This window comes from Budorcas taxicolor, chromosome 5 (assembly GCF_023091745.1).
Source record: "Budorcas taxicolor isolate Tak-1 chromosome 5, Takin1.1, whole genome shotgun sequence".
Taxonomy (NCBI): Eukaryota; Metazoa; Chordata; class Mammalia; order Artiodactyla; family Bovidae; genus Budorcas; species Budorcas taxicolor.
The window spans coordinates 18,970,501-19,040,372 of record NC_068914.1 but is presented as its reverse complement, the minus strand read 5'-3'; the positions used below and the strand labels follow the sequence as shown (position 1 = coordinate 19,040,372).

Here is a 69,872-nt window from a genome sequence, read left to right as displayed (position 1 = left end):
GGCTTCTGAGGCTGGACATTTGAGCCACAACCAGGGGAAGGGGCAGCCGCGTGAACAAGCTCGAGGGTGTTCCAGGCAGAGGAGTGGTGGGTGCTCATGAGGAGGAGAGGGCCTGTGGTGTTGGAAGGAGGAGGTGGACATGACCTGTGGCTGGAGCATCAGAGCGAGGGGAGGGGGCGGGGGCCTGTCTGCCAGGGTGAGGGCTTTGCATGTCACAGCATGATGGACGGAAATGACATGACCTCCACCTGAGTGCCCTCTGCCTGTGGTCGTCCGTGTTCCCATGGTAATCATTCCTTTCCTGCAGCCTACTGGGGCCTTTCTGTGTCTCTGTGGCTTTTCTATCTGTGCTACTGATAACAGCCCTTAAGGGAGGCGAGACAGGGTTTATGACTCCCACTCTACAGAAGAGGAAGCAGCTAAATAGGGCGGACGACGTGATTTAGGGCTTTAAAGATCCTTTTGGCTGCTTTTTGGAGGATGGGTGGCGGGGGGACAGAGAGAAGGAGGAAGCCTTCTTTCCTGGAGGCTGCTATTGGTGTACTAGTCAGGGGCCAGTGACCAGCGGTGGCAGAGCAGTTGGACTGACTAAGGATGTGGCTGGGTTTTCAGAGCAAAGAGAGGACTTGCCCAAGGCTCCAGAGAAGAGCTAGACTCTCTTGGTTCTTTTCTCTCTCTTTTTTTTAAATAATTTTTTTATTTAAAAAATTTAAAAAAATTTATTGGTTGTGCTGGGTCTAGCTCGCTGCACGTGGGCTTTCTCTAGTGGCACCGAGTGAGGGCTGCTCTGTAGCTGTGGTGTGCAGGCTGCTCATTGCAGAGGCTTCCCTTATTGCGGAGCACAGGCTCTAGGTGTGTGGGCTTCAGAAGTTGCAGCTCCCGGGCTCGAGAATAATGGCTTAGTGATTGTGGTGCACAGGCTTAGCTGCCCACAGCTTGTGGACTATTCCTGGACCAGGGATCAAACCCATGTCTTCTGTGTTGGCAGGCAGATTCTTTACCGCTAAGCCACCAGGGAATCCCCTCTCTTGGTTTTTGACTAAGACCAGAAGCAGATTGAAACTTTCCTAGGTGGCTTACCAAAACAGAGTGAAATGGGGAGACTTACAGTTGTGTGTTTCTACAGCAGGGCAGCTGCTGTGGCCCAGCCCTGCTCGGCCCTCTTGTTTGCCCAGCATGAGAGCCAGGGGATTATCGAGCCCACTTATTCCTCCAGACTTTCCTTTGATAGGCAGTGTCTAGATGTGGCCCTGGTCCTGGCTGGGGAGGATTAGATCTGGTACCAGTCTGTGGTTACAGGGAGGGGATATGGAGAAGGTGGGGAGAGAGTACAGGAAGCCTGGGATCTGGGGTGATGTGAAGGGCAGCTAGTGAGCTGTGCCCCTGCTGTGTGTTGAGCTGGGTAGGTATCACCTTAAACACATTCACTTACTTCATCCCCAGATGATCCAGTTAGGGAGCTGAGTTATAGTTGGGGTTATAGAGTTTATAGTTGGGGAAACTGAGTCCCAGAGAAGTTAAGCCACGTGCCACGTGACTAGCACGCAGTAGGGATGGGAATTTCGGCCCCAGAGTCCGCCTTTCACATTAAGTTTTCTGTCTGTGTCTGTGCTTAGTCGCTCAGTTGTGTCTGACTCTTTGCGACCCCAAGGACCGTAGCCCGCCAGGCTCCTCTGTCCATGGGATTCTCCAGGCAAGAATACTGGACTGGGGTGCCATGCCCTCCTCCAGGGGATCTTCCTAACCCAGGGATCAAACCCAGGTCTCCCACCTTGCAAGCAGATTCTTTACCATCTGAGCCATCACACTGAGTTGAAATCACTGTTTCTCCAACTAGGCGTGAGGATATTGGGGAGTTCTCACTTTTCTGTTGAAGGGATTTGCTAGCACTGCCTTCCTGGGGTTTTCTCATGCCCCACACAGAAGGTTATAAGTTCATACCTGCCACAGTCACTGGGCTCAACTCTGAGGAATCTGAGCTGACCGAGGGGGACCTTCAGGGACCATGGAGGACTTGAGACTCAGCAGCACCGTCCAACAGGAATATGGGTTTCCCCGCTATCCGAAAGTAGAGTGTTCTATGGAAGTTTTGTTAGCTGAAATGGCGTTAAGCGGAGACAGAACTACCTTAGGACACCTCTTGCTGATGGACGCACAAAATGAATGGATGTAAAGCACAGATGCTCGCCCTGTGGTTCGGAGCTCCGGGGCTTGATGCTGAGATGCAGAGAGTGGCTCTGGGAAGGATTTTGGCGGGGCCACTCTTCCCACATAGGGTGCACGGCCTCGGTTGTGTCTCCTGCAAGACAAATGCTCAATGCTATTTTATCTTCCACTTTTTTCTTTTTTTGTAAAAGCAAAATCCTCTTTGGATTTCTTTTGGTTAGTGAAAACAGTTGTTAATGTAGGTCTTTTGGAAGAGCAAAGTGGCATAAAGCGAACTTTCAAAAAGATGGGGGATACCTGTAGAAAGTGAGCCACATGTTTTTTCAATTAATGGTTTATAATGTTGTGATAGTTTCATCATATTTGTCATTTTTTAAAAATTGATTAAGTTTTTGACTGTGCTATGCAGCATATGGGGTTCTTAGTTCCCTGACCAGGGATCAAACCCATGCCCCGTTCAGTGAAAGCACGGAGTTATAACCATTGGACTACCAGGGAAATCCCACATGTCATTTTAAATAGCCACATAAAAAAGTAAAACTGAATAGATGAACTTAATTTTAGTAACATATGTTCAGTTCAGTCGCTCAGTCGTGTCCGACTCTCTGCGACCCCATGGACTGCAGCACACCAGGCTTCCCTGTCCTTTACCTTCTCCTGGAGCTTGCTCAAACTCACGTCCATTGAATTGGTTATACCATCCAACCATCTCATCCTCTGTCGTCCCCTTCTCCTCCTGCCCCCAATCCCTCCCAGCATCAGGGTCTTTTCCAATGAGTCAACTCTTTGCATGACGTGGCCGAGTATTGGAGTTTCAGCTTCAGTATCAGTCCTTCCAATGAACACCCAGAACTGATCTCCTTTAGAGTGGACTGGTTGGATCTCCTTGCAGTCCAAGGGACTCTCAAGAGTCTTCTCCAACACCACACTTCAAAAGCATCAATTCTTCAGCGCTCAGCTTTCTTCACAGTCCAACTCTCACATCCATACATGACCACTGGAAAAACCATAGCCTTGACTAGATGGACCTTTGTTGGCAAAGTAATGTCTGTGCTTTTGAATATGCTGTCTAGGTTGGTCATAACTTTCCTTCCAAGGAGTAAGCGTCTTTTAATTTCATGGCTGCAGTCACCATCTGCAGTGATTTTGGAGGCCAAAAAAATAAAGTCTGACACTGTTTCCACTGTTTCCTCATCTATTTCCCATGAAGTGATGGGACCGGATGCCATGATCTTCGTTTTCTGAATGTTGAGCTTGAAGCCAACTTTTTCACTCTCTTCTTTCACTTTCATCAAGAGGCTGTTTAGTTCCTCTTCACTTTCTGCCATAAGGGTGGTGTCATCTGCATATCTGAGGTTATTGATATTTCTCCCGGCAATCTTGATTCCAGCTTGTGCTCCTTCCAGCCCAGAGTTTCTCATGATGTACTCTGCATAGAAGTTAAAGAAGCAGGGTGACAATATACAGCCTTGACGTACTCTTTTTCCTATTTGGAACCAGTCTGTTGTTCCATGTCCAGTTCTAACTGTTGCTTCCTGACCTGGATACAGATTTCTCAAGAGGCGGGTCAGGTTGTCTGGTATTCCCATCTCTTTCAGAATTTTCCACAGTTTATTGTGATACACACAGTCAAAGGCTTTGACACAGTCAATAAAGTAGAAATAGATGTTTTTCTGGAATTCTCTTGCTTTTTCGATGATCCAGCGGATGTTGGCAATTTGATCTCTGGTTCCTCTGCCTTTTCTAAAACCAGCTTGAACATCTGGAAGTTCTTGGTTCACGTATTGCTGAAGCCTGGCTTGGAGAATTTTGAGCATTACTTTACTAGTGTGTGAGATGAGTGTAATTGTGTGGTAGTTTGAGCATTCTTTGGCATTGCCTTTCTTTGGAATTGGAATGAAAACTGACCTTTTCCAGTCCTGTGGCCACTGCTGAGTTTTCCAAATTTGCTGGCATATTGAGTGCAGCACTTTCACAGCATCATCTTTCAGTAACATATGTTATTTAACCCCAATAATATCAAAAGACTGTAATTTTGACATATAATTAACTGAACTAAACATATAATCAACAATACTAAATTGTTAATGAGATGCTTCACTTTTTTGGTTCTAAGTCTTTGAACCCAGTGTTTATTTTACACTTGCCGTGCATCCCAGTTGGCAGTTACTGTATTGCACAGTGCAGCTCCAGAGTCTGATTGATGGGTGTTAGTCTGACATGCATGCTAGCAGCTGATTTTTATGGAGTACTCACTGACCAGGCCCTGTTCTGCAGGCTTGTCTAATTACACGGTGGACCCTTGAACCCCACAGGTTTGAACTGCGTGGGTTCACTTATGTGTGAGTTTTTTTCATAGATACCTGCTGTGCAGTCTGTGGTTGGTTGGATCCATATACTTGGTACATACCTTAGATTGCACGGAGGGTCAACGTCTCTAACCTTCGTGTTGTTCAGGGATCAACTCTATTGTTTACCCTTCATGGCAACCCCGCAGTGGAGGTACTACCACTGTCCCCATTTCACAGACATGGCAACTAAGGTCCAGAGAGGTAGCTTTGAGGTTTCACAGTGGGTGAGTTCTGGAGTTAAGGAGGAAGAGGTGATGGGAAGGAGCAAGCTCCTCTTGTTTTTAACAGATTTATTTAGGTAAACTTCATACAACAGAATTCACCCATGTTAAGTGTACAGTTCAGCATTGCCTAATGTGTGTAGTTATGTAACCAGCCCATTCAATATATGGAGCAATTCCATCTCCCAAAGGTGCCCTCAAACCCCTGTGTATTGGACTCCCCTGTCCCTGACAACCATCCATCAGCTTTCTGCCCATAGGGTTTTACCTTTGCTTGATGTCATACAAATGGGACTATATAGTTTGAAGTCTCTGAGGCTTGGTGTTTCTCTTAGTATGATGTTTTCAAGGTTCATCCCATGTCATGTGTATCAGTTACTTTTTCCTTTTTTAAAATTGCTGCATAGTATTCCGTTGTGGGCTTCCCTGGTGGCTCAGGGGTAAAGAATCTGCCTTCCAATGCAGGAGACGTGGGTTCAGCCCATGGGTTGAGAAGATCCCCTGGAGAAGGAAATGGTACCCCACTCCAGTATTCTTGACTGGGAAATCCTGTGGACAGAGGAGCCCGGTGGGCTACAGTCTATGGGGTTGCAAGAGTGTCACACACAACTTAGCGACTAAACAGCAATTTCATTCTATAAAAGTGCACGTTTTTTTCATCTGTTCACCGGTTGATGGACTTGTGGGTTGATTTCTGTTGGGGCTATGATGAATAATGCTGACGTGGTTTCATTTCTCTTGGATAGTTAGCTACCTGAGAGTGGAAGTGCTGAGTTACGTGTGTGTTTCAATTTGTAAGAAACTACAACGCTGTCTTCCAAAGTGGCTATGCGACGTCACACGTAAGCACCGTGTCTCCAGCTCTTCCCCAGCTTTACTAACACTCGATATTGTTGGTCTTTTCAAGTTTGTCATTCTAGTGCATTTTGCTAATGATGTAAGATGCTGAACAACTTATATATGCTCACTTGGCATCCGTATGTGCCTTCAAATCGTTTGCCATTTTAAATTGGATATTCTGTTAACTTAATACTGAGTTGTAAGAGTTGGCACCTCTTTTGTGTTGCTGCTGTTGTTCATTCGCTGAGTCATGTCTGACTCTTTGCGACTCCATGGACTGCAGCCTGTCAGGCTTCCCTGTCCTTCACTGTCCCCTGGACTTTGCTCAAACATCCAGTCATCTCATTCTCTGTCATCCCCTTCTTCTCCGGCTTTTAATCTTTCCCAGCATCGGGGTCTTTTCCAATGAGTTGGCTCTTCCTATTGGGTTGGGAATAAATGAGATATGTTAGGTGCTTTGCTGTCAGAGGTCCACCCATTGGTCCTCCTGGCATGCCCCTGGGTCAGTACTCAAGATCTCTGGCTATCTCAGGTACCTGTTAAGCCCCTCCCCTTTCTGTTCACCCCAGGTAGGCATGGGAATCACATACTCACCAACAGCCCCTGACTTGGCCAGCGGTATAGTGTCCGCCCAGCACAATCTCCCTGCGCTCACAACACAGGCTCCCCTTTGCCTCAGGCTGGAGTCAGCACGCCCAGCCAGGGGACTTGGGATGGGGGCTAGGGTCCTTGGGTCCCCCTTCTTTCCTTGTGACCTCTTCCCGTGTGACTTGCAGCTCACCACCCTTCCTCTCTGGACCTCAGTTACCTCATCTGTAGAAAGGGAAGGTTGGACTAGCCGACTCCAGGGATACAGCTACTCTGAATCTGCTCTTGTGCTTTGGTGATGGCCATTTGTGGAGGTTCCTGTGGTCACAGCATTCCTTAAGGCAGGACTTGGGATTTTGCAAGAGAGTCTGGTGGGCAGGAAAGGCAAAGAAAGGAATGGGGCAGGGTGATGGCTGGCTCAGGAGCAGATGTCCAGCTTCCTGCTTCAGTTGCAAGAGCCAGACCCTGATTTGGAATAGCCACCATTCATCTTTTCCAAGCTCACAGGGTTTGACAAGCTGGAGATCATGGTTTCTGTGTCATGTCCAGGACAAAGGATAGAGGGGAGGTGGTGGTTTGAAATAGAGATGGAGAACCTGAGACCAGAGTGGTCCTGGGTCTGATCATTATGTGATGGTATGAAGGGAGGGATGAGAGCAAGCCACGTTTCCAGATGCCTGCAGAGCCACTGTGTGATGCGAAAATGTCTCTGAGCTCAATGGTGACTGTGTCCTGGGCTCCGACAGGGGCAGCCTTCACTCCTGATTGAAGGAAATGCTTGCTTTTAGTCAGAAGTTAGGAAAATTAGGCATAAATGTTTGCAAACCATCCGGGCTTATAGGTCCTCCTAATCATACTGTCTAGTCTCATCCTAGTCTACCCCTGATTCTCCGTCTAGCAGAGGATTGAGCAGTAGGGACCTCCCCCACATCTGCCCTTGCTGGCCCCTGGCCCTGACTGTGGATAGCAGTGGTATCACCACTAGGACTGCCAATCTTAGGAGCCAGACCCATGTGGAAGTGGCCTTTAGACTATCTCATCCTTCACTGTCACTTTGTGATGGGGACACTGAGGCCCAGAGGGGAAATGTAAGTTGCTGAAGGCCCCAGAGCATGGGGCCTGCAGGATGAAGGGCCCTGGACTGGTGAGGCTCACTCTAGACCGAGTTGAAAGAGATTTTGGGGGGGAGTTGCAGAGTGAGAAACCTGGGAAGCTTGGGGTTTCCCCCTCCTGTAGATATTTCGGAGACAGGTCAGCTTTCAGAGGCTGCGGTCCTTCCCCGACTTCTGCAGCCTACAGCTGTGCACATCTGTGCTGTCTCTGGGCTGTCCTTTCAGGGACCGGCTGGGGCCTGTCATCGCCTCTGAAGCCTGTGAGAGACTAGAGCTGGAGCTGTGGGGGCGGCGAGGTAGAGGTGTCAGGCCCAGCCGCACCCCGTGGGAGCAGGGCTCAGCTTTGGCCTGGCAGCTGAAGCCAGCTGTTGCCTCCTGCAGGTCTTTCCCATGGCCCGTCCGTCACTCCCTCCTTTGGGACAGCCACCAAGCCCATTCTTAGAGGTGGCTGTTCCTGCCCTCACCCCCACCCACCTTGCCCGATGCCTTCTTGGCCCAGGCTGCTGAGGGGGGTCTGGGGAACGTTGAGGAGCCATGGAGAGAAGGTTCTGGCTCTGCTGACAGTCAGCAGGAGATCCACTGTGGAGCCCTTCACCTTCTCTGAGAGCCTGAGTTTCTGTTTGGAAATAAAGGCTTTGTCCTTGCACCTTCTACCAAGAAAAAGAAGAAAAGAGAGAAAAATGAGAGAGAGAGATTGGCCCGGGTGTGGAGAGCTGTGACAAGGCTCTTATAAACACAAGGTGTGCGTGTTAGCAAACCTGTCACACGCCTGCTGGGAGTTGTCAAGGATGACAAGGCTGGACTGGAGAGAGAGGGGACCCCTTCCAGACTGGGGAAGGAGAGGCAGTGGTTGGGGTGCTGAGGGGGGACAGAATGAACAGTTATTCTGTCTGGGTGACTCTGGGAAGGGGGAGCCTGAGGGCACCGCCCTGGAAGGCTTGGGGAGCACTGCCTTGGGACCAGGAACTCTGACCCCTGGGGAAATGAGGGTATGGTGAGCTCAGCCTTCAGAGTGACCTGCTTCCCGGGCTCTGTGCTGACTCCTGACCCACCATCCACTTCCTGAAGTGCTGCTGCTGCTTATGAGAGGGCAGGGCTGGGAGTGTGTGGATGGTGGGGAGCAGCTCATGCCCAGATTAGGGCAGCTTAGGGAGGGGAGCAGAGGGGAGTCATCAGGTTCTAAAGACTGTTGTCCCTGTGCTTTCAGAATGGAGGGCTTCCCTAGTGGCTCAGATGGTAAAGAATTTGCCTGTCAATGCGGAAGACCCAGGCTCAATCTCTAGGTCGAGAAGATCCCCTAGAGAAGGGAATGGCTACCCACTCCAGTATTCTTGCCTGGAGAATCCCATGGACAGAGGAGCCTGGCAGGCTACAGTCCATGGGGTTGCAAAGAGTTGGACTCAACTGAGCGACTAACGCTCTCAGGGTGCAGGTGGGAGTGGGAACCAGCAGGCAGAGAACTCCCTCCCCTTCCTGATCCTGGGCCATCAGTGCCGTGGGGACCAGCTGCCACTGGGGTCTGAGAAAGTTCTGTGAGCCTGTCTCCCATGTCTGTCGCCCTCTTCTCGAGTCTGTGTGGAATTCCCAGCCCCTTCCCTTCCCAGCAGCCCTGGTTCTCAGACCCCTGAGCCAGTCTTCCCCACACCCTCTGCCAGCTGTTAGTGGCTCTCCTGGCCTGCTTCTGCAGCCATTCTTATGTTTTAAGTAGGTTTTACTACCCAGTGTTCAGAAAATGCAGATAAGGAAAAAGGAGAAAGTAAAAACTGTCTGTAATCTCATCACCAGGTGATGACTTAGGTTACCGTCTTGGTATGCGCCCTCCCAGACTTTTCTCCTGATTTGTGCTCACGTATCAAAATGGATTATATCCTGGGCTTGCTTTGCAGCCTGTTCCTCTTCCCTTCTGGTTGCCTAGCTTTCTTTCCACATCAGTCAATATATTTTTAAGGCTGTTTAACATTCCACCTTAGAGATGCCCCATAATTTATTCAACAAATCCCGTTGCAGGCCGTTTCCAGTGTTTTGTTACTATAAATAACATTGTGATCAGCAGAACACCCTTGTAGCCCACTCTTTGCACACATCCTTCACTGCTTCTCTAGGAGAGAGCCCTGCGGTCGGAATTGTGAGACCACAAGGATGCCCGGCATGCCGGATGTCGGGCAAAAGCTTTGGCTGTTGAGATGTTGTTGGTGATGTAGACGTTGTTGATGTTGAGGTTGTTGATGTAGAGTTCAGGGGCCTTGATCTACTGAGAACTCACCCCGTCTGGACTTCCCTGGCCTCTTTTGTGACATTCACAGCTATGTTCTGTTCCCATCCAAACCCTTCAAAGCCATCTCCAGACTTCCCTCTGCCTCTGGTTCTTCCTCTGGTGACAGCCTTCCCTTTCTCCCGATCTGGAAGGCCTGGTCTCCATGTGGCCTGACCCAGGTACTTGGAGCCTTGGGTCCTGACCTGGTGGGGATGGTTAGCTCTTTTCTGTCTTATGTTCACTAGGGAGGGGTAAACTGTAAGGGGTCAGGGCTGTATCTGTTATCTGTCCATAACTCTCCCCAAAGCAGTAACAGAGGGCCAGGCACAGGGTAGGCCTCACCCAACACGTGCTTTGCTGAGTGACAGCTGCAGGGTGAGTAGGCCCTCTCTGGGCCTCAGACTTTGTTCACAGGCAGAGGTGAGGGGTGGGCTGGGTCCCTTCCTGCTGTGGCTTTTCCCATCCCCTCCTTGATCGCACCTCCTCTTACCCCACAGGTCTTGGGTCCTGAGGCTGCCAGCAGACTATGGGTACAACAGCCAGCACAGCCCAGCAGACGGTCTCGGCAAGCGCCCCCTTTGAGGGCCTCCAGGACGGTGGCTCGATGGATGGTCGGCACTCACTCAGCGTCCACTCCTTCCAGACCACGGGCTTGCACAACAGTAAGGCGAAGTCCATCATACCCAACAAGGTGGCCCCCGTCGTGATCACGTGAGTGGCAGGACAAGTATGACCCTGTCCCCAGAAGGCATGGCTGGGGGGAGCTGCCTGGAGGGGTGGTAGCATACAGCACTTAACGTCTCCAACCTGCTTCCATTGAGGAAGACACTGAGGCCCAGAGAGGTTAAGCAGTGTGTCTGGAGTCACACAGCAAGTGGGTCGCAGAGCTGCTGTCTTTTGGGGTTCTCTTAGCAAACACCCTCTTCCAACAACACAAGAGAAGACTCCACACATGGACATCACCAGATGGTCGACACCAAAATCAGATTGATTATATTCTTTGCAGCCAAAGATGGAGAAGCTCTATACAGTCAGCAAAAACAAGACCGGGAGCTGACTGTGGCTCAGATCATGAGCTCCTTATTACCAAATTCAGACTTAAATTGAGGAAAGTAGGGAAAACCACTAGACCATTCAGATATGACCTAAATCAAATCCCTTATGATTATACAGTGGAAGTGAGAAATAGATTTAAGGGACTAGATCTGATAGATAGAGTGCCTGATGAACTATGGAATGAGGTTTGTGACATGGTACAGGAGACAGGGATCAAGACCATCCCCATGGAAAAGAAATGCAAAAAAGCAAAATGGCTGTCTGGGGAGTCCTTACAAATAGCTGTAAAAAGAAGAGAAGTGAAAAGCAAAGGAGAAACAGAAAGATATAAGCATCTGAATGCAGAGTTCCAAAGAATAGCAAGGAGAGATAAGAAAGCCTTCCTCAGTGATCAATGCAAAGAAAAAGAGGAAAACAACAGAATGGGAAAGACTAGAGATCTCTTCAAGAAAATTAGAGATACCCAGGGAACATTTCATGCAAAGATGGGCTCGATAAAGGACAGAAATGGTATAGACCTAACAGAAGCAGAAGATATTAAGAAGAGGTGGCAAGAATACACAGAAGAACTGTACAAAAAAGATCTTCACGACCAAGATAATCATGATGGTGTGATCACTCATCTAGAGCCAGACATCCTGGAATGTGAAGCCAAGTGGGCCTTAGAAAGCATCATTACGAACAAAGCTAGTGGAGGTGATGGAATTCCAGCAGAACTATTTCAAATCCTGAAGGATGATGCTGTGAAAGTGCTGTACTCAATATGCCAGCAAATTTGGAAAACTCAGCAGTGGCCAAGACTGGAAAAGGTCAGTTTTCATTCCAATCCCAAAGAAAGGCAATGCCAAAGAATGCTCAAACTACCGCACAATCACACTCATCTCACACGCTAGTAAAGTAATGCTCAAAATTCTCCAAGCCAGGCTTCAGCAATACGTGAACCAAGAACTTGCAGATGTTCAAGCTGGTTTTAGAAAAGGCAGAGGAACCAGAGATCAAATTGCCAACATCCGCTGGATCATCGAAAAAGCGAGAGAATTCCAGGAAACATGTATTTCTGCTTTATTGACTATACCAAAGCCTTTGACTGTGTGTATCACAATAAACTGTGGAAAATTCTTCAAGAGATGGGAATACCAGACGACCTGACCCGCCTCTTGAAAAACCTATATGCAGGTCAGGAAGCAACAGTTAGAACTGGACATGGAACAACAGACTGGTTCCAAATAGGAAAAAGAGTACGTCAAGGCTGTATATTGTCCCCCTGCTTATTTACCTTATATACAGAGTACATCATGAGAAACGCTGGGCTGGAAGAAGCACAAGCTGGAATCAAGATTGCCGGGAGAAATATCAATAACCTCAGATATGCAGATGATACCACCTTTATGTAGAAAGTGAAGAGGAACTAAAAAGCCTCTTGAAAGTGAAAGTTGAGAGTGAAAAAGTTGGCTTCAAGCTCAACATTCAGAAAACGAAGATCATGGCATCCGGTCCCATCACTTAATGGGAAATAGATGGGGAAACAGTGGAAACAGTGTCAGACTTTATTTTTTTGGCCTCCAAAATCACTGCAGATGGTGACTGCAGCCATGAAATTAAAAGACCCTTACTCCTTGGAAGGAAAGTTATGACCAACCTAGATAGCATATTGAAAAGTAGAGACATTACTTTGCCAACAAAGGTCCAACTAGTCAAGGCTATGGTTTTTCCAGTGGTCATGTATGGGTGTGAGAGTTGGACTGTGAAGAAAGCTGAGCGCTGAAGAATTGATGCTTTTGAAGTGTGGTGTTGGAGAAGACTCTTGAGAGTCCCTTGGACTGCAAGGAGATCCAACCAGTCCATTCTAAAGGAGATCAGCCTTGGGTGTTCTTTGGAAGGACTGATGCTAAAGCTGAAACTCCAGTACTTTGGCCATCTCATGTGAAGAGTTGACTCATTGGAAAAGACTCTGATGCTAGGAGGGATTGGGGGCAGGAGGAGAAGGGGATGACAGAGGATGAGATGGCTAGATGGCATCACCAACTCGATGGACATGAGTTTGAGTGAACTCCGGGAGTTGGTGATGGACAGGGAGGTCTGGCGTGCTGCGATTCATGGGGTCGCAGAGTCGGACACGACTGAGCGACTGGACTGAACTGACTAGGTCGTATTACTGATTATGTCGTGGTTGCCAAGGAGTGTAGGAAAGGGAGGAGTGGCTGGCCGGGGGGAGGTTGGGATACTCTTTTGAAAGTAATTTTTTGCCGAACTTTTTAAAAGGAAGTTTATGTACTTCAGTTCAGTTCGGTTGCTTTACTTAGATACATAAAATTTAGAGTTTTTCTCCCCACAATCTGTAATTATGGTTCAAAACTGAGGTTGACACCAGGCTGTTATAGGGCCTTGGGCTGAAAAAGCTGGAAGCTGTTGGTCAGCTTTCCTGGAGGGCCTTCAGGGACTTTCCTGGAGACTGCTGCGGGTTTGTTCTGGCCCTGTCCTTTGAGAGACCTGGATACCCTGCATGTGTCCCGTGGGCCAGGGGAAAGAGCGGGTGCCGAGAGCCTGAGGCCAGGGAGCCGGGGGACACTGGCTCTGTTTCCTGGTGACTTGGGAAGCCTTTTTTTTTCCCGCATCCACCCACTGGGCTCCCTGCCTTTGGACCCCTCCAGGATGGAGGAAGGTAGACAGGATTAGCTAAGAACTGGATGTGTTCCATGGAGTGACGTTTGGTGGAGGCCTGGCAGATGGGGCTTTCTGTGTAAGGAAAACTGAAGGAGTGATAAATCCGGCCTGCTGGCCTTGGGGCCTGACAGGAAAGCTGTAATCAGAATACATTACTTTGCTCATGATAAGGGGAGGAAGGAGATGTTAAGTAAAAGGGACCTGATATGTAGTCTTTTGACTAGCACACGACAGAACTTGGTTTGGGTCTTGAGCACAGTGTTGGAAATCCTGGGCCCAGCTCTGCCTCTCCCCTGCTCTGTGACCTTGGGCAAATCCTTTTCCCCTCTCATAAAGGCTTAGTTTCCTTATCAGGATATGTGGGGATGACATTCAAAAAATTTAAGCATGGCGTGGCTCAGAACATTCTCTGGCCTGCTGTAAAAACCCACGTCAGTGGTATTGTGCGTGCCTCCTAGAGCCAACTGTGACCTAGTGATCCTTGCGTTGTGGCTTGTTTGTGGTAGAAGGGACCTTAGAAAATCATCCAAAACCGGGGCTTGCAAACTGTATCCTTCAGGCCAAATGAGGTCACTGCTTGTTCTGGTAAATAAGTCTTTGTTGGGACACAGCCACGCCCACTCATTTGCATATCGTCAAAGGGTGGTTAAGGCTGCAGTGGTAGAGGTGAGTAGTTGTAGCAGACTGTGGGGCCCACAAAGCCTAAGTGAGTTAAGTGAAGTCGCTCAGTCGTGTCTGACTCTCTGCGACCCCATGGACTGTAGCCCACCAGGCTCCTCCATCCATGGGATTCTCCAGGCCAGAATACTGGAGTGGTTGCCATTTCCTTCTCCAGGGGATCTTCTCGACCCAGGGATTGAACCCAGGTCTCCTGCATTGGAGGCAGACACTTTAACCTCTGAGCTACCAGGGAAGCCTTTAAAGTGTTTACTCTCTGGTCCTTAATAGAAAAGGTTTTCTGACTCCTGATCTAATCAATAGGTTTTTAAGATCAGATATGAAAACTGACCTAGATATAGAAACTGAGAGTTTTGGGAAGGCAGGATTTGCCCGCCATGGGTCATGCGTGAAAGGGAGACAGAGCTGGCTGAGGGACCCCAGGTCTCACGACTCCTGTCTAGTGCGCCCCACCCTACTCATTCCATCACCTTGCCTATCCTTTTCTAAAGAGATGTCAGACCCCAGATCATGAGCCCTGGGAGGCTGTGTCTGATTCATTGTTATAATCAGCACAGAAGCATTTGGGGTCTGTAATGCACAGCCCTCCCTCAGGTTTAGCATCTTCAGAAATCTGTGTTTTGTTTGAAACGGCCCTGGGTGGAGGTAGAACTCTTGCTTGTAATAGTAATTAGATTACTAGATGATGAGAGTCCCTGAGGCACTGTGCTAAATAAGCACTTACTTCATTGATGCTTGGTCTTCTCGCGGCAGCCCTTAGGAGGTGGGAATTACTGGAGACTACAGACCAAGTAACTTCAAAGCGGTGGAGTCGAAGTCATACCCAGGCCCCATGGCCTGTGTCCTGAAGCACTGCACTGTGCTGTGGGATTGTCAGTGTGGGGGCTCTTCTCAGAGACAATCTGATGGAGGGACCATCTGGGGCCAAAGTAAGCTTTGTTTAAGGAGGCTTTAAACAAGACGGCAGCTTCTCTCTACACAAAAGTCCAGGAGGCATTCCAGGCTGGAATGACTGCTCCATAATCGGCCAGGCTCCTCCTTTTGTTGCCCTGCCATCACCAGCATCCACCTCCTGCCTTCACTTTTGGGTGCTTGCCAGAGGGAAGGAAGGGAGAGTAGAAGGAATACGTCTTCTTTCCTTTAAGGGAATGGCCCAGAAGTTGCATACTTCTCCCATCCCACTGGGCAGAACTGAATCACATGATCATACTAGGTGCAGGGGAGGCTGGGACTTATAGTCTCCAGCTGGATGGCCCAGTCACAAATTCAGGGAACTATTGCTGAGGAAGAAGGGGAGAGTGGATACTGGGGGACAGTAGGCAGCGTCTGTCATAAATGCATGTGTGGGATGGGGTGGCCCTGCTGTGGGCCTGGTGAGGGTGGAGTGTGTCCTGGCCACTGTGCTTGCCTGACGCCGTCTGCATCCTGCCTCTGGCAGGTACAACTGCAAGGAGGAGTTCCAGATCCACGATGAGCTGCTCAAAGCCCATTACACCCTGGGCCGGCTCTCAGATGCCACCCCCGAGCACTACCTGGTGCAGGTGAGGCCAGGCCTGCCCCTCTCTCCGTTCCTGCCTCCCACCCCTCCAGCCCTCTTTCCTCGCAGGCTCCCTCCCTAATCTCCCCCTGCTTTCCCCATGGCCTCCTTCTCTGCCTCACCCCATCCTCTGGGACCCTGATCACACTTGCTCTCACTCTCTGATACCCTAGGGCCTGTTCTTGCTGCCCTGTGGGGACCCTGCTCTTCTGTCTCCATGTGGCCCCTGCCTGGCCCCAGCCTGGCCACACCCCCCTCTCTGAGCACCAAAGAAGACGCACGTGGGAACCTGAAGGGCTTGGGGCCCCAGACTGCTCTTCTCAGGCTAGGAATTGTCATCGCATGGTCTTTTGAAGTTTTAGGACTTCTTTGGTGCACAGACAGAGATGTAGGCATAGATGTACATCTATCTAGATCTGTCCTTTTTTTTTATCCTTATAATATCCCCTGGAAAGTAAAGTCTCCAAGGGCAGATGAGTTTTCATGTGTCTTGTTGACTGCTATAGTCCCAGGTCCTAGAACAGTGCTTGGGTAGTCATGTAGGTGTTCAAAAACAGTCAGTGAATGAACTAATGATTGTCATGATGATTGACTGTATTTGTTGAAAGAGGGTCTGGGTGGGAGGTCGTGGTGGATGGGGAGGTGGGTGAACAGGTGGATGAGATGACTTCATGGTTTCTTTTTGCCTGGGAATCTCCTGGTTCCTCCTGCTCCCACCTGACCCCTCTTTTCTCTGTGGTCTGTGTCCCCAGCTGGGGAAGGGAGAGACTTGCCCCTATGCATAACTGCAGGCCCCTGGGAAGTGGCTCACACTTTTCTCCTAGTTGGTTGCTGGTGCCCCAGCTGTGATTCCCTGCTTGAACCCCTTCTCCATGAGCTTCACCTCTGGGTGAGAGATGCTTGTCTTCTGCCCTGGGGGCTGTAGGCAGCCCTGCAGGCAGCTTTGGTCTCAGTTCCCTGTCCCTGTAGTGCTTCTGCCTGCTCTGCTTCCTCAAGTCCTGGCTCAGATGCCGCCTCCGGCCTGAAGCCCTCTTTGGTTCTCCTTCAGGAAGAGTTGTCTTCCCTCTTCCCACGCTATATGACACCCCTCCTGGCATCACAAGTATTCTCTCTACTTTGCCCACGAGTCTGTAGACAACCTGAGGACCGTGTTCCCCACCCCATCTCCCTGCTCCCCATCCTCTGGGGCCTGGGGTAGAGCCTTGTCTGTAGAAGACGTCCCTGCGTCATCTGAGTGACCCCTGTGGCTCTCCCCTGCCAGGGCCGCTACTTCCTGGTGCGGGATGTTACTGAGAAGATGGACATGCTGGGCACCCTGCAGAGCCGTGGGGCCCCCAACTTCCGGCAGGTGCGGGGCGGGCTCGCTGTGTTCGGCATGGGACAGCCCAGCCTCTTGGGGTTCAGGCAAGTCCTCCAGAAACTCCAGAAGGATGGACACCGGGTAAGCATGGCTGTTTCCCAGGCAGGGGCCAGTCCCCAAATCTGGGGAAATGGGTTTCCTGGAGGGGCAACTGCAGAGGCTCTGGAGGGGCCTGGGCATATTATGGGGGAGGTGGTGACTGGTGACCAGGGCCAGGTGCTGCCAGGCCTTGAAAGTCAATGGTCGTTGTGCTCAGCATGATGGGGAAATTCTGGGCAAGTGTTTATTGCATTGTCCTGTATGGACATGGGAGCCCCGAGGTCAGAAGCCCCTCTATACACCCATAGGATGATGATTACAGCTAAGACTTATATCCTCATGTTGACCCTACATGGGTGGGACAGCTATTGTCCCATTTTACAGAGGAGAAAACTGAGGCCCAGAGAGGATAAGAAACACAGCCCGCGAGTGGTGTCCCAAGACCCAAACCCAGACCTCTGGACTCCATGTGTCTGCTTTGCATGACTCCTCTCTCCGCCTGCTGTGGCGTCTCCAGGACAGAGGTGGAGGGTCCACTGTCATTGCGGGCTCGTAGTGGGCAGTCTGATTTAACCTGGGTGAAGATGGAGCGGCTTTAGTGAACCAGAGTGACGAGGGGGTGTTAGCTGAGCCTGGATCCCACGCCATCGTCCCAGCAGGTTCTCGAGGGTAGAGCCTGCCCACCAGCTCCCTCTGTCTGTGTGGTGCTCAGTGAGTGAGTGATTCCATGGTGGTGGTGGGCATTCATGTCTTCAGCTGATGTTTATCAGCACTTGATTTACTCAGGGCTCTATGTTAGGCTTTGTGGGGACATGAAAATGACCAGGACATGATTCTACCTGCAAAGACCCTGTAGTCCATAAAGGGAGAAAGCTGTAAAGAGGAGGGAGGGTCAGGAGCTGGTGGCATTTGGCCTGAGCTTTGTTTCTGGGGTAAGATTCAGGTTGCAGGGGCAGAGTGGGGTGATGGGCTTTCGAGGGGGTCCGGGGAAGGGGCGGTGGAGTGGGTGTCCATGCCGGATAGTGGTGATGGCTCCTTCCTCCTTGGATGCCCGGCAGGAATGTGTCATCTTCTGTGTGCGGGAGGAACCCGTGCTGTTTCTGCGAGCTGCTGAGGACTTTGTACCTTACACGCCTCGAGACAAGCAGAATCTTCATGAGAACCTCCAGGGCCTTGGACCTGGGGTCCCTGCGGAGCGCTTGGAGCTGGCCATCCGGAAGGAGGTGAGGGCCACCTGTGTGGGTGGGAGGCCGCCCTTCTGGTAGCCTCGGGCACCTGAGCTGAGCCCCAGCCCGCTCTGCTCTCACCCGCTCATGCTTGCCCACTTAGCTGTCCCACTTGGGCCAGTGGCTGCTGCAAGGCCAGCTCAGGGGCACCAGGGTAAAGACTTCTCTTCTCAGCTCTGTTTGCCTCTGCTCTTTCCCCACCCTGCTTTTCTCCTCCAAACTCAGCATTCTTATTTAGAAAAGGGTCTGGTGGAGGGCAGAGAGTACTTGACTGAAAGTCCCAAGACCAGATTCAGCCTTCCGTGAGCCGTGAGGCCTGGGCTGGGCCGCTTCTCTCCCTGGGCCTCTGTTTCTGAGGTTCCTCTGGCCTCCTCCTTCACAGCATGGGGACTTGTCCAGGACTCTGGGGCTGTTCACACACCACAGAGCTGTGTTAATAGTGTATAGGGGTCATGGTGTCCCCCCTCCTCTGAGACATCCCCAGGCAGGAGCAGAGGTCGCGCTGGCTGTGGTCGTTTCCCCGTCTCCTCCTCAGGCCTCGCCCCCTCCAGCTCCCAGCTGACCAGCTGCCTCCTGTCCTTCAGTCTGGCGGTTTGGCCAATTCCTGCTGCCCCCCGGGCAGAGCCCTCCGAGCCTGACCGCGGGGTGGGACGCAGCAGCTGAGGCATAGCTGGCTGCCCTCGGGCCAGCGGTCCCTCCGGTCCCTCCAGCACTGCCAGGGCGCAGAAAGCGCCTCCGGCTGTAGTTCTCCCTGGAGGGCAGGCAGCCTGTCCACGGCCTCCGTGTGGCTTAGGTGCCTCCAGAGCTCAGCCGGCAAGGTCCTTCATGGCCCTCTGGCCCCTGGCCTCCGTCTAGGTCCACGACTTTGCCCAGCTGAGCGAGAACAAGTACTGTGTGTACCATAACACCGAGGACCTGCGGGGGGAGCCTCACGCCGTGGCCATCCGGGGCGAGGACGACGTGCACGTGACCGAGGAGGTGTTTAAGAGGCCCCTCTTCCTGCAGCCCTCCTACAGGTACTGGGGGCCAGGCCTGTGTGGAGGCCCCAGTGTGCTGGGCATGGGTGCTCGCTGGGCCTGCTCTCCTGGTGTGGCCTCAGTCTCACCGTCTGCATGTTGGGCTGAGTCCCCCATGCCTCTGTCTCCCCTGGGAATGGTGGATGTCCGGGGTATGGGGTGTGTGGCTTACCTGATGGGCTGTTCCCTGTTACCCGGCAGGTACCACCGTCTGCCCCTGCCAGAGCAAGGGGCCCCCCTGGAAGCCCAGTTCGATGCCTTTGTCAGTGTCCTCCGGGTGAGTGGGGACTGGAGGAGTGGTGGGGTGCACAGGTGCTTGGAGAGTGAGTCTATGTCAGGGCCCTGTCTCCTTGGAGGTGCTTGGGTGGTGTGTCTCCTGGAGGAAGGCCGAGGGGGTTGTGTGTGTCTGTGTGGGTGTGTACTTGTATACTGTCTAAGGACAGAGCCCAGCACGGAGCGTCTGCAGGACTGGGCTCTCTGGCTGTGGCTCGGCTCCTCACTTTGTTGTGTGATCCTGGGTGAATCTCCTAACTTTTCTAGGTCTCAGGTTCCTCATTTCTTTATTAGAACTACAATTTCTTACCTGCGGGTCTGCAGCTGGTATTTCCTGAGGACCCGTGTTGCAGTCTATGCGCCCCTGGGAGGTTGCTGTACTGAATCTGCAGTGTAAACTGCATAGCAGTGTAGCTGCGGCCCTGAGTCCCCTCTGAGTAGTTCTCACCTCCCGGGCCTCGCTGAGCCCCCTGGAGTGTGTGAAAGGGGCGGGGCCTGTGCTCCTGGGGCTGGTGGAGCAGGCTGAGCTGTGGCATTGCTCCAGAGGCTGCTGGTCTGTCCCCATCTTGCCACAGACCGGGGGAGGCATCAATGACATGATGCCCCTCCACGCGCATCCTAACTTGGTCCTCAGCTGAGGGCTTTCCGGTCACACTGTTCCCTGCTCTTCACGGTCCTTTCCCAGGAGACCCCCAGCCTGCTGCTGCTCCAAGATGCCCACGGGCCTCCCCCTGCTCTCCTCTTCAGCTGCCAGACGGGCGTGGGCAGGGCCAGCCTGGGCATGGTTCTGGGCACACTCGTCCTGTTTCACCGTGGTGGGACTGCCTTGCGGCCGGAGTGAGTGGCATGGGAACCAGTGCCCCAAAGGGCTGCGGGGATGAGGGGTGGAGGGGGTGGGCCTCCTCAGGATGCTGGGGACACATCAGAAACCCAGAGCTACAGCTGGATATCAGGCATCGGCAGCTCCTTTCCTGGTTTGCATAGACTTCCCTGGGTGACCTGGAGAAAGTCACTTGACCTTTCTGGCCTCGGTTTCCCCAGCAGGGCAAAGGCCTGTTGTTTCCCCTACCTGATTTGGAAGGGAAACTTGAGCGTGTAGTCCAGTGCAGTCCAGGTGAATGGGAGGGTGTTGTCGGCGGCCTTCGGGAGCGCTGATTATGCTGTTGTCCCTGCCTGTCAGGGCTGTCCCTGTGAAGACCAAGCCCCTGTCCATGGAGCAGCTCGAGGTGGTCCAGAGCTTTCTCCACATGGTGCCCGAGGGGAGGAGGATGGTGGAGGAGGTGAGCGTGGGGACTGGGCAAAGAGCTGGGGGTGGGAGCAGTGGGGAACACTCGCTGCCCTTGCTGAGGAGCTCTCCTCCCCAGCCCTCCCGTCCTAAACGGTCATTCTCTTTGCCCCTCTCTGCTGCCTCCTGCCATCTTTCCTTGGCCCTGCTCCCTCCCTGCCTCTGTCCTCTCTCCCCTGCCCCGGTCCCTGACTCCAGGTGGACAGAGCCATCGCCGCCTGTGCAGAGTTGCACGACCTGAAGGAAGTAGTCCTGGGAAACCAGAGGGAGCTGGAAGGCAGCCGGGCACAGGTGAGGCGCGGAGAGCTGCTGCTTCCGCTGGAGCTCGGCAGCCTCGTTGGGTGAGGCCTGTTGACTGGCCCCTTTCAGCCTGGCTTTTCTTGATTGCTGCTGCTTCCATGAGTAGAGAGCAGTTTTCAGAGGAAGGGGAGATAGGGAGCTGGGCCTGCAGGAAGAGAGGAAGTTTACTTTCCCTGATTAGGACCCCTCACTGCAGAATAAACAGGATGGAGGAAGGGGCTGCTGGCAAGGTGCTGAAGGCCTCTGACTGCAGACGCTTTCCAGGCTGCTCCGGGCCCCCTCTGCAGATGAAACGCTTGCTGTTTCGTTGGGAAGGCTGGGGTTAGGTCCAGCCCATCTTCTGGAAGAGCGATGCGCTCTGGGCTGTCTCAGCAGGCCCATGCTCGTGCTCTGGAGAGAGGAGGCTGGCTTGACAGTATTTGCACACAGCTCATGGAAAGAATCTAAAGCCCACAGAGCCTTTTTCTTCTTTAATGCTTAAAGAAATATCTTATAAAAGCAACATTATGGAAAATTGAGAAATTAGAGAAGAAGTAAAACTGCCTGTCACCCAAGCACAGCTGCTAGGAGCGTTTGGGGCTGGCTTCCTTCAGTTTCCGTGTTTCTGATGTTCTTCTGTGGCTTGCCCAGGGCATGTTCGCATCCTGTTTGTTTCATGTAACCCTGTCTTTTCCATGTCATCCCTGCTTGTCTTCGTTGAGATTTATTGCTGTGGAACCAAAGCCATTGTGAGGCTCGGCTTTCCCTGGGCTGTAGGTTAGGAGCAGGGCTCTGGCCTGATTACCGGGCTTCCGTTTCTGGCTCGGCCACCTACAGGCATGTGGGCCTTCACTGCTCTGTGCGTCAGTTTCCCCACATATAAAATGGGGCCACTAACAGTAACTACTCCGTAGGGTTGTTGTGAGTTAGGGGAGCTCAGGCCATAAAGTCTCAGAAGGGAGCCCACAGAGCACCTGTTCCCGGGCATCCCCTGCTGTGATGTACAGCCCCTTCCTGTTGCACAGTGGGGTCACCAATGTACCTACTTTGCGTTGAACTGCTTCATGCAAATGAGGCTCTTTTGTATTTAGGATTTTCTGCCTTATAAGGTCTGGATTAGGACTTGACAGACTGTGGCCTACAGGCCAAATCTAGCCCACCACCTGTTTTGATAAGTAAGTTTTGTTGACATGAGATCTCGCCCATCCATTTACGTGCAGGCTGCGGTGGTCCTGTGCTGCGTTGGCAGTGTCGAGCTGTCGCAACACGGATCTGGTAGCCCGCAAGCCTAGAATATTTACTGTCTGGACTTCTTTAGAAATAACTTTGCTGACCTCAGGCCTAGATTCCCAGAGGTGGGATTAAACTTCATCCAAGGGCATGGCCTCTCTTTCTGGGCCTATACAAATCTCACTTACCCTCCAGAAGGTGGTGCTGACCCAGCAGGAGAAGTCTGAGATCCACAGGTGAAGAGAAGGACCCTTGGAATTCTCTGTGACAGCCCCCCTGCCCAGTGGATGCTGGGGTGGGGAGGGTTACAGCTCTTAGGCGGGGTCTTTGGCTCAGGCATGGGTGTTTATACACTTTGCTGCTTCAGCATGGATTGTGTGGGTGGCACTGGGGCCATGCAGCGAGGCCCAGCCTCTCTGGTCACAGTCTCATCGAGAACTGGAATGCTTGGTCCAGCAGCAGCTCTGGTCCCTGAACACGGATAAACCACAGCAAATGGGATAGAGTTAGGTGCTTGCAGGAACTTCCAGCCTGGCAAAACAGTGTTATGAAGGGCAGGGTAGATTGCCCTCTGGGAATTTCTGAGGCTTGACTTCCAGGGATGGGGTTGGGTGGCCTGAGCTGCCCCATCTTTACCGCTGGCCCTTCTGGGTCCCTCCCTCTCAGGGAAGCAGCAGCCAGCCCGCTGTCCAGCAGAGGGCGCTTCAGAGCCTGGAGCGGTACTTCTACCTGATCCTGTTTAACTACTATCTCCATGAGCAGGTGGGGCTGGGGGATGAGCGGACACACACCCCCTTCTCCTGGGGCCCCTCAAGTCTCCCCACTCGGTGACTGGCATGGGGTCGGTGGGGACCTCTGTGGAGCTGGGGAGGGGAGTGGGGACGTTCGCTGCTTTCAGAGGAAGGTGGGAATGGAGGAAGCAAGGAGAGACCCAGATGGAGGGACAGTCCCTGAGCAGAGCAGCCAAGGAGAGGCCCCAGCTCTCTTTCCTCTGGGTCCATCTCTGTATCCTTAGCCAGGGCATTGGGGCCTGGAGGGATCTCGCTCCAAACATCCTGTTACTCTCTCCCCACCCCCTTGCCCCTGCTCTGGGCCGTGATGGGTGTCTCCTGGGTCCCCCACCACGGGGTAGGCAGGAGGAGTTTGGGCTGGCCCCGTGCCCCTGAAATCCCGTCTCTCTCTGCCTTGGGCTGCAGTACCCGCTGGCTTTTGCCCTCAGTTTCAGCCGCTGGCTGTGTGTCCATCCTGAACTGTACCGCCTGCCTGTGACACTAAGCTCAGCGGGGCCTGTGGCCCCCAGGGATCTCATCGCCCTGGGCTCCCTGGTGAGTGTGCCTGACTGACTGGGGAAGTGGGAGTGGGTGTGGGCTGGCCCTGGGATTGGTTACAGCCCTGATTCCTGTGGGGTTGGGCTAAGCATTGCCCTCAATGATGATGGGTGATGGGATCTGCCTGTGAACAAAATGGGGCCATTCTCAGGCCTGAAGAAGTGCTTGCAGCTCTGGTTATTGTTCAGTACCTGCTCTTCTTTCTCAAACCCAAGTGCTCTGGGCAGGGAGTGAGGAGAACTGCTTCTGGTAGCTTTGCCGCCAGCGTCGCATCTTTGAGTCTCAGCTTCCTTATCTGGAGAGTGGGCGCCATCGTTCTTGTCCATGCTGGGGTGGTTATAAGGCTCCATGCGTGCAAAAGTGCTTTGTAAACTGTTAAGTGCTGGTCTTATCCCCCATCCCCCAAGCCCACCTGGGGCCAGGCTCTGAACCTCAGTGGCTGCTGTGGGTCCCAGGCTTGCTGCTGTCCTGACAGGTGGCAGATGACCTCGTCTCCCCAGATGCACTCAGCACCATCAGAGAGATGGACGTGGCCAACTTCCGCCGGGTGCCCCGTTTGCCCATCTACGGCATGGCCCAGCCCAGTGCCAAGGTGACCACCCTGGGGGGCACACTTGTGGGGTGGGGGAGGGTGATTGAGCCCTTTCACTGATGGCCTTCCTGTCCCCCAGGCCCTGGGGAGTATCCTGGCCTACCTGACCGACTCCAAGAGGAAACTGCACCAAGTCGTGTGGGTCAACCTGAGGGAGGAGGCTGTGCTCGAGTGTGATGGGCGAACCCACAGTCTGCGGCGGCCTGGGCCCCCCATGGCCCCTGACCAGCTAGAGGTGGGGCTCCCCTGCCTTGTACCACCCCTCCATTGGAGGCCTTCTGGGGAGCTGGCCTGAAAGGGTCTTCAGAAGCTTGTATGCGCCTGTTGTACAGTCGGAGAAGCGGGCCCCGAGAGGAGCGTCTCAGGGAGTGACTGATTCAAGACGGTCGTGCTAGCCCCGGTCTGCTTAGAAACCTAGAGGCTCGAGAAGGTGCAGTGATAGGCCCCAAAGCCAGGACTGTCCTGGCCGCAGCCGGCTCTGGTCTTTCAGGGCTGGCCTGGGGGTTGCCTTGTGGCCTGAGCCCTCTGTCCCACCCTCCCCTAGAACCTGGAGACCCAGCTACAGGCCCACCTGACCAGGCCTCCCCCCGATGCTGAGGGCCCGCGGACCCACAGGTTCCAGACGTGCCTTACCATGCAGGAGGTCTTCAGCCAGCACCGCGGGGCCTGCCCCGGCCTTACCTACCACCGCATCCCCGTCCCGGACTTCTGCGCCCCTCGCGAGGAGGTGAGAGGGCCGAGCGGCTGAGGCCTCCGGGGAGGGGAGGACGCCCTCGCTGTCTCCCTCGGGCCTGGGTCTTGGCTGTGGGCACAGCTCCCCGGAGGGACTAAGAGCTTGTGCTGCACGCCTTCAGAGCGGCCTCCATGGCTTATTCCTGTGCCTTCCAGGCTTTGCGTTTATATGTGTGTTTTATGTGATGGAAGTGTCTGTGGGGTGGGTGAGCATGTCTGTGCTGTTGGTGGAGTCTGTGTGTGCTCAGAGTAGTTGGGAGTGTGGTTGTGGAGTGTGTGTGTGTGTGTGTATCTGGCGGCTGTGAGGTGCCGCTTGTCTTTCCTAGGGGACGTATGGAGAGCGGGTTTTGGGGAGTGCTGTGAGGTGGTGTGTGTATGGGGTTTGTGGAGGGGCTGCTGCAGAATGCTTTGCGTGACGGAGGGCATTTGTGTGTGCGTGTGTTATCTATAGGTTTGTGCGTGTGTATGTCTTGTGTAGTCTGTCTCTAAGGTTTGTGTGGAGTGTGTGGCTGGCATGTATTGTGTGGGGGTCACTGTGTGCCTGTGTGATGTGTCCATTGTTGGGGGGGCATGTCTGTCTGCACCCGGCCTGCTGTATGCCCGGTGTGATGAGTGGTGACGGCTTGTGTTTCCCCCACGCTTGGCTCTGTGGTCTGGTTGCCTGTGGTTTGTTGCCCCCTAGTGGTCATGTGCTGCAGTGCTTGGCTGAGGTCCAAACTGCCCTGAAGCTGGGACCTGGGTTGGGTCCACCTTGGGTGGGCAGTAGGGCTGGGGGTCCACATGTGGCCTGGGGGCACAGCACATGGGAATATGTATGTTCTCCCTGGCAGGTGGTAGCAGCTGGAGCCTCAGGTGTGTGCTTGTGTGCGCTCACCTGTCCAATGCCAGGTTATATGGGGGTATGGCTGTTTACACACACAAGGTCTTGTGTGCACCTCAGTGAGCTGAGTGTGTGCGCAATACCAGGTTATGAGCCTGACACGACCGGGCACTGGACAGGCACTCCCAGGGCAGCTGCCTGGGCTGCCCTGGGAATCAGTGCAGCAGGAGCACCCGCTGACTCCGACCTCGGTTTCCCTGTGCAGGACTTTGACCGGCTGCTGGGGGCCCTGCAGGCTGCCCTTGCCAAGGACCCGGGTACTGGCTTCGTGTTCAGCTGCCTCAGCGGCCAGGGCCGGACCACGACCGCCATGGTGGTGGCTGTGCTTGCCTTCTGGCACATCAGAGTATGTGAGGACAGGGGTCTGCCCAGGCAGGGGGCCAGCTGGTCCGTGGGGACCCCGCTAAGGCAGGATGGTCTGGGGGGCTGAGCTGGTGCCTGGTGTGGTCCCAGAGGCCTCTCCTATTAGCCCTGGGCAGACGGTGTGTGGGCCGGCAGACCCCCGTACGGGCTCTGGGCGCGGGCCTTGGGGACGGTGCAGCCTGGTAGCTGGGCTCCCAGTCCCAGCAGTCGTCCTCTCTCAGGGCTTCCCCGAAGTGGGCGAGGAAGAGCTCGTGAGCGTGCCTGATGCCAAGTTCACCAAGGGCGAGTTTGAGGTGAGTGTGCCCCCCTAGGGTTTCTGGGGGACACCTGGGGGAGGAGAGAGGGTGAGTCTCCCTGGCAGGTCTGGAGGGATGTTCAAAGCTCCTCCCAAGGCCATCACCTTCTTCCACCTCCTCGTATCAGCCCTTCCCTGTCTCCATTTCACAGATAAGCAAACCAGGGCACAGGGTAGCTCGGCTCTGGGCCCTGGCAGATGCCTATGAGAAGTGGGGGCCGGACCCCTCCCCATTCTTCCTGCCCCTGCTGCTGGATGGCTGTGTGCCCTCGGGAGGCCCCTGGCCACTATCTCGTCCAGGCAACATTGACGACCACCTCACAGGCACCTGGGGCCCAGCTGTGGCTGGCGGCCTTGTGCAGGGCCATATCCCACCCACCCTCATTTCAGGTCAGGGTCCTGGATGGACCGCGCTGACCGTGCACATTCAGCCACCAGGTACCCCACCCTGCCATGTGCCATCTTCCCCGACACCCTGCAGGGAGGTGGCAGTGTCCCTCCCTGTCTGACAGACCGGGCATGTGGAACTCAGGAGTTGGCACGGGGCTGCCCAGTGTCAGCGTCGTGCTCAGCTCCTGCCTACCTGGCCAGCCTCGCCAGTGCCCCTCTGCCGCCCAGCCCCTCCCTGCCGTCCTGACACCCGGGCCTCGGTGCAGCGCCTCAACCGCCGCAAGCGCTTTCGGCCTCCGGGCCTTTGCCCGGTCCCCTTGCTCTGGACCACTTCTCTCTTCTTTCTTCTGGCTGATTCACAGATTCTTTTCCTTTGATTTTTTTATTGTGGTAAAATAGGCATAACGTAGAGCCTGCCTTCTGGCATTAAGTACATCCACGCTGTTGTACGGCCTTCACCACCATCTCCAGAACGTTTTCCTCAGGCCAGATTCACCGTATCCCCTAACTCCCCATCATCCCTCCCTCCTCTAGCCTCTGGGAGCCACCATTCCACTTTCTCTCTCCATGAATCTGACTACTTTACGTGCTTTCTATGAGGAGAATCCTGCAGCCTCTGTACTTTTGTGACTGGCTTATTTCACCCGACACGATATCATCAGGGTTCACTCGTAGCAAGTGTTGCGATTTCCTTTTAAAAGGCTGCATAACGTTCCACTGTAAGTACTGCCCGTGTTTCGTTTATCCATTGTATCTGTCTCTGGAGACCTAGGTTGTCCTCTCCTTTTGGTTATTGTGAGTAACGCTGCTGTGAGCATGGGTGTACACATATCTGTCTGAGTCTCTGCTTTCAATTCCGGAAGAGGAATTGCTGAATCAATTGGCAACTCACTGCGTAAGTTTTGAGGAACTGTATTATTTTCCACAGCAACTGCACCATGTACCTTCCCACCAGCAAAGTACCAGGGTTCCGGTTCCTCCACATTCTTTCCAACACTTGTTGTTTTCTGTTTTCTGCATGGTTTTTTTTTTTTTTTAATAGCCTTCCGAGTAGGTGTGAAGTGATACTTCACTGCAGTGTTGATTTGTATTTCCCCAGTGATTAGTGATGTCGGATGTTGTTTCATTTGTTTTAAGGCCATTGGTTTATCTTCTTCAGAGAAATGTCTATTCAACTCATTTTTGATTACGTTGTGTTGTTGTTGAGTTGTGGGAACTCTTTATATATTCTGGATATCAATTCCTTCTTAGATATGTGATAGTTTGGTGGATTGCCTTTTTGCTCTGTTGATAGTGTCATTTCATGCAAAAGTTTTCAATTTTCTTTTTTTTTTCCACACCATGCAGCATGAGGGATCCTAGTTCCCCAACCAAGGGTCAAATCTGCACCCCCCCTGGCGGTGGAAGTATAGAGCCTTAACCCCTGGACTGCCAAGGAAGTCCTCCAAATTTTTAATTTTGATGAAATTAGTAGATTTTTTTTCTTATTTTCTGTCCTTTTGAGTCCAAAAAGTCATTGCTAAGTGCAGTACTATGAAGCTTTTCTTCTAAGAATTTTATGGCTTTAGCTCTTAAGTTTAGGCCTTTGATCTATTTTGAATTAATTTTTGTATATAGTATACGGTTAAGGGTCCAAGTTTATTCTTTTGCATGTGGATGTCCAGTATTCTCAGCACCATTTGTTGAATAGAATGTCCTTTCCCCATCTAATGGTTTGGCAAAAATCTTTTGACCGTATACATGACGGTTTATTTCCAAGTCTGCGAGTCCTTCAGACGTGGTAGTTAGAACTCTCTCCATTCACAGCCAGTCCTGTGCCAGGAGCTCTGTATGTGCTTCCTTCTCCACCCTTCACAGATCCCAAGGGTTAGGTGCCCTGACTACTCCCAGTTGATACAGGGAGCCAAGCTCATCACCCTAGAACCACATCAGAGATGGGATGGGACCAGAGCACAGCCAGGAAGTCAGCCTCTGAATCTGTGTTCCAAGAATACTCTGTACCCACATCCTCACCCATCTCTAGCATCCTCATGTCTAGACCAGCTTCCTCTGTGATTAATTGAGGTCTGTCAAGCCCACAGTCCAGTGGGGAGCATTTAATAAAGTATGAAGAGGGCTGAAATAGACATTGGTGCTGAGGGCTGAGGGTATAGCTTGGGGGAGTCCAGGAGGGCTTCGTGGAGAAGGTGACATTTGAGTGCATTTTTAGAAGGACGAAGGAGTCTGCCTGGGGCTGTGGGGAGGGGTAGTATGCGGAGAGGATCAAGTGTGCAGAGGAGGGAGTCTGGAAAGGGCAGGAGCTATGGGAGGCTGCGGTTGAGCAGAATGGAAGGGTTTGAGGTGGGGGACACTGATTGTGAGAACCTTGGAGGGCCACACTGTGTGTTTGATCTTAACCTTGAGGCCAGTAGGGAAGTAGGGGAGGTTGGGATCAGAGTCTTATGCTGGAGGCCAGTGTGTGGAGGAAGGCATGGAGAGGGGAAGCTGGGGCCTAAGTGAGGATGAGCCTGCCCAATGAACAGGAGCCCAGTCCCCACTGGTCGGTCTTGGGGACCATTAATGGTGGGGCAGAGAGGGAAGACAGCAGGATGACCTTGGGTTTCCGGCTGGTGCTGGTGAGCCAAGGAGAGGAAAGGGAGGAACGATTTACCAGGAGAGGCGGAGTTTGGTGCCTTGCATTTGAAAAAGCTGCAGCCCTCTGCTGGGGAGCTGCCCTGGGGTCATGCTGGGGGCCTGCCTGTGGTCTATACTCCTCTCCAGTGAGGTGTCCTACCCAGAGCTCGGAATCCAGGCGTGGATTAGCCCAGGGTCCTCCCAGGTGATGACCCATCTCCTCCCACTGGGCTGTAGCTCCACCCCCGCCCGGTGTGCCAGCTCAGGGCCAGTTCCTCTGAGAAACAGGGGGTGAGGGAGACCTACCTCCCCAGCCCAACCACCAGTGTGGCCCTGCTAGGACGCAGCTGTGGGGATGGGTAGATTGAGAGAAGACCTGAGTTAGTCGGGTTTCGGTCTTTTGTTCATTTACATCATCCCACGGAACACCTCCTAGGTGGAAAATCTCTTGCTCTTGGGGGTCTGGGGGCTCCTTGTCTGGTGGGGAGTGGATGTGAACAGGTGAGCACGTGGGTGCGTGAGATGGATGTGTAGGTGGTGGTCGACCTCGGGGCTGTGAAAGGACTATGTGGGCTTTTGCGGTGGGTAGACTGAGAGGGCTCCAGGAAGGCACTGGGCCCATAAGAGGAGTTCTGAGTGAGGCTGGGAGGCAGGCGGGGTCAGACACTGGGCGACCTTGTAGATGTGGGGAAGCTTTCAGTTTTTATGTTGAGTGTAAGGGAGCCAGGAAGAGATTGAAATTACCCAAATAGGAAGCGCTCACACTTACACTTTTGTAAGGCCTCTCTGGCTACCAGTGAGGGGGAGGAGGCAGGGCCACTGCAGTGGGTTGGGGGTGCTGGAGGCCTGGATCGCTGCTGGCGCAGGGTGTGGGGGGTGCAGGGTAGAGTGAGCCAGAGCGAGACCCACAGCAAGTGACTGGGAGGGTGGGAGGAGCCCTGCACTGCAGAGTGGCCTTAACTGGCCTCAGTCTCTCCAGGTAAAGGAACGCTGTCTACACTGGGTTTCCCAGAGCTGGGTGTCCCCGAAGTGCCTACAGGGTGGAGGGAGAGCCAGTGGGGCCCCACCTGAGGCCTATCATACACCCGCTGCTCACCCCGCCAGCTCCAGTTACACGACAACTATCCGTTTTATGGATTAGAGTCCTGGATAAGGTTCCATTTGAAGCAAGGTTCCTGCTGCTTGAAAAAATAAGCCCCTCGGGAGCCCTCGCCTCCGAGCTATCCGGGAACGCCCTTGGGTCCCGTCCCTGTCTGAGAGGTGAGGGGCCATCAGGGCCAGCGTGGCCCTTAGTGTGGGCGAGCCAGTTGCTGGCGCTGGAGGCCCCCGACTTGGTTTCTGTTTGGCTCACCCCCTGCCTCTGGCCCCAGGTGGTGATGAAGGTGGTGCAGCTGCTGCCCGATGGGCACCGGGTGAAGAGGGAGGTGGACGCGGCGCTGGACACGGTCAGCGAGACCATGACGCCCATGCACTACCACCTGCGGGAGATCATCATTTGCACCTTCCGCCAGGTGAGCCCCGGCCCGCGTGCCGTCCCCACGTGCACAGCCCAGGAGGGGCTGACCTGGGTGAGAGGTGGCTAGGGCGCCCCACAGGACCCGCAGGAGCTCTCAGGCCCTTCTCCACCTCCGGGAAGTCAGGGTGATCCCTGCCGTGCAAGCACGCCCAGCCCTGACTTTTCCCAGCTGGATACTGCGGTGTTCTGTTGGGTGTGTGCGGGGGTGAGGTTCAGAGGATTCGGCAGCTGCTGTGGCCCTGGGACCCGTCAAGGCTGTGACTGCTCAGACGGAACACCCTGTCCTCGATCCCTGTGGTGCCAGGCATTCACCCTCCAGTTTCTGGGCCACGGGAGGCCCTGGGGGTCCTGGGCAGGAGGCAGGTGGGTGGATGGGTCCTGGGGAGCGGCTGTTTAATATCCGGCAGGAAAGCTATCCAGTGTTTTCACAGCTGATGCTGCCTGAGGGACTGAGCATTCAGTTATACAAATCAGAAGTTTTCTATAAAAGTCCAGATTTCATATAAAAATTCAGAATTTCAGCTGATTAAGAAAAAACAAGCCCTTTAGTAAACCATGGTCCCAGGCACTCTTGCACGTGGCCCAGCTGGTGCAGTCACATAACCCACGGGGGCTGCTCTGGCCCTCAGACTCGGGCCTCTGGTCTCTGTGTGGAGCATACAAACCTGTCTAATTCTGTTCCTCTCTGACCCAGTGAACTTGACTGCCTGCTGGGCAGAGGAGGGTGCTGGCGTGGGAGGGGACAATTGTGAAAGGAGCGGGAGCTTTGAGAAGACTGTGCCCCAAGTGAGTGAGCACCCCCATGGGTGCTGACCTGCGGTGGGGCAGCGGTCCCCAAGAAGGGGCGGCCCTGAGCCAGCCCCACGCTCAGCCTGCCCTGGGCACGTGTTGTGAATGGCTGATCCAGGCCAACCTTTGCTTAGGGTCACAGATCAGATCGCGGTTGGGGGAAAGGGTGTTTGGCTGGAGGCAGGCCACCTGGGGTCAGGTTATGCCCAGGGTCAGCGGTCAGTTGGAAGGGATACCAAATTTGGGGTGGAGAAAGTGGTTAAGGAGTTTCAGACTTTGCTGGGCTTTGAAAGATGGGAGATAGTTTTCCCCACGGCCAGCAGCTCCCTTTGGAGTTGCCTGTGGGTCTCCCTCCTGGCGGTCTGGTATTCTGCCACCAGGTGGCAGCAGTGAACCGAGAGCCTGAGTGCCTCCTGCTCAGGAGACGTTGAGAGAGCAGAGAACCAAGCTTCCACTTCTCTCTGTAGCTAGAGGCCTGAGTAGTAGGAAAGGAATGCCTAGCTCTGCTTCAAAATACCGCCGGTCCCCTCCCGACGCTGACCACACTCAGTCAGAGTACCCCTCTTCACAGCCTCTTCCTTCTGGCCCTGCTGGCTCTTCGCTGCCTTCAGGCAATCCAGGGGTCTCCCCACCCCACCAAAGCTGATAGACCCTCCCCTCCTCTGAGCTCTGCAGCCATGGATGCTCACTGTGGGGCACACAGAGGGTGCAGCAGGGGGCATCAGGAGGGCATGAGCCTCGGGGAGAGAGAGGTCCCACAGAGCACACCTTGAACCGTCCTGGTGTAAGGAGAGCCAGGGGGTGTTGCTTCAGGTGGGAGGGACTGCGTGGGCAAAGGCCAGGGGCTGGAAAAGTGCAGAGAGTTCAGAGGTGGTGAAGGTGCTTCGGTGCCCACGAACACAGTTGTGTTGGAAATTGTCAGAGATGAGATTGGACGGGTAAGCTGGCTCTGCTCTGTTGGCAGCGGGAGGGGAGGGTGGGGTGGCTGGGACTAAGTGCAGAAGATGCTCTGGCTGCTTTTGGAGTTTGGGGTATTTTAATGGAAACAGAACCAGCAGAGGACTCTCGTTCCCTCTCCATAAGATCTGGCCACTTACCCCTATTCCCAAGGCCAGGATGGTGCCAACCTCTGCTGTGGGAAGAGGGGAACCCCTGAACCCCATCCCTGGTGTTGGTGATTGGGGGATAAGGGTCTGGGACAGAAGCAGGGTACAGAGTCATTCCCCAATGTGGCCACCAGGTGGCCCCAGTGAACTGCACTTGGGCTAAACTCTGAAACGAGCTCAAGAGCTGAGGGGCCTGAGACACCCTCCAATTCAGTTCTTCTCACCCTGGCTGTACAATAGATTCACCTGGGAGCTTTAAAATAGGCCCATGCCTGCGCTCCATCCCCAGAGAGTCTGATTCAGTTGGTCTACTAGGGATGGGGGTGGCCAGGGCATGGGTCTTTTCCTAAAGTAACTTAGGTAATTCTGAAGAGCAGTTGAGCACTGCATCCTCTAAGCCAGGGCCCTGAATTTTAGGAGGTTCCGGAGTACCTGGAGGATGTTAGATGCATGTTTCTGGGCCCAGCCTGACCTTTGCTCCTGTAGGTCTGGGTGTCTAGCAAGCTCCTAGATGCTGCTGCTACTCCTGGGCGGGGGCCACAGGGGGGTCTAACATGTCGTGTCTTGCTCTCTTGCTCTCTCCTTTGCTTTTTTTTCTTAAATATATATATTTTATTGAAGTATAGTTCACTTAAAACATTTCAGGGGCATAGCAAGGTGATTCAGTTATATATGTAATATATATATGTTTTCAGATTATTTCCCATTTCAGGTTATTATAAGATATTGGCTACAGTTTCCTTGCTCTCTCCTTTTCATAACAGTTGTTTTGAGGTGTGACTCATACACCACACAAATCACTTATTTAAAGTGTGCAAGTCAATGGTTTTTCGTGTATTCACAGGGTTTATAATCATCACCACAATCAAGTTTAGAGTATTTTCATCGCCCTAAAAAGAAGCTTCCCGTACCCATTAGTTATCATTCCCCCATTTCCTCCCTTCCTCCAGCCCTAGGCAACCACCAGTCTGCTTTCTACCTCTGGGGGTTTGCCTCTTCTGGACATTTCATATACTTGGAGTTATACAGTGTTTAGCCCTTTGTGACTGGCTTCTTTCACTGAGTGTAGTACTTTTGAGGTTTATTCAACTGTAACATGTATCAGTATTGCACTCCTTTTTGTGACTAAACCCTCTTCTTGTTGTATGGACAGATTCCATTTTGTCTCTCTCTTCATCAGTTGATGGGCATGGGCTGTTTCTGCTTTCTGGCTATCATGAATATAAAGCTGCTATGACATGCGTTTGTGCGGACGTCTTTGTAGGAGTGGAATTGCTGAGTCATAACTTTAGGTTCCATCTTTCGGGGAAACTGCCAGACTGTTTTCCAGAGTGGCTGTGCCATTTTATGCGCCCATCAGCAGTCTGTGTGAGGTTCCAGTGTACTGTATCCTCACTGTTACTGGTGATTGCCTTTTTTTTTAAATTAAAATAATTATTTATTTATTTGGCCATATGCGTGGCTTGTGGGATCTTAGGTCCCCGATCAGGGACTGAACCCACATGTTCTGCAGTAAAAACATGAAGTCCTAACCACTGGACTACCAGGAAATTCCCTGGAAATTGTCCTTTTTGGTCTGTCTAGTCAAGGCTATGGTTTTTCCAGTGGTCATATATGGATGTGAGAGCTGGACTGTGAAGAAAGCTGAGCACCGAAGAATTGATGCTTTTAACTGTGGTGTTGGAGAAGACTCTTGAGAGTCCCTTGGACTGCAAGGAGATCCAACCAGTCCATTCTGAAGGAGATCAGTCCTGGGTGTTCATTGGAAGGACTGATGTTGAAGCTGAAGCTCCAGTACTTGGGCCACCTCATGCAAAGAGTTGACTCATTGGAAAGGACCCTGATGCTGGGAGGGATTGGGGACAGGAGGAGAAGGGGATGACAGAGGATGAGATGGCTGGATGGCATCACCAACTCAATGGACATGAGTTTGAGTGAACTCCGGGAGTTGGTGATGGACAGGGAGGCCTGGTGTGCTGTGATTCAGGGGTTGCAAAGAATCGGACACTACTGAGCGACTGAACTGAACTGAACTGAACCCATGATAGCTGTGGTCCAAATGATTAAGTGGCTTCTTACCTGGTCACTGAGGACTTTTGTGGGTAAAATAGGACCTGAAGTCCTTGCCTCCTGTATGAGAGACTGTGTGTCTCTCTGCCCCTCTAGGAGGCAGTGACTGGGTGCTCTGGCAGAGTGTGGAGTGATGGGTTTCCCTAAGGTCCCTGAGTGGGGATCCAGCAGATCCAAGAGGAAGGGGAGGTGGGGTGCTCTTGCTGACAGAGTCAGTTGGGAAGAGGCAGGGAATCAGTTTGGGGAGTATTGCCATCTTAACAATAGTCACTCTTCTAACCCATGAAAATGAGGTATTTTTCCATTTACTTAGGTCTTTAATTTCTTACATGACGTAATTTCCAGAGTGTAAGCTTTGTACTTCCTTTGCTAATTTTATTCCTAAGTGTGTTGTTATTTTTATGCTATTATAAATGGAATTGATTTCTTAATTTTATTTTTTAGTTTGTTTAATGCTACTGTATAGAAATACAACTGGTATTTATATATGGATCTTCTATTTTGCAATCTTGTAGAACACATTTTTTAGTTTTAATACTTTTTATTAGTGAATTTCCTTAAATTTTATGTATACAAGATCATGTCATCAGCAAATAGATACTTTTGTCTTTCCAATCTACATGCTTTTTATTAAATTTTCCCTGGCAAGGTCTTCATGTACAGTGTTGACTAGAAGTGGCAAGAACAGGTATCTTTCTCTTGTTTCTGATCTTAAGAGGAAAGCTTTCTGTCTTTCACCATTAAGTATGATGTCAGCTGTGGGTTTTTCACAGATATCCTTTGTCAGACTGAAGAAGTTCCTCTGCATTCTTAGTTTATTGAGTGTGTTTTTTAATGAAGAGATGTTAACTTTTATCAAATGCCTTTTCTCTTTCCATTGAGATGATTCTTTGGCTTTTGCCCTTATTCTGTTGGTGGAGTGTATTACTGGAATTGATTTTCGAGTGTTAAACCGAGCTTGCATCTGTGGGATAAATCCTTCTTGGTCATCTTGCATCTGTGGGATAAATCGTTCTTGGTCATGGTGTATGATCTTCTTTATGTCTTGCTGCATTTGGTTTGTTGAGGATTTTTGCATCAAATTCATAAAAGCTACTGATCTATAGTTTTCTTTTTCTATGATGTGTTTGTGTGGTTTGGCATCAGGGTGATGCTGGCCTCATACAATGTTGTGTGTGTGTGTGTGTGTGTGTGTGTGTGTGTGTGTGTGTTAGTTGCTTAGTCATGTCCGACTGTGCGACTCTATAGACTGTAGCCTGCCAGTCTCCTCAGTCTGTGGGATTCTCCAGACAAGAATACTGGAGTGGGTTGCCATTTCCTTCTCCAGGGGATCTTCCTGACCCAGGGATCGAACCCAGGTCTCCCTCATTGCAGGCAGATTCCTTACCATCTGAGCCACCAGGAAAGCTACCCATACAGTGTTACCTTCTAACTTTTACAGACGGGGACACAGAAGCCTAGAGAGGGAGAGAGGGCATCCCAAGTGTGTTAGTCAGCTTGGGCTGGCATACCAGAATCCCACAGACGGCATGGCGTAACCGAGAGAAATTTCCTGTCTCACGGTTCTGGCGGCTGGCAAGTTCCAGACCAAGATTCTGGCTGATCGGGTTTCTGGTGAGGCTTTCATCCTGGTTTCCATACAGCTGACTTCTCACTGTGCCCTCACATGGCCTGTGTGTGCCTGTGTGTGCGTGTGTGCGTGTGTGTGCAGAGATGGGGGAAGGCAGGAGGCTCTCTGGTCTCCTTATGTGGACACTAATCTCAGAGGCCATCTAATCATAGACTCCCAGAAGCGCTGTTGTAGAACAAAGACAGGACCTGAAGACCTTATTCCGTATTTCACACACCAGAGTAAACAAAGGGAAGGACCTTTCAAGGGTTGCCAATATGTGATGTTGTTAAATGTGTTCATTTTAAAGGAAGAAAGGAGCAAAAATGAAAACACCCAACTACTATCTAACATGGTTGGTGTTTTATAAAAGAAAGGCTATTTTAATACCAGAAAAGTAGAGTGAGTGTTCTCTGAATAGAGGCCAAGCCTTGAAGAGATTTGTATGTCTGAATGCCTGTGGACTTGGGGAACTGGTCGTGAACCTAGATGTGGGACTTGCAGCTTTTGGCAATGAGGCTGCTGTTTACTTCGAAAGGCAGCATGCTTCCCCCAGGGTCACCCTGTACCTGCCCTGGCCTGACTGGACCCAGAGTCCCTGTCCTGCCTGGGAGCAGGGTGACCTGAGCTGTCCCAGCAGCTTCCAGACTTGAAGGAGCATCTGGCCTCCCGTGTGTGTGTGTGTGTGTGTGCGTGCGTGTGCGTGTGTGCGTGTGTGTGTGTGCACACACGTGTGTGTGCATGCACCCCAGAATGGACTTCCCTATGATCGTCGATCCCTGTGTGGATGGGAAGGAAGCAAGTTAGGTTGTCCTGGGAGGACTGGCGCAAGGAATGAGGATGTGGGAGCTGGAGGGAGCTGGGATCTGACAGGGCCACCTTCATCCTCTCTGGCCGCCTGTGTCCCCCACCTGCCAGACTGGACTGTGGCTGCTTCCTGGTAGGGCTGTGTGTGGGAATGGCAAGGGGACTGGAAGCACAGGGCTTGGGTGGTGCAAAGTGAATGCTCCAGAAAGGGAGCCCCAAGGATCTTTGTGGGGCAGCGTATCTTGTGATATCTTCCTAGCTTTAACCCCCTGAACAGACTCTCAGATTTTAGTGCCACAGGGACTTAGAGAGCATCTGACCACTTTGTTTACAGATGAATAGAGGAATGGGATGCCCAGGCTTCCACATGAGCTATCACAGGCAGAGCAGAGGTGAGAGGCAAAGACCCTCACTCCCAGCCCTGAGCCCCTCCCCTGATGCCTTAACCCCCAGTCTTGGTCCTTGTTGCCCTAGTGGGCTGTGGGGGGCTTGCTGAGGCTCCAGAAGGCAGCTGTTCCCTCTCCCCTTTTCCCCGATGGACTGACTCCTCTGGAATTTGGCAGCTGTGTCTCACTTCTGGTATGTGGCTGTGTATTTAGATCCCTGCCCTCTGGTTTCAAGCCGGAAGCCCTGAGGTGCTCTCCAATGGAGACTGCAGTGTCTGCTCAGAGCAGGCCAGAGCACTGTATGTATACGCTTGTTTGCCCAGTTAGAGCCCCAGAACCTCTGCCTGGCAATGGGTGTACCACCTACATCAGCTGTCCACGTGCCTGGCAACATTCCAGGTCCAGTCCACACTCTGCTCACCTCAAGGTTTCCTCCCAGGAGCCCACCACCTTGGGATTCTGAAACCCTCTGCAGCACATGGCTTCCTGCCCTGCACCCCAGAACCCTCAAACAGTGCATTTCCCTTCCCTGCCAGGTCCAACAGTCAGCTTACACCCTAATCACAAGCAAGTAAGAAAACAACTCCTGGAACTTGGCGAGTGCACTTCTGCCAGCAGTAAAACCATTTCAGGGCCCTTGGTGGAGACGAGCGGGAGGATGTGGAGGTCGCTGCTCTGTTGAGGATCAGGAGGGAGGGCTCAGAGCGTGTGTGAGTCTCCGTCTGCACGGTGAGGTCACACAACAGTGATGAGGACTGTTTGTTGCTTTTTTTTGTGGTTATGGGAACGATGTCAGACCATTACCCAGTCTCCCAGGAATGGTTTCCGTTTGCCTTCTCTTTCTAGTCTTTGTGCCTGTGCACATATCTCCTCTAACAGGAGGATCGTGATGTGTGCCCAGGCTGTCCTGTGTGTTCACCTGGATGATGTTCTTGGATCGGAACGTGTACTCATTGTTAGCACATTGCTTACTGAGTGCCTGTCCTGTGTCTGGGGATGGAATAGTGAGTGATGCTTCACTGAGATTACCTTCGAGTAGAACGAGGAGAGGCTCATTAATAAATAGTTGGGGCTCGTGGACTTTTTAGCCTGTCTGTTGAATACCCTTTATATCCCCATATGTAATGTCGGCGTGATAACGTGGTGGAGTGGGCATGTCCCAGCATCCCCTGCTCTTCCTGTGGAGGTGGCCCGTGAGGTTGCTTCCTGTTGTTCTCTGAGCAGGTGATGGTACCGTGGATCTCACAGCGTGTGCCGCTCTTTCATCCACGTGGCTTGGTTCTGTAGGCTGATTCTTAGAAGTAGGATTATTGACTGAATTGAAAAGTAGGAACTTACTTTTTGTAATTATTTTGGAAAATTTCAAAGTAGGGAGAAGAATTCCATGAACGCTTGTGTTCCCAGCTTCAGGAATCAAGACCAGTCTTATCTCATCTGAAGCCCTGCCAGTGCTGCCCACCACCCTCTCTGGATTCTTCTGAAGCAAGTCCCAGACTGAATATTACTTTCTCTGAAATATTTCAGCATATACATTAGAGAAGGGATCTTTTAAAAAAGGCCGTCATAATGCCATTATCACACCTCAAACAATAGTGATTTCTCATCCTGCAATACCTAGTTGGTGGTAGATTTTCTTACTGGTCTCCCAAGGTCTTTCTGCAGTTGTATCAGGACCCAAAAGATCCACACGTGGCCTTTATCTGATGAGACCTTAAGTCTCAGTGAACACAGAACATTTCCCCTCCTTTCCTCCCCTGAAGTGAAGGTGATGAGGTAACCGGTTATCTTCCTGGGCGGCCCATAGTCTAGATCTTGTCGATTGCACCGCAGGGTTTGGTTGAGCCTGTGTTGCAGTCCCTGTGCTTCCTGTAAACCTAGAGCTTTGGCTCGATCTGATTTGGCTTGGTGTTTGGCCGGCACAGTTGTGGGTGATGCTGGTGCTGCCGCGGGGCCCTGGAAGGTCCTGTGGTCTCTCTTGTGAGCTGGCAGCCTCTGGCGCTCATCTTCTGGATTCCTTATTTTATTCAGGGTTTATAAAGCGGTGATATCTTGGCTCTCTCATTCCCTCTGCATTAATTGATTGCAGTGCTTCCAGAAAGGGACTCCCCCCAAATGCTGTGAGGCCACGAAGGCAGGGCCAGTGCTTGCTTTCCCCTAGATTTGCCATTCCCAGAGGAGCTTTGGGAGGTGCTTCTCTGAAGCCGAAGGGAGGGACTTGGTGAGCCCTAATGTTCCTGCAGACTCGGATGGCACTGGAGTCTGTGTTGAGGGTCTGAGGCTGACTAGGTGGGGGTGGTCTGAGAGAGGGGAGGTGGATGGGAGGTTGGGAGTTGCTGGAGGTGGGAAGACCCAGGCCTCATGTGTCCTTGGCCATCTGGGAGGTATCCTTGCCAAGCTGACTGTACATTTTCACATCCATGGTCTGGCTCAATCTTCACTGTGTGGCTGTGCCTGACCAAAGCAGCCTGTAACATTACCTACATTTGAGGAGGGGAGGCACTGGGCTTGCCCAAGAACACACAGCTGGTAGATGACAGCGGGAGGAGGGCGAGACCTCAGCCCCTGACTCCCAGGTCAGGCCCTGGCCGCTGTGCTGCACTGCTGCCCAAGGAGGAGAAGGCACCATTTCCCCTCCCTTGCCCACCTCCAGCCCCACTGGGAGAATAGTACGACCTGGAAACCATGGCCCAGCCTGAGTAGGGGAAGGAGGCCAGAAGACAAGAACTCATCTCAGACTCAGGTCACGGCTACAGAAGGGCGTGGGACCAAACCTGCACACACGTTTTCCGTAGAGACAGACCTTCCCTGGTGCAGCAGCCTGGGCACCTCTCTCCACTGAGGCCTGCCGCAGGCTGCCGGGCCTCTGGGCTGCCTCCTCCATTCCAGAGTGTCAGTGAGATTGGGTCTGGGCCCGATCACCCCACTTATGTGAAGGGGCCAGAATGCTCAGGGTGTTTAAAAGAAAATGCCTCAGACGGAAAAATGAACGAGAAAATCCTTTGAACTAAAGCACTCCATGAAGTTGGGGTAGAGGTGAGAAGGCTGGGCCCCTGACTGAGGAGAATCCAAGATGGCCACCAGCCCACAGTGGTGACACCATCTGGTGAATGAGTTGTTTCCTGCTGGGTCTGGAAAGGGAAAATATTTGTGACAGAAACCAAGGTCAGGGCTCCTGCAGGAAGTCCTGTTAGAATCATCAGTGCCAGGGGTACTTTTCCTTAGCCTTGGCTAGGGATGCTAATTCTGTATTGGTTCTGTGTTTGAAGCAGTATGGTGTGTCTCTCTTTCCTTCAGAAAGAGGCTGAGGAAAATCTGAGGTGAAGGTACCCACAGAGGGAGACGTAAAACATCCCTTGGTCTCAAATTGAGGTTTGTTTTATAGACTGATGCTTTAACTTTGAGCTGTTCCTTTTGAGTTTTCGGAGAACTTCCCTCTCTTTCTTTGGGTCCACAGAACAGGTGGTGAGGAGGCACGGGTGGGTTTTATTAGACCCATTTTCCTGAGGGAGACACTGAGGCCTAATGAAGTTTTGTGACCAGCTGAAGGCAGGATCAGAACCTGTCTCCCAACTCCTTGGCCCATATTCCTTTCCCTCACTGCCACAACCCAGGGAACGGTTCTCTTGTGGCAGAATAAAAGGATTGGCAAGGAAGCCACCAGCCCTTCCTGGATGCACCACCCTGGGTTGCTAAGAGGTCAGAGAGGTCCAGCTCAGCGCCCCAAGGACTAAGATTATTTTTTAAGAAAAATGTAGCGAGACAGCTCTGGCCCTGACCCCCACATGGGGTCTCTCTCACTCTCTCCAAGACTCTGGCTTGGCCAGAGTTGTTCCTTGGAGACCTCGTTCTGGTGGGTAAAATGTCTCAGGTCGTGCAGTTAGAGCAGTCCTGGGGTGCTGTGAGCTGTCACGTAAAGCATGTCAGAAGGATCCTTCCTGAGACTCTTTAACCTCGGCCCAAAATAGAGCCAGTGGATTGGTGAGCAGCTTTCAGGTGGGGTGGGTGTTTGTAGGTCTGTGTGTTAACGTGAATGTATGAATGAGTGTGAGTAGGCTCATGTTCTCAGTCTGAGACCTCCTTAGCTTTTGCTTCTTTCCTGTCATATGGCTGAGCTGGAACTGCTTCCATCCTCTGGGCGTACTTGCCTGGTTTCTTCAACAGCGTCCATCCAGTGAGCACGGATGGTGTGCCAGGCCTGGTTTTCGAGCAGGCACCATCAGACTTGGGGTTTTCAGTGGTTTAGAAGGGGTTCACCTCTCAACCCCAGCATATTCCCCGCTCGCCTGATACCCAGCCTGTGTGCTCACAGCTGTTGTTGTCAAGTTTGTGATTGTCACTGAAGTAGACTCTTTCTGCTGATCGTCTCTGTTCCATGCACAAGGGCTCATCCTGACCCTGACTCAGACCCTGCCTGGCTCGAGCAGGACTCCATGAATGTCTGCCCGTAAGTGGATGGAAGGGGGACGAGGGAATAGTCACTGTGTGATTAAACAGGAAACTGGCCCCCACCATCTCTGTACCTTTTGGTTCTTTGTCCTCATTGTTGGTCTCCAGGAGAGGGCGCTCTTCTCCAGTGACTGACAGAGCCCTAGTGGGGGTTGGTAAGCTGGGTGTTAGCCCAGGCTCTGCTGGTAACTTCCGGTGCAACCATGAGCCCATCACTTTGACCTGCCTGGATCTGTGTTTTTCCATCTGTCACTTGGGTTCACTGCTGCCGCCCGGCCTGCTTTGAGGGGTGGTGGTGAGCACCAGCCTGGGTACGGATGATGTGGGAGTGGGCTGTAGGGTAGCTGGGACACCAGGGAGACTCCCTGGGTCGTGTGCAGGGACAGTGGGCTCTTGAGGCTGGCACCGTATCTGGTCGGCCCTGAATCCCAGAGCCTGGCCTCCGGGTGACAGCGTTTGTTGAATAAACAGCACACAGAGAAGCCCATGGTGCCAAGTTTAGCTCCTTCATGCTTTGAAAGTGCTGATCCAAATATGACATCTTCGGAAAGCCAGTTACCCACGTCTGGGCTGAGGGCCTAATCCCTCTTGGGGATTAGGTGTGGAAAGCTTCCTTGGGCTTGAGGCCCCTCTTTCCCACAGGCCTGAGGATGGAGTCTGTAGGGACTCATGTGGAGCCCCCAAGGAGAGGGTAGCATTGAACTTTGAGAAGAAGGGTGGGGTCTGAATTTGGGAACCCTGCCCCTTAGGAACTGCCATCTTTTTTTTTTTTTTAATATTTTGGCTGCGTATTTCGGCATGTGGGATCTTAGTTCCCTGACCAGGGATTGAACCCATGTCCCCTGCATTGGAAGCTTGGAGTCTTAACCACTGGCCCACCAGGGAAGTCCAGAAACTGACCATCTTTGAGTGCTGTCAGTCTCCTGACCAGTCTGAACCCTGCTTCAACTGGAGAGCAGCGGTAACCAGAGGAGGGCTTGTTCTTGGGGAGCAGGCAGGGAGAGGGCAGCAGGGGGCTCCAGTAATGGTTCCACGTTCTTGCAGGCTCTCTCTGGTGCTGTGGGGAGAAGAGACGGCAGGGACGGGGGTGAGGGCAGCGGCAGGGAGGCCAGGCAGGAGCAGTCCCTGAGATGTGATGGCTTTACTGGAGCATGAGAGGTGGGTAGCTTCTGGGGGTGTGTTGATGTAGAGTCGGTGGGATTCTCTGATTGGTTGGATGCGGGGCTGGGACCCACTGACTCATTAGAAAAGACCCTGATGCTGGGAAAGATTGAGGGCAGAAGGAGAAGAGGGTGACAGAGGATGAGGTGGTTGGATGGCATCACCAACTCAATGGACGTGAACTTGGGCAAACTCTGGGAAATGGTGAGGGACCAGGAAGCCTGGTGTGCTGCAGTCCATGGGGTCTTGAAGAGTCAGACATGACTTGGTGACTGAACTGAACGAAACTGGGGCTGAGAAAGGGAGAGGTCGAGGAGGAATGTCAAGTTCGGGCCTGAGCAGCAGGAAGGATGGAGTTTCCTCTAAGAGGGCAAGTTATGGGCGGGTCAGGTTTGGGGAGGGCTCCCAAGGTCCGTTTGGGGTGCGGGTGGAATTTGTGGAGTCTGAACTGTATCCATGTGGAGCTCATGAGCAGCGGTTGCACGTCTGAGTCCCGATGCAGGTGTGTGTGTGGGAGTCCGCAGGGTCCTGCCTGCACTCTCGGTCCTAGGTGACACTGAAAGGGTGACATGACCTGGGAAGTGAGTGTCCATTGACTAGTCAGGCACCCTCTGCACACCGGGTCCTGTTCAGACACTTGGGGCTGTGGTGGGGAGGCAGAGATGGAAGCCTGCTTATAATCTGACATCTGCCCCAGTTTATCGCTGTCTTGAGGAGACCAGTCATGCCTTGAAGAAGCAGTCAGAAACCTTCATGATGGGACTTCGCTGGTGGCCCAGTGGTTAAGTCTCTGAGCTCCCAATGAAGGGGGCATGGATTCAATCAATCCCTGGTCTGAGAACTAAGATCCCGCATGTCATATGACATGGCCTAAGGAAAAAAAAAAAGAGAAACCCTCATGATGGAATGTATTGTAGTAGTTAATGAATTGGTGCAGAGAATGGGAGCCAAGAAGGGCAGGTTGTGGGACTGGATGGTTCAGAGCCTTGGGAGAACAGGGGCTTGTCCAGGGCCTGGAGGGACAAGGTGAACATTACCTGGCCGGGTGAAGGGAGAGAGCATTCCAGACAGGAGGAAGAAAGAGGGTAAAAGTACAGCTCCAAGAGTGAGGCAGGGAGTGGTTGAACTCGAATGTGGTGAAGGGGGCTAGGGTGCTGGTAGGAAAGCTGGAGTTTTGGAATTCATGTCCCAGCTTAGAACTCTGCGACCTTGCTGAGCCCCATCTGCAACATGAGATGACCCTCCTCCCTCATGGGGTCGCTGGAGGGCATATCAGAATCTCATCATCAGATCTGCATGAACATGCTCAACCTGGTACCTGCACCCAGGGGCCCTGTAGCCTCTGTGGGGCTCTCCCACGTGGTCCAGCAAGCAGCAGAGCTTCAGGGGAGCCACTGCAGGTGCCGCTGGGCCCGTGCTGATGCCGGGTAGAATGGAGGCGGGAGAATCCTGACCTCCCCAGCGCCTGGGCCACCTTTCCCAGGCCCTGTCTATTTTAGTGTTCAGTCCCCAATGGATGAGGAAACCTCTGCTCTGCCACAGCTAATGACAGCCTGGCCTGCCAGGCCACTTAAAAACAGCCACTATTTTTATCTACTGGAGGCGGCTGGCCTGTCTTCCTCTCCAGACAGTGCTGACATGGGGTGATTTTGAGGAAACCAGGGCTTTGCTAGGAAGGTGGGTCATTGTCTCAAATCATAGACTGCGGTCTGGCAGGATGCACCTAAGGAACCTTCCGGCGGGTGTCAGGCGTCACCTTGACCCAGTGGTCTGAATTTAGAGATAATTCTACCCTACCTTGCCAGTAGGACTCGGAAGGAATCACTTGACCTCTCCACCCCAGATGGTCCTCAGAATCCTTGCTGGAGTTTCAGGGCACAGCAGGATTATGTCCCCCCCCAGCTGCAGGGGGTGCCAAGAGGATAAGGGCTGGTGTGGCTGTGCCCCTGGGCTGAGCCCGGAGCTGGGGCCTCTTCACACCCCAGGACCTTACTTCTGAGCTCTCAAAAGTAGTTTGCAGTGGCTCTCACTTGGTGGGACAGTGGGTGAACTCTTTTCCTTCTCTCTAAGAAACTGTATTGAACTAGGCTCCTGGCCTTTGGATGGAGATTGGGGAGCAGGGTAAGGGATGGGGTGGTGGATGCCCAGTGCTTCTCAGCATGACGTATTCATCCTTAGAGACAGGCAGAATTGTGCTGTGTTGGCCACAGTTGGTATTTAGGTAAAAAAAATTTTTTTTTTTAATTTTTGGTTCACTGCTTAATTTCTAAACAAAAGTTTTTTGTTTTTTGTTTTTTTTTTGAGCACTTGGTTGCCTGATTCCTAGAACAACAGGCATCCTGGCCCGACCCTGCCCAGTCATCTTCCCAGGGCAGCAGCCATGGGGCCATTCCCACCCTCACATCCGCCGGAAACCTTCACCGGCTCCTCTGTCTGTAGGTTCCGGGCCACCCCTGGCTCTAGGTCCCCTGCTGCTACAAACCCCTCCCCACTCCCTCTGTTGAACCCACCTCACTCTTTGACCCTTGTCTCTCCTCTCAGGACACCTTCCTGCCCCCTTCTTCCTAACGCACCTCAAATCCTCCTTCTCTCAGAGCCCCTTCCTCTTCCAGCCACCCGTCTTGCCCCGATCCCGCCATCCGGCTGCTCTGGGTGTTTGCCGATTGTCCTTCGCCTCCCCCAGACCACAGGCATCTCCGCGGGCAGGGCCTGTGTGTGCCCCACCTTTGTGCCGGGCCCCCACCCCCTGTTCCATGAATGGTTGGACCCGTGTGACTCCCCAGGGCTTATAGGTGTTTCCTCGTACCATGCTTTGCTGAGCTATCTGACCCTTGCGATGTGGGGCTGAGAGTTTAAATGGAAGAACTGGGACCAGAACCCAGTCCCGTCTCCCAGGGAGTCAAGGCATTGGCCGTGATCCCCTCGCCCCAGTGGGGCCCCATTCACTGTCTGCCTTCCACCCCTGCTCCGTTCGCAAGCCTTCAGAGGTGCTTCTGGAAGGTAATGGGAGGGGCCAGCTGTGCAAGTGAGCGTCCACTCCCGACCCTGGAGCAATGATGACAGAGGCCCCAAAGGCCGAATCACCCGAGGCAGAAGTGGGAGGGGCCACAGGCCCCACGAGCCTGTCTGCTGCAGCTCACTGTTCAGGGTGTTGTGGGTTGTGTCACGTCTGGGGTAAGGGCCCGCCTGGGAGCCTTCCCGAAGGAGATGCATGAGACTGACATTGTGTGCCTGCGTGGGAAGGCTTCCAGCTGTGGCCCAGCTGTTAGGAGACCACCCTTCCTCGTTCCTGGGGGCTGGGAGTCATCTATGCTCTCCCCTGGGTGCTCCTGGTGCCTGAAGGTACAGCCGCTATGCCGCACCCTCTTCCTGGAGTAGAGAGGGCTGCTGTGGGCCCTGGATGGTGGCCAGGCCTGGAATGGTGGTGCGGTGGTGAGAAGAGGGAGGGTGCGAGGTGAGGTGTGGCGTTCAGTCCTTGGGGCTCCCCCTGGGTGGCGATCCATCTGTGGTGGGCTGAAGGGGCACGCTCAGGTGTTGGGGTGGACACCCTACAGTGGGGGAGCTGGCCCTGTTTGTCCTGGGCCTGTGCCCCCGGCTGCCCGCCAACCCCCATGCTGAGGAGAACCTGGAGAGGCCCCCGAGTAAGCCTCCTTCCTCCTGCGCATCAGTCTCCTGTGAGTCCTCCATTAACAGGTCACCTCTAGTCTCAGACCTTCAGTGGCTCCCCAGTGCTGAAGCCTCAGCCCTAGCTCCGTAGATGCCCAGGGAACTTTTCACAATCCAAAGCCCAGGCCCAGCCTGTGGAGATGCTCGTCTGGTCTGGGGTGGGGCCCAGGCATCTGCAAGCAGGGCAGCTGATTAGAGGGAGGCTGTCTCAGCCCAGGGCTGCTGCCAGTGGGTGCCAACCCACCCCTTCGCACCCTCCTTCCAGCCAAGCTGGCCCCTTCCTGATGCCCACCTGCCTCGCACCACCCTCACCTCTGTCTTCCCCTTCTGCTGCTTACTGTCCATCCGAGTCCATGGAAGCCCTCACGGTCCAGCTGCACCCACGCTCTCTGGGAAGCTCTTTAATCCCTTGGCTGTCTCTTTTCCCCTTAGCAGGGACCTCGTGCTCTTCTCCTAGAATGTGCTTGGGGGTCACTCTTTGAAAGGGTCTGTGTCCCATTCCAGTCTCTTCCTTCCCTGAAGTGCTGCACCTCTTGCTAATTCTGTTTCTGTGGTCTTTCTATGATCTGTCCCCAGCTTTGGAGAGAGTGTGTGTGTGAGAGAGATTTTGTTTGTGTGTGTGTATGTGTGCAGTGTGTGTGTGACTCTAGTTGTGTGGGGTGTGTGAATGAGGGTATGTGGGTGAGGTATTTGTGAGTGTATACATATATGTGTATGAGTATGGGTGTGGTGTGTACAATTGTGAGAGTCTCTGTGTGTGGGATGTGTGTTGAGTGTGTGATTATGAGAGTCTGAGTGTGTGTGGAGTATGTGAATGGCGTGTTTGTATATCTGTAGAGTGTGTATAGTGTATATATGATTGTGAGAGTCCGTGAGTGTGTGTGGTATGTGTGACTCGGTGCATGTGGTGTGTGAGAGGGGTGTGTATGTATGAGTGTATGTGTGTTGTGTGTGATTGTGAGGATCTGTGTGTGGTGTGTATATGAGAATGTGGTGTGTGAATGGGGTGTGTGTATGAGTGTATGTGTGGTGTGTGTGATTATGAGAGTCTGTAGGTGTGGAGTATGTGAGTGGTGTGTTTGTATATGTGTAAAGTGTGTGTGGAGTGTATGGTGTATATGACTGTGAGAGTCTGTGAGTGTGTGGTGTGTGTGTATGTGTGGTGTGTGATTGTGAGGCTCTGTGAGTGTGTGGTGTGTGTATGTGAGATTAAGATGTGTGTACATGTGTAGAGTGTGTGTGGTGTGTGTGTATGAGTGTATGTGGTGTGTGTGATTGTGAGGCTCTGTGAGTGTGTGTGGGGTGTGTGACTGAGTACCTCTGCGGTATGTGTGAGTGTATGATGTATGTGATTGTGTGTGGTGTTTGTAAGGATGGGGCATGTGTACATGTGTAGAGTGTGTGGTGTGTGAGGATAGGGTGTGTGTACATGTGTATGGTGTGTGTGGTGGGGATATGTACATGTGTAGAGCATGTGTGTGAGTGTGGGATGTGTGTACATGTACATGTGGTGTGAGTAGGGGGCATGTGTACATGTGTAGAACGTGTGTGGTGTGTGTATGAAGATGGGGCATGTGTACACGTGTAGAGTGTGTGTGGTGTGTTTATGAGTGTGGGGTGTGTGTACATGTGTAGAGCATGTGGTGTGTGTGTGTGAGGATGGGATGTGTGTACATGTGTAGAGTATGTGTGGTGTGTGTGTGTGTGGTGTGTGTGCCTGTGTAGAGCATGTATGGTCTGAGGATGGGGTGTGTGTACATGTGTAGAATGTGTGGTGTGTGTGTGGGGGGGTGTGTGTGGTGTGTGTGTGTGGCATGTGTGCCTGTGTAGAGCGTGTGTGGTGTGTGTGTGAGTGTGGGGTGTGTGTGCCTGTGTGGAGCGTGTGTGGTGTGTGTGTGAGTGGAGGGAGTGTGTGCCTGTGTGGCATGTGTGGTGTGTGTGTGTGAGTGGAGGGCGTGTGTGCCTGTGTGGAGCGTGTGTGATGTGTGTGTAAGTGGGGGGCGTGTGTGCCTGTGTGGAGCGTGTGTGGTGTGTGAGTGGGGGGCGTGTGTGCCTGTGTGGAGCGTGTGTGGTGTGTGTGTGTGGGTGTGCAGTGTGCTGGGGTGGGGATGAGAGGTCCATTCTGACCCCCGTCCCGTGCCGTCCGTCCTGCAGGCGAAAGCGGCCAAGTCGGAGCAGGAGGCCCGGAGGCTGCGGCTGCGGAGCCTGCAGTACCTGGAGCGCTACGTCTGCCTGGTGCTCTTCAGCGCCTACCTGCACCTGGAGAAGGCCGGCTCCTGGCAGAGGCCCTTCAGCGCCTGGATGCGGGAGGTGAGGGCGGGTCCTCCCTGCGGCCGAGGTTGTGTCTCGCTCAGTCTGGTCCAGCCGGCGTCTGCGCTGGCAGGCCGTGAGCGGGGGATGCGGAGCAGCAGACAGAGCCGGGTGGGGGCTGGGCTGGGCCCCTGTGCCCTGCGTCCCCGGGGCAACGTCGCCTGGGTGCTTCACGCCCACCGCCGTGTTCATCCCTCACCTGCGCCCTCTGCGCCCCTGCCGCCTTCTAGCCATGACCGTGGGCAAGGCGCGTAGCCGCTCCGGGCTTCCGTCCCCAGAGTCACCACGGAAGTAGTGTCGGCACAGTGGGCGCCCCCTCAGGAGGCTGCGGCGGGGATTCTGTGAGAGTCGCGCACTGCCGTCTGCCCCAGCTCGCGTCAGCAGGCCTGCCTCCCGTGGCCGCTGGACGCTCCTGCTCTAGAGGAGGGGTCTGGGCGCAGAGGGGTTCAGTGCCGTGTCCATAGTCAGCGCTAGAGCAGTTGGTTGGCTTCAGAGTCCACCATTTCCGGCCTGGGACAGACATGTCCCCGGCCACCTCGTCCCTCCCCTCTGCTTGGCTCTTCCCGGCTTGGCTAGTTTTAGAGGCAGAGCTGCCGCCTCGGCTCCTCTAGGGTAGGAGAAAGGTCTCCCTTCCTGCTTGGCAGAGTGGCCTGTAATTACCCCTCCACTGGGACGCTGGCCCCTGCTGACCTCACCGGCCTGTCCTGGTGGTTGACATCTGGACTCCAGGCTGGAATTAGCTCCCGTGGGCAGGGTGGACGGGAAGGCGGGAGTGACAGGGGTAGGAAGGGTGTGGGGCTTCAGGAGGTGTGCAGGTGGGGTCAGAGCTGCGAGGGGACAGAGGCTGGGAGGCCACTGCAGGGCCCGGTGCCAGGACGGGTGGCTGCTGGGGGTTGGTGCCGAAGACAGGCCTTCAGGTAGTCCTGATGTGGGGGTGGGTCACGCCAAGGTCACAGTGGGGCCACCCTCTTGAGGAGGCCTGGGCTCAGCGTCCTCTTGGCAGTAGTAGGGGACCTAGGACACTTCTGCTGGGAGAGCTGAAATAGGGGGAAGGAGCTTGATCCCCTCCCCAGCTGAAGCTGGGTGGTGGGTCGTGGGAGATGTCAAGGTTCTAGCCTCAGGGGATGAGCAGAGGGGCAGGGGGTGAAGGTTGCCTGGGGATGTTAGTTTGGAGTGGAGCCTACATCCTTCCCATCCCCAGGATGGTGGGGAGAGAAGGCTGGTCGTTGAGTGGTTTGAGTCTAAGGCCAGGGCCTGGGCCCTACAGCTGTATGGAGAGTGTCTAGGGAGGCCTCAGTCAACCTGCCTGAGTTGAGGCCCTCGGTGGGCCTGCCGGGTCCACAGTCGGAACTCATGGCCAAAGGGCTCTTGCCGGCTGCTGCTTCCATGCTGGCTTCCCCAGCGCTCCCCGCAGGCCCAGCTGTAACACCAGGAGCAGCTGGGCTTGTGCTCCTGAGTGTGCCCATGGGAGCATCGGGGCTGAAGGCATGGGGCGTGCTTGGCCTCCCCCTCTGCTCTCCGCTTCCTACCTGCCCTTACTGCCTGCCGAGCGCTTTCTGTGCAGCGCAACCCTCCACGCTGTGCTCTGCCTTCACAAGGAAACGGAAGCTCGGAGTAGTTAATAGGAATCAAGACCCAAACTTGTGCAGGTCGCTGAGCTGGTGGGAGGCAGTGCTGGGTCCCAGACTCACACATGTGTCAGCAGAGCCCGGTGAGGGGTGTGACAGAGGAGGGCATGGGACCCGAATGACACCCTCCCTCCCCTCGAGCAAACTCTCCTGTCGTCCCCAGGTGGCAGCAAAGGCCGGCGTCTACGAGATCCTCAACCAGCTGGGCTTCCCCGAGCTCGAGAGCACAGAGGACCAGCCCTTCTCGAGGCTGCGCTGCCGGTGGCAGGAGCAGAACCGTGGCCCCGAGCTCTCCGCAGCAGGGGACTTCCTGTAGGAAAGGGGCTTCCTGTGGGACGCGCTCCCCCTGCCCCTGCTATCACCGCCTCCCGCAGGGCCACCTCCCTCCCCATGTGGTCTGGGGGTACCCGATGCTCTTCGGTGGCAGTGGCCCTGAGAAGCGACTCCTCGGCTTCCCAGAGACCAGGGTGGGTGAGGATCCCCTTTTTGAAAGAGTTGTTACAGGATAGTTGGCCACAGTGATGCCTTGTGAATGGCCGCTCCTGGAGGGCCTGCAGGAAGGTCCGGTGTGGCATCAGCTCTCCAAGGTGCTCACTCCCCAAGTTGCCAAGTCAAACCTCTCGCCATTTCTGTCCTCCCCTCTGCCCCGAGCAGTTCTGATGGCCCCTGGCCTAGAGCAGTCCTGGCCAGTGTTGGTTCCTTCCCTGCAGCTCTCCCACATGGCTTCTCCCCTTTTGCTGCCTGAGCGTTGCCCTGGTGGCCCTGGGCTCCCTGGGAGATGGGAGATGGGCCCTGGGAGGTGGACTTTGCTCTGGCTAGATTTGTTACCTTAAAGGCAGTTTTCCGCAGTGTTCTTGCCTCTCATTCCTTGTCTCAACCTCAAGACATGAGAAAAGAGAACCACATTCCCTGCGGGTTCAGTGGAGGCCTCTGCCCCTCCTGCCTTTGCCCGCTCCCCTCCCCTGGGCTGGCAGGACTGTAGAGGTTTCCATGGAGCTGAAAACAAAAGGGAATCCCTCTTGGAGTTGGAGGGGGCAAGAAAGAGCTCCCAGAGGTGCATGCCGCCCTGTGGGAGAGGCCTGCTCCTTTTCCCTGGAAGCATGGAGGGGAGGTTTGGGGAAGCACCTCCTCCCTGCTCTGCCTGGCCCCCCAACAGTGGTCTGAGCCCCCACCTGGTGTGGCAGGAGCCGTGGGGACTCCTGGGTGACCCTGAATGAGCAGTGGGATGTGTGAGAGTGGGCCAGGGATGGCACAGGGGGGCACGTGGATTGCAGGCCATCCTCACTGAGCACCCTCAAGTTGCCTTGTGATGGGAACAGAAGAGGCCAAGGCCTGCCAAGTTGGCAGCTGCTGGGACCAACTCTGTGTGGATGGTGGGAAGGTTGCTCAGAGAGGCAGGCGGCTGTTGAGCTGAGCCTGTGGCTCTCCCTCCGGGGACTGGTCTCCTCCTAAAATGCAGGGGCTGAATGGTGTGGACTCTGTCCCCCTGGCCTGGCTCACTGGGGCCAGGCAGGCCTGTTTTGGTTGGACACCAGCACTTGGGCAGAAAAACAGATGATGTATCACTGGTTGTGGTATTTTGAAAAGGTGGATGAGGCCAAAGTGGTTCATATCTACCTAGTATTGGAAAATTTATGACCATTTTGGCTGAATTCTTTTGCAAATCTACTGTATGTCTTTTCACTACCTTTTTAGATTTGTTGTTTTTGGTTTTTATTTTTGCATGTAGTAAAAAGTGTTAATTTCTCTGCAGACAAGGTCTAGATGAGGGGTCAGAGATCAGGGCTGAACTGGGAGGGATCCTTTGCGTTCTCATAGTTGGCCCTGACTTTCAGCTGTGCTGGGATTACTCGCCGGTCACATCACCTCTCTGCCTCAGTTTCCCCATCTGTAAAATGGGAGAATAATACTTGCCTACCTACCTCACAGGGGTGTTGTGAGGATTCATTTGTGATTTTTTTTTTTAATAGATCTTTTGAGCATTAAAAATGGCTAAATGTGAAGTGTGCTTGGCTGCCAATGTCTTTAGTGTGGGGCAGGTATTACAGAACTGGTACCAGCTGAGGTCCCTGTTCCCTCAGAGTAAGGGTGGGAGGGCAGGGTGAGCCAAGAGCACCTGCCCTTTGTGCACCTGATTCTCAGAGAAGGTGGGTTTTCCTGGACATCATTCTCTTTCCTTCACATCCCCAATCATGTATGACCATCTCATTCTGGATGTCCAGGGCTGACGTGCTGAGGAGCCCCTCCTTGAAGAAAGTAATGTAACAGGCTAATTCACACTAAAGTGTGAAGGACTGTTATATTTAGGGAGATGGAGCAGAATTGAATTTCATAGGCTATGAAGCAGAGTGAAAGCAGGGTGGTCCTCAGCTTCTACTTCCTTTTCTCATCCCTGCAGACTTTTCTCGGTCCCTTTAGGCCCCTCAAAGGCTCGAACACATTTGTGTTGAGAAATTTTGTGTTGAGAAATGGATGTGTAAAGAGGCAGGAGGGAGAGTGAGGCAGGCAGAGTGCAGACCCAGGCTTCTCCCTAGGCTCTTCCAGGATTAGGGGGAATCAGAACTCTGGGCTGTGGTTCCAAGGTCAGCTGGAATGGAAGTTTCAAGGTCAGAATGGAATCCAGAGCCCCGACTGCACTAAGGTTGGGTTTCTCCCCAACCTGGGTGAAGGGAGGCCTCCTGGGGTTACTTCCCAGTGCCCTGAGTCCAAGGATGCTCTGTGTGGCTTCTGAATGAGTGCAGTGGTGTGTATACCCACGTGTGTGTGTGTAAGTGTGAGGGGTGGTTCTGCACTTCTCTGCCTGGGATGAAGGGATTATAAAAATATGATCAGTACAAAAATCTGGGATCCTTGATAGAGATGCGGCAGGCTCTTGGGAAGACCCGGATTGGGAACTGGAAAACTGCCCAGGGACCCCCAGAAGCCCTCTGCAGCATCCACAGGGTACACTGCTCTGGATCCCCCTCAGGAGGACCAGCTGCGAGAGCAGTCGACACAACCTCCAGCCACTGCAGCTTCGATCCAGCTCGTGCCAAGGCTGCGCTCCTTGTACAGCACTCTCCCCACTCGGGCTCTCCTGGACAATGACCGAGCCGGCAGGACTCTGAGCCACTAGCTACACTGTTGCTGCCCATGGCAGCCTTGCCTGGAGCCTCCCTACTGGTCTGGCTGGGCGTTCCTCAGACCCACTCTGCTATGTGGGGCTCTTCCTTGCCCCTCTCTACTCATGGGTGTCAGACCTGCACTGTGGTTCTGTTGGCTCTTCCTGCCTTCTTCCTCCATCCTCCACAGGGGTTTCCACAAATAAATCTCTGGCAAGTCGAATCCCAGTGTCTGCCGCTCTAGGATCTGAGGGACACACCCTCACCCTCATCTTTGTCTCTCTGGGCAGCTGCTTTGGCCTTCTTTCTGGTGAAGGCAGCCTTCTCTGGCACTGCTTAGGGAAGCCACCAGCCCGGTTTCCAACTTCATATGTTATAGTTCCAGCCAGAATCAGTTGTCTTTCTCTCTCTTTGCATCGCCCTGCCCTTCCATCTTGAGTGTAAGGCCACTGGGCCTGGGGACTGTGGCTGGAAGGGCAGGAAATGATTGCTCATCATCTGTATAGAGAAGGGTGGGGTGGGGAAGGCAGGCCTGAGGCGCTCAGTGTGATCTGGGTGGATCACCCCCAAATCTGCATGTGGCAGTGCCAACTTCTGATTATTTTCTAAATAAAGGGAATGCCCATTATAAAGGTTTCTCAAGATGTACTTCATTTGTCCTCCAGAAGCGTCCTATCAGATGGTCTCAAATAGCAGTTAATGAGCTTAGTGTTTCTCCAGCCTGGCCAGCACTGCTATTACATTTTTTTTTTTTAACTTTATTTTATTTTGGAGTATAGCCAGTTAACAGTGTTGTGATAGTTTCAGGTGAACATCAAAGGAGCTCAGCCATACATGAATACGATGTGTTTTCCTTCTCCAAGCTCCCCTCCCATCCAGGTCTATTACATTTTTTTTTTAAGTTCTTGATAGTTTTGTGGCTCAAAATAGAATTTCATACGTGTTTAATTTTACAGTTTGTTTACTTACTTATTTTCAAAACTGAAATATAGTTGCTCTACAGTATTATACACTTAAGACGTATAGTGATTTATAATTTTTAAAATTAATTTTTACTGAAGTATAGTTGCTGTAAAGCAACTATGTTATATTAGTTTTCATAATTTTTAAAGCTTATACTTCACTTAGAGTTCTTGTAAAATATTGGCTATATTCTCTGTTATACAATATATGTTTGTAGCTTTTTTTATACCTAATAGTTTGTACCTCTTACTCTTCAACCCTTGTATTACCCCTCCTCACTTCCCTGTCCCCACTGGTAACACTTGTTTGTTCTCTATGTCCATGAGTCAGCTTTTTTTTTTTGTTATATTCACTGGTTTGTTGGAATTTTTTAGAGTCTACATATAAATGGTATCATACTCTATTTTTCTTTCTTTATCTGATTTGCTTCACAAAGCATAATATTCTCTAGGTCCATCTATGTTTCTGCAAATGGCAGAATTTCATTCTTTTTATGGTTGAGTACTATTCCATTGTGTGTGTGTTAGTTTATACACACACACACAGACCGCATCTTCTCTATCCAGTTGTCTGTTGATGAGCACTTGGATTGCCTCCACGTATTGGCTATTGTAAATAGTGCTGCAGTGAACATTGGGGTACATTTGTTTGAATTAGTGTTTTTGTTCTTTTTCTGGACATATATTCAGGGGTGAAATTACTGGATCATATGGTAGCTCTATTTTTAGTTTTTTGAGGACCCTCCATAGTGTTATTGAAGAGCCTGTCTTTTCTCCATTGGATAGTTTTGCCTCCTTGTTGAAGACTAATTGATCATAAGTGTGTGAGTTTATTTCTAGGTTCCCTGTTCTGTTCCGCTCACCTGTGTGCCCAGAGAGTATCTGACTCCAAGCCTGCGCTCATTTTAGAGATGAATGTTGGTGCCAGCTCTGGGTACTGGAATCCTTTCTGACATTTTCAGTGATAGGAGAGAAATGTCAGTCCTTCTGGAAGCGTGCCTTTGCTGGGGCGGGTTGGGAGGGGGATGAAGGGAAAGAATGATTGCTTTGAAAACCCTCCCATGAGGTCTTGTGGTTCTCAGACTCGATGCTTTTCAAACCCTTGTGTCCTTTCAAGAGGTTCCCCTCAACACCCACAAGAAGGGCTTGTTTCCTGTGAGTCACTCTGATAGATTATCAGTGACAGGGGCTTTTGAGTTTCATTTTGTGCCTCCCCTTAGCGTATTTTTTCCCCTACCATCTGCCCACCTCACCCATTGACCTGCCGTACATGACAGAGTGCCCATGCTATCCAAAAGTAATTTTCGTTCTTTCTTTGAACTAAATGAGACCATCTTCTGGGCTGAATTAGACACAAATAATTTATGAAAACACCCATTTCTCCTTTCCCACCCTAGCATTTGAGGTCACCAGTCTTCTTAATTTTTGCCCATCTGATAAGGGAGAAAGCTGTTTTATTTTTATCTTAATATGATTTTCCCAATTACGAATGAGATGGAACATCTTTTTATTCCTTTGTTGGCCATTTGGATTTGCTCTCTTATGTGTTTGCTTATTTTTTCTACTTTTTTTTTTTTTAATTAATAGGTGTAAGATATTAACATAATCTGCTTCATTTGTAGGTAGGGAGATCTGCAGCCAGTTCTTTCTCCTAGTTTATCTGGTCTTGTAATTCTTTTGGAATGTCTTTTGCCAAATTTTTGTATTTTGTGTCTTGTGTCAGCAGACCTTCTCTACCTAGGATTATTGATCTAATTTCTGATTTTCTTTGATCACTGTACAGTACTGTCCTTTATGTTTTATTCTTTCATTGACCTGGAATAAATGTTTGTGAGTGACATGAGGTACAGAAGATAATTTATTTTTTTTAATGGGTATCCAGTTGGCTCACGTTAATTTATTGAGTAGCCAAGATTCTCTACTCCTTGAACTGCAGTCCTTGTCATTTGATGGGTCCATACAATAGACATGTGGTTGCCATTGCCTATAGCATTCACTCATCATCCAGCCACCATTTCTGACTTTCCATCCTAATCTAAAAAAATCTTGACTGGATTTTTAATTTTTTAAATCTTTATTACTCTTTTCAGGCCTTTTACTTTTTCTTGGGTCAATTTTGATAAAATACCAACATTTCCCCAGAATAACATATGGACATCTGTCAAGAATTTCAAATTTCTTAATGTAAAATCATATGTAATATTCTCTTAAATATTTAAAAGCCTCCTCTGCATCTGTGGGGCTTCTCCAGGGGCTCAGATGGTAAAGAATCTGCCTGCAGTGCAGGGGACCTGGGGTTCAGTCCCTGAGCTGGGAAGATCCCCTGGAGAAGGAAGTGCCAACCCACGCCAGCATTCTTGCCTGGAGAATTCCATGGATGGATGAGCCTGGTGGGCTGCAGTCCATGGGGTCACAAAGAGTCTCATGTGTGACTATCTTCTTTCTCAATTTTAATATTTATGAATATCTTACATATCTTTCTTGGTTACATTTGCAGGTTTTTCTATTCAATTGTTGCTTTCAAATAAGCTATTTTCATTCTTATAAATGTGAACACTGAGAGTTTGTGATCACATAAAGTAATAGAGGTGAATTTTTGCTATAGTCATGCTGCTTGATTCTGTGAACCTCTTCTGAGTAATATGCCAAAAATCACATCATGATATCTCTGTAAAACATTAAAAAATTTTTTTCCATTAGGTGTCAATCAAGGGAGTACACCTATAATTTTTTAAAATAATTTTATTCGTTTATTTTTGGCTCTGCTGGGTCTTCACTGTTGCAAGGGCTTTTCTCTAGCTGCGGCGAGCGGGGGCTACTCTAGTTGCACTGTGCTGGCTTCTCATTGCAGTGGCTTCTCTTGTTGCAAAGCAGAGGCCGTAGAGCTCTTGGCTTGAGTAGTTGAGGCATGGGGGCTCAGAACTTGCAGCTTCTGGGCTCTAGAGCATGGGCTCAATAGTTGTGGGGCACAGGCTTTGTTGTGCCATGGCAGGTGGGATCTTCTTGGATCAGGGATCGAACCCCTTCCTCCTGCATTGACAGGCAGATCCTTTACCACTGAGCCACCAGGGAAGCCTTCCTGTAAGATTTTTTTATAAGCAGAGAATTGGAAAACACCTGAATTGCAAAAGGATCTATTACCTGGATATTGGAGTCATTAGCTCTCTCTTTTCTGGAAAATATGCTTTGAAAAGTTTATTATGATTTGTCAAGTGACTACTAATTATATCTCTCACTCTGAGGTGCCCTACTGCTAAGTCACTTCAGTCGTGTTCGACTCTGTGCGACCCCATAGACGGCAGCCCACCAGGCTCCCCCGTCCCTGGGATTCTCCAGGCGAGAACACTGGAGTGGGTTGCCATGTCCTTCTCCAAAGCATGAAAGTGAAAAGTGAAAGTGAAGTCGCTCAATCCTGTCTGACTCTTAGCGACCCCATGGACTGCAGCCTACCAGGCTCCTCCGTCCATGGGATTTTCCAGGCAAGAGTACTGGAGTGGGCTGCCATTGCCTTCTCCCTGAGGTACCCTACCCCCTATATAAACTAGCATACACAAAATAGATGAGAAGAATATTGTTCATTTTAAAACTCTTTTACAAATATTCCAGTCTTTCTTTTTTCACACTTCCATAAAGGTTTTAAAAACAACTTTGTGGAGGTATAATTGACATACACTAAACCACCAAGTCTATAATTTTTTAAGTGTTGACATATATACACACCTGTGAAATGATCCTCAAGTTAATGAAGAATATCCATCATCTCCAAAAGTGTGCTCAGGACCATTTGTCATTCCCCCTTTCCCCCTTCCCCATCCCTCTTACCAGGCACACTTTGATCTGCTTTTTGAAATCATAGATTTGTTTGCCTTTTCCAGGGTTTTATATAAACGGAATCATCAACTTGTACTCTTTGTTATCTGGCTTCTTTCACTCAGCATGATTATTTTGAAATCATCTATGTTTAATATATGTCAATTGGTCATTCTTTTTATAGCTGCATAGTATTCCACCACATGGCTCTACCTTCAGTGGTTAATCCAAATTGTTGCTGGGTATTTGGGTCATTTCCAAGTTTTAGCTAGTACAAGTAAAGCTATTATGAACATGTGGAGGTCTTTGTATGGACATATGTCTTCGTTTCTCTTGGATAAATACTTAGGGAGAGAATGAATGATGTGGTATATGTATGTTTAACTTTTTGAGAAACTGCCAAACTATTTTCCAGATGGTTTCATCCCCACCAGCAGCATGTGGGAGTTCCAGTGCCTCCACGCCCTTACCAACCCTGGAATTGTCAATCTTTTTAACTTCAGTCATTCTAATAGGTGTGTAATGAGTACGTTTCCTACCATCTTGTGGCTCAGCAGGTAAAGAATCTGCCTGCAATGCGGGAGACCTGGGTTTGATCCCTGGGTTGGGAAGATCCCCTGGAGAAGGGAAACGCTACTCCAGTATTCTGGCCTGGAGAATTCCATGGACTGCATAGTCCATGGGGTCGCAAAGAGTTGGACACGACTGAACGACTTTCACTTCATTTCACTTCACTTCCTACTGCCACCCTCCCAGGTCACATTTTTACTTTTTAAGATTTTCAGTTCATTTCTTAGGGGAAGCCTAAAAGCATGAGAAGCCTCGTTTCTTCGAAGACATTAGCATGGTGTGGATGCTCACTTGTGTCTGACTGTGCGACCCTATGGACTGTAGCCCGTCAGGCTCCTCTGTCCATGGAATTTTTTTTCCAGGCAAGAATACTAGAGCGGGTTGCCACTTTTTACTCCAGGGGATCTTCCCAACACAAGGATGGAACCCACATCTCCTGCACTGGCAGGCAGACTCTTGATCACTGCACCACCTGGGATCCCCTGAAGACATTAGTTATTCGTATGTGAAGGTTTATTCTGTTAGCTCTGTTTTATTGGATGTGAGTTCTTCTCTTTGTTGAGTTTGGGGTTGGTTTTTCCTGTTGCTGGTTTTCCATAGTGGTTGCTGAGTTTGGTTGCGCACTCATCTTTGTCTCGAGATTTGAGGTTATCCTGTTTGTGAGACCTGTGACTCTTTAGCATATCCCAGACGACTGACTGCTGGGCAGGGACGAGTTGTGTTGGTGACAGTGTGTACTGGTGGCTGTCCTTCTGGACGAGGGTGGGTATCAGCCCTGGGCTGCTGCCCCGAGTGCCCCTCTCACTGCTACTACCTGCCGACACACTACCCTAACCTGACCTGGGCTCCTCAGGGGGCACAAGGAGAGCCAGATTCTCCAGCCACTCCACTGGAATGCTCCAGCCTATGTCCTGATGGGTGTTCAGGCTTCCTTCTGCCTCCTGGCTTGGCATCCCTGAGCTGAAATCTTCCTCAAAGCTGGTTCCTCCTCTCTCAGAGGCTTTCACCTGCACGACTTGTGGGCTGTCATCTCCCCTGCCCATCCAGTTCTGTCAACCTCTGTCTTTCAGGGATTCCTCACCATTTCTGACCTCTTCTTACTCGAGCACTGGCATAGAATTTAACAAATAAATACTTTAAGTGATATTTTGAGGACTGTGGGTTGGGAGGGGGAAATCAGAACATATGCTCAATCGTAATTTATGTATAAAAATCACTCACACTATGTAGCTATTGCCCTGTAACAGTTAGGATTCTGATTCTGGCAACAAACTTGAGGTCCGACGGTGAAGAGAGTTTAATGAAAGGACCATTTGCAGAGGTGTGGGCAGGGTTAAGGGAACCAGTGGTGAGGTGCTCAGGAACTAGTTACAGGGGGAAGCTGTAACTGTCCCTAGACCTAAGGGAGCAAAGGGACAGCACTGTGTCTCCTGCCCCTGCCACAGGGGACTCGAGGCCATCCAGCAGAAACTGAGTTGAGGGGGTAACCACAGCCAGAGCAGCATCGTTGAACATGGGACTGATGGAAGAGGGGCAAATACTTTGCCTTGCTCTCCTCTCCTGTCCTTTGAGCTCCCATCAGTTCCTTCCTTTGATTGCAGGGGGCACCAGTGACATGGTCTGCAGGGTGGGTCAGCCTCTGGAGAAAGGGAGTGGGGAGAGTCAAACAGGAGAACCAGTGCAGCCTCTTCCAAATATGTCATCACCTCCTGTAGTTCTATGACAGCCCAAGGAGGTAGGCCTGTTCCTTATTTCACAAAAGAGGAAGCTCAGGCACCTAGATCCAGTGATACCTCCCGATTTTCCTTCTGCTCTTCCCTTTGTTTTTCCTCCTTTCTCTAGCCCACTGCTCCTGATGGTTCAAGTTCAGTTTGATTCAGGTCTGCTCACCCCTGCCATCTAAGTGCCCTTAAGATACGTAGAGAAAGGATTCTGACTTCTCAAGATGTTGTGCCCACATTACCTCCAGCGTTTCATTACGAAAATTTCAAAAGTACAGGCAGGTTGGAAGTATTATATGGAGAACAGTCTGTACCTCTGTGCCCATTTCTCAAAAACACTTTCACACTATTGTCCAAAAGCTTGTCTAAACCTCCTCTAACTTGTCAGTTCCTTAAAGCTGTGATCCCCAACCTTTTGGGCACCAGGGACTGGTTTCACAGAAGACAGTTTTTTCATGGACGAGGTGTGAGGGGAATGGTTTCAGGATGACTCAAGCACCTTGCACTTACTGTGCACTTTATTTCTATTATTATTACATCAGCTCTACCTCAGCTCATTAGGCATTAGATCCTGGAGGTTGGGGACTCTGTATCTCAGGGTCTGTGATGGCCTGGTACACGGAATGTGGTCAGTAAATATTTGATGAGTTGATAATTCACAAGGCATCATTTGGTGTTTCTCAGGAAAAGGGGAGTTTCATTTACTGAATGCCTGTGGGTGGTTTTCATACATCATGTTGGGGCACTGAATTCATTATTTCACCAGAGCCTCCCAAATCGGATGAGGCTGGGATTATGATCTCTGTTTTTTGAGACCAAGAGAGGTTCTGCAATTTACTCAAGGCTCACGTCATATCCCTAAGGGATCTGGGATTCAGGACACCAAGATTCCCTCAAACCCATGCTGGTGACTCCGTGCCCTCTCTGTAGCCTAGAGGCTACTTGGGGCTGGGGACTGTGTTTGTGCTTTTCTGAATGTCCCAGGACCTGGCAACTAGCAGGTACACTCAATGTTTTTGGAAAGAATGAGTGAATGAACCTTTGCTGAGTATGTTCATACTACTGGAATATGTCACTCGCGGCTGGAAATTCATTCACCATGGGAATATGACACCTATAGGGCGCTCAGGCACCTCTTCACTTAGCAGAGCAGGGGTCTGCGGCTGGAAGGGCGATGACAGCCCAAGTCATGCAGGGACCAAAGTGCTGACTCCCTGCAGAGCGCTTTCTTTCCCCTTCCTCTCCAGATCTGTCTGAGCATCTGCACTGGTACCACTCACTAACCCAGGGCCTGGAGACCCACAGAAGCCCCCTTTCCTAAGGCTGTGTGGGTGTCTTCCCAGGCCCTAGCTCATGGTGCCTGTCTTTCTTCTTCTTCACTGAAGATCCCCATGGGCTTCAGATGCTTGAAGCTGTGTGTGGAATTGTGTTTATATACTTAGCTCAGGAGAGGATCCAGTGTTTGCGTCTGGCTTTCAAAACAAATACAAAAACTGGGACTCCCCAGAAGTGGGTGGGGGCTCCTTTATGTGTTTCTTCTGTGGTTCCCCAACTTCTTGATTGCAGAGACAAATAGAATTTTTCAAAGAATATTAGGTTGTAAATTTTTGCAAAGTTGCCCCACTAAAAAGGAATGAACCCCTCTTATAACACTATCATATCATAAAAGGGTAATTTTAACCTCTCCAAACAAGGACAGATTCTCTGGGGTATAAAAATCATGGGCCTCCCAATTAGATGCAATAGCTGTAACACCCTACATGGTCCTTATTTTGCTCATGTTACTCTTGACTGAAGAAGTCGGTGTGGGCCAGTCTTTGGGAATCTTGCCCTCCACTGAGAAGCAGCTGCTTAGAGCTTGTGTACTGGTGGCTGTGTAGAATTCTCCTGAAAGGCACCCCCTACAGGTGGTGGCTGGGCGTGGGTTCTCTTGGATCCCTGGGTGGCATTTCCACTAGTTTGACTGCTAATTGGCATGAACTCTGGTCACAGGGGGAGGTTATATCATTGTCTATTGGCTTAAGTTTTCTCACAAGAGTTTTGGGTGAAATTCTGGAGAATGCATGCTGTAAGTGACAAAAGCAATCTCCTGTCCCTAATTCCCTGGGAAAGGAAGTACTGGGCTGGGGCGGAGGCTGTGGCCATGTGAGACGACCCCGCTCCCTTAGGGTTACCTGGGTCCCTCTGTCCATCTTCTGCTGATGCAGGAGCCAGGCCTTTGTCCCTCCTGCCTCAGATTCCCCTATCAGGGCATTGGGTGGCGTTCTCTCTGGCAAGGTGCACTCTCTCCTTGGCCGGACGGGCAGGCTTGCAGCTTCATGAAGAGGTTTTCCAGGGAAGGCGTACTGATGAGGGACTTGGTCGCGAGCAGCAGTTTCTCGGGGCAGAGGTAAGAGCAGAGCAGCACAGGCTGCTGCAGTCGGTGGTGTCTTTGTGGTTCCTGTGGTACCACTCACGGTAGCATCTGTGTGAGTGTTTCTTGAGTGACAGGTGCTATTGAGCATCTCATGTGTTCCTGACAAATCACCGCAGCCCCGCTTCTGTGTCTCTAAGAGGAGCTGACAGTGCTCTCCTGCTCCACACCCTGACTTGCTGCGCAGCAGGATTCCCTAGCTGCCTGTGGGATCTGGGGCAGGACAGGCATCCATCTGGAAGTTGGGCCCCTTTCCGATGCTGCTGCTGCACCCGACGTGTTGGTAAGGTGCTTCTACATCCGGTCCTCTCCCCCACAGGAGCCCACGTGTGATCCTACACCCTGCCTGAGCTGTCAGTGTGTCCGGACAACGTGAGGAACAGCAGACCCAGAGGGGAACCTGCTTGCTCAAGGTCACGTAGCAAGCAAGAGCATAGCCTGCCACACACATCTAGTCTGGGAGGGCTGTGAAAATGCTCTTCACTCCAGGTGGTACCAATAAAGGCCCTTCTGCCCAGTTTGTTGATGCAACGAAACAGTAAACAAATGCTTTTTGGAAGCAGTTGGGGGACACAATTAGGGAAGAAGGGACCAGAACATCTAAATCATTGAACTTTTTCAAGGAAAGCCCTAGTGTTATTTTCAAATACATTACAGATGAGAACCAAGAATAAACTACCGTCTGGACCCAGCTAGGGCCCTGCAGCACCTGCTTAAACACCAGATAAGAATCATGCGGGATTACTCTTGGTTTGTAAGCTGATTTGCATGGTTTGCTTAATAAGCACGCTTACATGGTTTTAAATGGTTTCCAAAAAGACTTAAAAGCAGTTTGCGTTCCTAACGAAGGTAAAGAATCCCCCGCCATGTCATTCGCCCTGCAAATTGATTCAGCAAACTGTGTTTTTGTTTTGTTTCTGAAATCATAAACAGATGCTTATGTTTAGACTGCTGGCTCCAGCTTAAACACAGGCTTTCTGTTTCTTCTCTGCCCAGCTTGCTTTTAAGGGGCAGGGAGGGGGCTTCTAGCTGGGTCGGAGTCCTGTCCCTGGGCCCCTCCTGTAACCTGCCTTCAGCAACTGGCTGCTCCCTTAGCAGTTGGCCTCCTGGGAGAGGAGAGGGTTGTGGGAACTAAAGGGAGCGGCTGATGAGGAGTGAGGCCTTCTGGGTCAGTGTATGTGGCCTGGAGCAAGTCCCACTCCTGCCCTGCCTGTGGGGTCTCTGCCTGGCAGCCAAGGGGGTTAGAGTGACAGAGAAGCACGGTGCCTGACACAGGGATGCCCAGGAAATTCGTGCCCCCTGCTTTCCCTCCAGGCTCCCTGGAATCCCCAGCCAGCCTTCCCCACCCTCTTCTGGTCCAGAGGGTGGGCATGGGAGTTGGGAGTCTGGTTCATTGAGTGCCCCAGGGAGAGGAACCAAGTGCACCCCTCATTCTAGCCCCTGAGAAGCGATGTACAAACCTGCAGGTGTCATTTTCAAGTGCCAAGGAAGACAATGGGGGACACCAGGGTGGGCCAGGAGCTTCCAGTGTAATGTGGACCAGAGTGGAGGAGCGAGGAGCCAGAGGGGAGGGGTCCTGTGAGAGCCCTATGCCCTGGCCAGGACAGGAGGAGTGACTGAGGGCACCTGGGCATTGCTACAGGCCTGCAGGAGCGAGGGGTGGATGCCCAGGGAGGACAGATGGGGAGGTGGGGAAGTGGGAGCAGAAGCAGGACATACCCAGCGCCATCAGCAGCGGAACCCCTGGTTCGAATCTCTCCATTCCCAGCATAAGCAACTGGGAGACTTTGGACAAGTTCTCAAATCTTGGTTAGCCTCAGTTTCCTCACTTACAAAGTAGGGCTGTTAGAAAAAATAAATGAAATCGTGCATGTTTACACAGCACATGTCTCACAGTAGGCACTTTAAGAAGTGGTCAATAAAGGTAAAACCAAACGAGAAACCTTGAAGTCTCATCCTCACCTTGGTATTGTCATGAGCTTGTGCATGAGAGTGGGGTTGGCTCTGGTCGGAAGTCCCTTCCTCCCAAATACTGGCTCCCCACAATGGGGATCTCAAATTGTTTCGAGGTAAAAGGAGGAAGAATAGAGGTGGAGCTGGCCTTTTGGGGGGCTCGGGGCCGTGGGGGGCAGTGGGAAGGGAGGAGCAGAAGCTTTCTCTCCAGCCCACCCTCGACTCTTCTTTTCCAGGAGCAAAGGCTCCAGTGCTTGCTTTCCCACTCTCCCTGGCCTCTGTCTCCCCCTCACCCCACAAGCTCACAGTTATGTGAAGCAGGGGGTAATATATGCCAACATTCATTCATGCAGCAGTGTCTATTGAGTACTTGCGAAGTGCCAGGTCCTATTAGGGACATAGAGGCAGTGATGATCAAGACAGTACCATGCAAAAGAGTCTCAAGGCCTAGTGACAGCCCCACCCATTTGGCTTTCTTCACAGCCCCCCCCCCCCCACCCCAGGGCGGAGCATTGCTCTAACAGGGAGTTCTGGGAGGGGTGGCGGAGCAGTGAGTGGGGCTGGATCCTTGGTGCTTGGAAGGCTTGGAGTCTCATGACCCTACCATGAGCATGAGGTTGGTCTCCCTAATGGTGGAGAGCTGAGTGGGATCTTGTTTTAGGTCCTGGCCTGACAGGTGGGAAGATAGACACAGGAAGGTCAAGGCAGAGGCCAGCTGAGAAGCCAATGGCAGGCTGCCGGAAATAGAGCGGTGGTTTCTCAAGAGGTTAAACACAGAAATACCGTCTGACCCGGCAATTCCACTCCTTGTTGTTGATCTAAAAGAAGTGCAAACGGGGACTCAAACAGAAACTTGTACCCCAGTGTTCATCATAGCATTATTCACAATAGCCAAAAGGAAGAAACAACCCAAATGTCCATCCAAGGAAGAATGGGTAAACAAAGTGAAATATCCATGCAGTGGACTATTACTCAGCCATAAAAGAATAGAGGCCTGACACAGCTGACAATATGAATGGACCTTGAAAACATTATGTGGAATGAAAGAAGCCAGAAACGATAGACAAATACTGTATGATTCCAATCATATGAGGTACCTGCTGCTGCTGCTGCTGCTGCGTCGCTTCAGTCGTGTCTGACTCTGCGACCCCATAGACAGCAGCCCACTAGGCTCCTCCATCCCTGGGATTCTCCAGGCAAGAACACTGGAGTGGGTTGCCATTTCCTTCTCCAATGCATGAAAGTGGAAAGTGAAAGTGAAGTTGCTCAGTCGTGTCCGACTCTTCATGACCCCGTGTACTGCAGCCCACCAGGATCCTCTGTCCATGGGATTTTCCAGGCAAGAGTACTGGGGTGGGGTGCCACTGCCTTCTCCATGAGGTACCTAGAGTAGGCAAACTCATAGAGACAGAAAATAGAATAGAGGTTACTAGAGGCTGAGGAGGGGGAGTTATTGTTACTGGCAATAGCGTTTTTGTTGGAGATAATGAACAAGTTTCAGTATTGATGAGCTTCCCTGGTGACTCAGAGGGTAAAGCGTCTGCCTGCAGTGCCGGAGACCCGGGTTCAATCCCTGGGTCAGGAAGATCCCCTGGAGAAGGAAATGGCAAACCACTTCAGTACTCTTGGCTGGAGAATCCCATGGATGGAGGAGCCTGGTAGGCTATAGTCCATGGGGTCACAAAGAGTCGGACACGACTGAGTGACTTCATTTTCACTTTTCTTTCTTTCAAGTATAGATAGACTCATTGGGAAGGACCCTGATGCTGGGAAAGATCGAAGGCAAAAGGAGAAGGGGGCAGCAGAGGATGAGGTGATGAGATAGCATCACTGACTCAATGGACATGAATTTGAGCAAGCTCTGGGAGATAGTGAAGAACAGGGAAACCTTGGCGTGCTGCAGTCCATGGGGTTGCAAAGAGTTGGGACTTGACTTAGCAATTGAACAATAAAAAATAGAGGTGATGCTTACACGACATTGTGAATGTAATTAATGCTACTGAACTGTATGCTTTCAAATGGTTAAAATGATAAATATTATGCTCTGTGCATGCGTGCTTAGTTGCTCAGTTGTGTCCGACTCTTTGGGACCCCGTGGGCTATAGCCCACCAGGCTTCTCTGTCCATGGAATTCTACAGGCAAGAATACTGCAGTGGGTTGCCACTTCCTTCTCCAGGAGATCTTCCCAACCCAGGGATAGAATCTGGGTCTCCTATATTGCAGGCGGCTTCTTTACCGTCTGAGCTACCAGGGAAGCCCTACTATGCTCTGTATGTTGTCTTATCTTATTAAGTGAAAAAAAAGAAAAAAAAACAAGTGGCCGGTGGCATCAGGGAATTGCTCTTCCTGAGAGCATCCCCCTAAAGTGAGTCTTCTTCACATGAGGGCTTTGTGTGGTGATGGTTGGGAAGACTATGAGGACAAGACATTAGGGGACATGGTGCAGAATACATTCTGGACATCTCAGGAGTCACACAGTGGGACAGCCAGAGACGCGTGCTCCTCAGCTTTCTGGGAGACCTCATTTCTAAAACAGGGGTGAATACATCCATTTCGTAGGGCTGCTGGGAAGATTAAATGTGCTAATGCACGTAGAGCCATCAAAATTCTACCATAAGCACTCAAGCACTTATTAGTATTTTACTTGTAGTGTTAGTAAGAGAAAAATAAGGGTAGTGTAGCGGCAAGGAGAGGCAGTGGGGGGGTCTCTCAATTACTGCAACTTGGAAAAATGCCTCACAAAATGAAGTCTCATGAAGCCCCACATTCCCGTGGGAGAAGGATCTGCAGAGGTGGGAGTGACATCCTTAGTGAAGGCCTCCACGGAGGCGGGACCTTGGGGGAAGGTCCCCCGTCCACCAGGTGATGATTCCTGTGCATAGAGAGGAGAGGGAGACAAATATGTTTTCCTGGGGGGCCAGCTGTCTTTCATGGTGGTGGATCTCATGGGGAGTTTGGGTCTCCCAGGGGAAAAGTCAGTGTCCTGCCAGTAAGCTGACGTCATGGGCCTCTTAAGAAGAAACAGGGAACCGGCTGTTGTGGAGATTAACTGAGAGCTCCAGATGTGCAGTCAAACCCGGCAGTAAACAGATTGCCATTATAGTCTGCAAAACAATAGCAGCTGTTCTGGTTTGGCTGGCCAGGGTTGCAAATCTGGCTTTGTGAAGAGAAGCGCCTGTGGAGCAGTACTTCTGAGAATGGGGGGTGGGGGCGGTGATTGTGGGGTTTGCCCACCCAGCAGATTTGGGGTAACAGGGCTGTCGGGTTCTTCAGCCACACCCACTGAGTGTCAGGGACCAGCCGACTTGAGGACCTAGGGTCAAGTCCCTCCTAGCTGGAAAACCACGCAGAAATCATTGTTCTAGCTCCTTGTTCTACAGCTGGGACCTGGGGGCCTGAAAGGAGTTTTATGTGATTATGAGGTGCAGAAGAGAACTGGTTGGGGTTGGGGCTCAGTGTTGGATCAAAGTCAAGGTTCATATGGTTGAGTTTCTATGGCCAGTTTGGGGTGAACCTGTGGCTGGAGTCATTTCACTGCTGCCTGGATTGGCCATCAGTCTTTGGCTGCTCTTGAGGATCCTGTCTCTGATGGAGGTTGGTCTCTTTCTGTGCAACACTAACCCTCATCACCCCTTGAGAATATCACCTGTGACCCTGGTCTCATCTGTACACACCCACCCGCCACCCTATCACCCTCTCCCTAATGATGATAAGTCAGGCAGATGCCCAGTCTGCCCCAGTCTGTGTGTGTGGCTGCCTGGGCTGTGGAAGTCTTAGCTGGAAAAGACCTCTTTGGGCAGAGGCGGATGGGGGAAGGAGAACTCTATGAGCAGGTTAAGGTGGTGGGCCTGGCCCTTCTGGGGTCACAGCTTGCCTAGACCAAGTGGGTACCAGCTATGGCCCAACTGGGACTTTCTCAGTTGGTGACTGAGCCCATTGAGAAATAAAAGGTCTGGGTAGATAATAATCAAGAACCATCCTTCACCTTCCATGAAAGCTTCTTGTTTTCACTGTCAGAGAGGAGGATGGCTGACTGACCCAGTCCCCTGTCCACCTTGACCTGGACAGTGGGTGGCCCTTCTGTGGCTCCTTCACACAAAGAGGGGTGAGGGACAGCCATTGCCTGGACTGGAGTCAGCTTAGTGGTCCTTCTGCCCAACCAAGTGAGAGATGGGACTGTATATTTAGACACAGTATCCCTGGTCCGTGACCATGGCTGGACTTCATAAAGGGGCAGGTTTCTATGTCACATGATGGTTCATGGTTAGAACTTTCCATATGTAGAACAACTTCTGGAGGTAATGAGTTCTATCTCTGGGAGAATTCAAGTGAGGCTAGAAGATTCTTTGGTAGAATTCATTCATTCATCTGATCATCCAATGTTTTTCAAGCATCAAACTGATGTCAGGAGCTGGACTAATTGATTCAACTGTGAATAAGATAGAAATGGCCCTTGGCCTCACAGTGCTGTGATGGGGA

At 51.9% G+C, this 69,872-nt stretch overlaps 1 protein-coding gene across 1 annotated transcript; it reads left to right on the top strand.

Annotated features, from left to right (window-relative positions):
• Window positions 1-10,058: 10,058 nt before the first annotated feature.
• Window positions 10,059-51,703, top strand: PALD1 (phosphatase domain containing paladin 1). Its single transcript, XM_052640747.1, has 19 exons — window positions 10,059-10,243; window positions 15,369-15,471; window positions 16,729-16,908; window positions 17,925-18,089; window positions 18,948-19,108; window positions 19,310-19,385; window positions 20,067-20,218; window positions 20,562-20,661; window positions 20,865-20,957; window positions 22,842-22,937; window positions 23,372-23,500; window positions 23,979-24,095; window positions 24,175-24,330; window positions 24,640-24,822; window positions 25,913-26,053; window positions 26,292-26,363; window positions 30,739-30,879; window positions 49,079-49,234; window positions 51,026-51,703. Exons 1-19 carry the CDS (start codon window positions 10,059-10,061, stop codon window positions 51,176-51,178), a joined length of 2,559 nt encoding a protein of 852 aa, XP_052496707.1. The 3' UTR covers window positions 51,179-51,703.
• Window positions 51,704-69,872: the final 18,169 nt, after the last annotated feature.

Bases quoted from the DNA above. Each gene is read 5' to 3' on its own strand.
- PALD1 (XM_052640747.1), top strand. From the start codon at position 10,059: ATGGGTACAACAGCCAGCACAGCCCAGCAGACGGTCTCGGCAAGCGCC. The intron at 20,219-20,561 runs GTGAGTGGCATG...CCTGCCTGTCAG, and splicing joins GGGACTGCCTTGCGGCCGGA to GGCTGTCCCTGTGAAGACCA. The intron at 24,823-25,912 runs GTGAGAGGGCCG...TTCCCTGTGCAG, and splicing joins TCTGCGCCCCTCGCGAGGAG to GACTTTGACCGGCTGCTGGG.